The sequence below is a fragment of the Bos grunniens genome, chromosome 21, assembly GCF_055505025.1.
Source record: "Bos grunniens cultivar Pamir isolate PY7600 chromosome 21, Bosgru_T2T1.0, whole genome shotgun sequence".
Taxonomy (NCBI): domain Eukaryota; kingdom Metazoa; phylum Chordata; class Mammalia; order Artiodactyla; family Bovidae; genus Bos; species Bos grunniens.
In genome coordinates, this window is record NC_141185.1 from 1,906,525 (window position 1) to 1,975,719 (window position 69,195).

The 69,195-nt window shown below is 64.9% G+C and overlaps 1 protein-coding gene across 3 annotated transcripts; it reads right to left on the bottom strand.

Moving 5' to 3' along the window:
- Nucleotides 1-19,169: 19,169 nt before the first annotated feature.
- Nucleotides 19,170-58,414, bottom strand: KIF26A (kinesin family member 26A). 3 transcript variants are annotated; one of them, XM_086365082.1, is made up of 16 exons: nt 58,196-58,414; nt 57,586-57,831; nt 45,471-45,905; nt 38,984-39,150; nt 32,789-32,978; nt 28,990-29,202; nt 27,652-27,745; nt 27,185-27,447; nt 26,798-26,957; nt 26,565-26,706; nt 26,075-26,237; nt 22,621-25,522; nt 21,227-21,432; nt 21,115-21,135; nt 20,607-20,757; nt 19,170-20,422 (listed from the first exon to the last, which is right to left on the bottom strand). In XM_086365082.1, exons 1-16 carry the CDS (start codon nt 58,235-58,237, stop codon nt 20,241-20,243), a joined length of 5,577 nt encoding a protein of 1,858 aa, XP_086221208.1. In that variant the 5' UTR covers nt 58,238-58,414; the 3' UTR covers nt 19,170-20,240. The 3 variants fall into 3 exon arrangements, with proteins under 3 accessions (XP_086221208.1, XP_086221210.1, XP_086221209.1); XM_086365084.1 differs by having other exon boundaries at nt 22,684-25,522; nt 58,196-58,413; XM_086365083.1 differs by lacking the exon at nt 58,196-58,414 and adding an exon at nt 57,972-58,010.
- Between the last annotated feature and the right edge of the window lie 10,781 nt (nt 58,415-69,195).

Below are 69,195 nucleotides of genomic sequence, written 5' to 3' on the forward strand. Positions count from 1 at the left end.
TAACTCCACGGGTCACCCCGGGTCTGTCCCGGGTGTGACTCCACGGGTGATCTGGGGTGTGTCCCGAGTAACTCCACACATGACCCCGGGTCTGTCCCAGGTAACTCCACAGGCACCCGCAGAGGTGAGGCCGCAGGCAGGCAGTACCCGCTGCCCTGGGTCTGCGCACTGAAGCCAGAGGTCACAGAGACTGCCCACCTGGAAGTGAGGCCGGCGATAGAAAGGACGGCAGCAGGGGACACCTCAGCGCTGCCCCCATGCTGGGCTGCTAGGCCGGGCCACACGCACGGCCCGCACACCCCCAAAGCCCCTTGCACACCTCCCCTCGGGTCAGCGTCACTGGTGGCCGGCGTGCCCCGGCTCAGAGCTGAGTCCGTCGAGGAATGAAGGCCGGCTGAGCCACTGGCATCCGTCAGGGGTGCAGACAGCCAGGAGCCCCCAGCCCGCCCCACCCACCCCTTGGGGCTCCACTCCAGCCCCCACCCTGCTGATCTGGAGAAGTGTGGCTCCAGGGGCCCAGTGTTTATGTAATTAGCGTTTCACACACATTTCTCAGCCCGAGCGGCTTATGGTGGGCCACATGCCACCCACCGTGCCCGGGACACCTGCCCGCTCCCCAGCCCCTCGGCAGCCTAAGCCCCCTGCCCCGGCCCGCCCTGCAGTGGGGCACTTCCCCCTCTCACCAGCAGCTTCCATGGCCGGAATGTCCCAGGCCCTGAGCTCCACTGTGAGTTCAGAGTCCAGGGTTCTCCTTGCCCACGAGCTCAAGGTCAGCCCCAGGCGAAATGTAGAGACTAGAAAACCTGGGCCCCCGCCTCTTGGGACCCTCCCTGTCCAAGTGAGCTTCACTCACCCGTTAATCAATCATTCCCTCAACCCACAGCAGCAACAGGGCCCTCCAAGGCTGCGCCTCGTTTCTGAGGGCTCTGGGGGTTGGGGTGAGCCCCGGCCTCCCCTCGGCCCCTGCTCCCCAGGACCTGCTCATCAGGCCGTCCCCACCAGGGCCACACTTGGGCGGGCAGGTGAGAGGAGGCCTGCCTGTGTACGGAGGCTCGGAGGGGAGCCCCCCAGGAAAGATGGCAGCGAAAGAGCCCTGCCAACCACGGCTCATTATCCCTGTGATTAGTGCTAACAGCTTTCCTGGGCAGCCTCTGCAGGGCCGGTTCCAGGAGCAATTAACTGTAATTATCCTCAATCCCCCAACTCCCCTCCCCAGCCCCTCCCCAGCCCGCGGAGGAGACACGTCAGCGGTGCGTGAGGCCCCCCAGGTTGCAGCCCGCGTTCTGCAGGGGCCCTCAGACCCTGCTCAGCCATGGGTGGGAAAGAGGGGAAGGAAGAGGGCTCCAGAAAGGCCGGGCTGGCTCCCCCTGGCCAGCCCCACCCGCCGCCCCCCAAGGGGTGCCAGCCCCCAACGCCGCCCCTGCTCCTTGCCCGCCAGCACTTTCTGTGTCTCAGCGCCCTTCCATGCCATCGCAGGCCTCAGATGACAGGAAGGAGGAGGAGGCCCGGCCCCATCTCAGGGACAAGAGTCTGAGGTTGGGGGACCACTCCGGGGTGGAGTGGAGCCAGGCGACAGGCAGGGTAGCCTCATGCCTGACCGGGGCTCACTGAGTGGTGGGTCTCTGCCTCCCGCCACCCTGGCACGGCCCTGGCCATGAGGGTGGAGGGCATCACAAAGGGAGGCGCCCAGGGGACCCCAGCTTCCCACCCTGGACCATGGGTGAACAGTGACCCTCCACTGGCCCCGGGGCCCAGGCAAAGGGCAGGGCAGGCTGAGGGCTGCCGTGGGACACGCTGCAACAGAGGGGTGTCCGGGGGACACGTGCAAGGGGCAGCTGGATACCTGGTCTGGAGTTAAATCAGCAGGGCTGCTGGCAGTGGGGGTGGGGACACACAGCCCAGGTGAGGCTGCTGCTCCCCGAGGACCCAGACGCAGGGTGCGTGGGTCTGTGCAGCGGGGGCTGGGGGCAGGGGGCGTGGGCAGGCAGCAGAGACACCGAGGGGACAGTCTGGGGCTGGGGGAGGGGACGGTCTTGTTGTCCGGGGCTGAGGTGTGGGGAGAGGACAGTCCAGGGCTGGGGCGGGAGGGATAGTCCAGGCTGGGGCTGGACGCTGCTTCTCAGGAAGCCTGGGGCCCGTCTGCGTGTCCTCCACCCGGCAGAGCATCCATGGCTGTGGGCAGACCCCACCACGTGTCCTGTGACGGCAGGGCAGAGGGCCAGGACACAGGAGATGCTGGGGTGGGACACAGCTGAGTGGACAGGGGGCCCCTCGGGGCAGCCAGGCCCTTAGGGACAAGCTGGGACCCTCACCTCCGTCTCCTCTGCTTCTGTGGCTGAGGAGGTTGGAGGCTGGAAGAAGCCAGGTGGACCCAGACACCAAGGCCGGTCACAAGGAGGCTGGCAAGAGCTGAGCAGTGTCCCCCCGAGTTCGCTGAGTGTCCTAACTGAGCCCCAGCCCCTCAGAACGAGACTGCAGGAGGAGGCGGGCCTTGGAAAGGGGTGATTTGGTGAAAACGAGGTCCTGTGGGAGGGCCCCAGACCAATGTGACTGGTTATAAGGGGAGAGGCGGACACACGGGGGACACCAGGGGCTTGGGGTGCAGAGAGAGGCCTTGTGAGGACGCGGGGGGCGACGGCCGGCTGCAGGCCTCGAGAGAAGCCTGGAAAAAGCAGGCCTGCCGGCACCTGACCTCAGACTTCCAGCCTCCAGGACTGCGGGAGAACAACCATCTGACATCTCAGCCACCCGGGCTGGGTGCTTGGCTCCCGGGGGACTGGGGGGGACACGAGGAAGGTGGACACAGATTTTTCACACCAAGAAACAAGGCTGAGGCCAAGTCCCGGCAGAGGACAGCCAGGTGACAGCGCTCAGCCCCTCTCCGGGGTCTCCTCCAGGACCCCAGCCCCAGCCCCTGAATGCCCCCTCCTGTCCCTCACCTGCCGAAACCCACCCAGGTCCAGCCCTCCTCCTCGGAGCCTCCCGGGGACCTCACTCACACCACTCTGGGTCCTGTCCACCCCGCAGCCCCAGGCCCCTCGGGGAGCAGGGAGCCACCCCCGGACGCCCCCCACCCCAACCCCGCTCAGATGGGCCTCTGAGAGCTGGGGGACCTAATGCCCTCCCTTCCCTGGCCCACCCCAAAGCAGCCTTTTGCCAAACACAGTCAATAAATTATTCAGTTTGCAAAATGCCATTATGTGTGAGTTTACTTAATTGAATAGAATAATTTATGGTAAAACCCGGGGAAAGGAAGATCGATGAGGCACGGGACAGGAGAATGATTGAGTTTCAGGGAAGGCAATTTGATTTTTATCCCTCATTATAATAATGTTAAGGGGAAAACATCAACTTGGGTCAGAATCAATATTTGCCGAGTGGCCGGACCATGAATTTTAACTGGAGGTGGCGAGGAGGTGGGCAGGCGCGTCGATAATTAACGCCTGGTCCGCAGCCACAAATAACGGCCGGGTTCAGGCGCCGACACCTGCCGCCCGCGGACGCGCGGGTGATCATAAAAGATAATTTAGGAACAAGTCTGTCCCCGATACATGTGTAACACCCTCGACATGATTCAGGACGCAGCTCCTCGCCGGCTTCACAGCAAATCACCCGATCAGACAGACGGCACCACGTTTCGCCTCCTTCTCCTCGGCGCCCCGCCTCGGGCATCACAGTGCTGGCAGCCGGGGCCCGGCACAGCCTCACGAACGCCCGCGGCCCTGGTGTCCAGGACGGGCACGTCTCCTGCCGGGAACCTCGGCGCCCTCGCCGGGAGAGTGGAAACGGGGGTCCTTGGGTCGGCACAAATGACTGTTCCTGGCGCTGCTTCTCCTCGACTGGAAAGAGGCTCCTGATCAGATGTCTTCAGTGCAGATAACCTGCCCCATCCAAGTCCACAGGCGCCTGTGTGCACTCACCCGCCGCCCACAGCCCCTGCAGGAAACTTCAGGCTTCAGTCCCTCGGTTCCAGGGAGCAGCAGAGGGTTCCAAGCCCCCAGGAGTGGCTCCCTGAGCCACACAGCCCCCAGGCTTCCTGCATCTGGGCTCTGGAGCCCCCTGAAATCCCAGGGGCCCTTCTGGGCCCCCTACCCCCATACACACCCATGCAGTCAGTTCCAAGGAGCACCAAGTGCCCTGAGTTCCTGGGTCACTGTCCCGTTTATAGATGAGAAAATGGACCCTTGTGAGCTCACAAGACTTGCCTGAGGCCACACGCCCGGGTGGCACAGCCCCACCTCTGCAGACCGTCTGGACACTTCTAGAGGCAGGGCTGGAGCAGGGTCAGGTGAGACAGACCCAGCAGCAGGTCCTGAAGGCCGGGCAGGGAGCCCAGGGCACAGGCACCGCCTTGGGCGGTGAAATGGAAAGTGGCATCCAGCTATTTGCCTTTAGGGGCAGAGGGTGGCACCAAGGCCTGGGCTCACTGTGTGACCTTAATCACGGCTCTCCCCTCTCTGGCCCGACTTCCACTTTCTCAGGGGCCTCTCTGACTCTCCGTGTCCCCTGGGCTGGGTGTCAGGGAGGTGGGAAGTGGGCCATGATGTACCCTCACAGGAACTCACGGAGTCAGTGCCTAGGGGACCCTTGCCCACCCACCTCCCCACAGAGGACCCTCTCCTGCTGGCGGGTTGGCCAGAGCTCAGCCCCAGCTCCCTCAGGACCCACGTCGCCTGAACACCTTCAGAACTGCACAGACCCCACAGACACACCTCCCACAGGGGCTTCTCCTACAGGCAGAGGAGTCTCCAAGGACGGGGTGGTGTCCAGCTCCTGCCTGTGCCCTCCTCCCAGCACTGAGGCCAGCACCAAGGAGCCCTAACTGCTGTTGGATAAGTGAATGGGTGGGTACTTGGGAGGGTGGATGGGTGGACAGGTGGACAGAAGAAGGAATGAATGGATGGATGACAGATGGATAGATGGGTGGATGGATGGATGGATGATGGATGGATGGATGGATAATGGGTGGGTGGATGGATGATGGATGGGTGGGTGGATGATGGATGGATGATGGATGGATGGATGGATGGATAATGGGTGGATGGATGGATGATGGATGGATGATTGATGGATGGATGGATAATGGGTGGATGGATGGATGATGGATGGGTGGGTGGATGATGGATGGATGATGGATGGATGGATGGATGATGGATGGGTGGGTGGATGATGGATGGATGATTGATGGATGGATGGATAATGAGTGGATGGATGGATGATGAATGGGTGGGTGGATGATGGATGGATGGCTGGATGAGGGATGGGTGGGTGAATGATGGATGGATGATGGATGGATGATGGATGGGTGGGTGGATGATGGATGGATGATGGATGGATGGATGGATGGATAATAGGTGGATGGATGGATGATGGGTGGATGGATGGATGATGGATAGATGGATAATGGGTGGATGGATGGATGATGGATGGGTGGGTGGATGATGGATAGATGATTGATGGATGGATGATGGATGGGTGGATGATGGATGGGTGGATGGATGATGGATGGGTGGGTGGATGATGGATGGATGGATGGATAATGGGTGGATGGATGGATGATGGGTGGATGGATGGATGATGGATGGATGGATAATGGGTGGATGGATGGATGATGGATGGATGGATGGATGATGGGTGGATGGATGGATGATGGATGGGTGGGTGGATGATGGGTGGATCATGGATGATGGATGGATGATGGATGGATGGATGGATGATGGATGGGTGGGTGGATGATGGATGGATGATGGATAGATGGATGGATAATGGGTGGATGGATGGATGATGGATGGGTGGGTGGATGATGGGTGGATCATGGATGATGGATGGATGATGGATGGATGGATGGATGATGGATGGGTGGGTGGGTGATGGATGGATGACGGATAGATGGATGGATAATGGGTGGATGGATGGATGGATGGGTGATGGATGGATGGATGGATGATGGATGGGTGGGTGGATGATGGATGGATGGATGGTGGATGGATGGATAATGGGTGGGTGGATGGATGATGGATGGATGGATGGATGGATGGGTGGGTGAATAGTGGGTGGATGGATGGATGATGGATGGATGGATGGATGATGGATGGGTGGGTGGATTATGGATGGATGGTGGATGGATGGATGATGGATGGATGGATGGATGGATAATGGGTGGATGGATGGATGATGGATGGGTGGGTAGATGATGGATGGATGGTGGATGGATGGATAATAGGTGGATGGATAAATGATGGATGGGTGGGTGGATGATGGATGGATGGATGGATGATGGATGGGTGGGTGGATGACAGATGGATGATGGATGGATGGATGGATAATAGGTGGATGGATAAATGATGGATGGGTGGGTGGATGATGGATGGATGGTTAGATGATGGATGGGTGGGTGGATGATGGATGGGTGGATGGATGATGGATGGATGGATGGATGATGGATGGATGGATGGATGATGGATGGGTGGGTGGATGACAGATTCATGATGGATGGATGGATGGATAATAGGTGGATGGATAAATGATGGATGGGTGTGTGGATGATGGATGGATGGTTAGATGATGGATGGGTGGGTGGATAATGGATGGGTGGATGGATAATAGGTGGATGGATGGATGATGGATGGATGATGTATGGATGGATGGATAATAGGTGGATGGATGAATGATGGATGGGTGGATGGATAAATGGGTATATGAATGACAGACGGATGAGTGGACTGTGGATGGATGGAAGGGTGAGGGTTAGATAAGTGGGTGGCTGAATAGATAGGTGAGGATATGGAAAAGAGTGGGGAGCTGGACACACAGCTGCGTGCCAAGGAACTGAAGGACAAGGAACAGAGAGGTCAGAGTGTCTGTGAGTGCTGGACAGAACGAGAGGAAGAGCGGGTAGCTGGGTAGACGGGTAGGTGGGCGTACGGGGAGCGTGATCCGCGGAGTCCTGGTGCTCCGTAGATGTTTATCAAATGAGCGAATGAGCACCCAGGTGGAAGTGGGCCCCTGGAGCAGCAACTCCACCCCTCTCACCACATTGGAACGACAGAAGAGCCCATCGAAGGCTCTGACTCTTCAATTTCCCCGCAGTGGTGGAGGGCGAAGCTGGAGCAGACCTCAGGGCCAGCTCCCCAGGCCCCGCCACATCAGTGGCCGGCGTGGCCCCCGGCCCAGCCCGGCCTCTCGGTCTACTTGCCGCCCCTCCTGCGGCTCGGGTCTCAGCTGGTGCCATGAGCTCCTGGGGGCCGCTGGAGGCAGAGACCCCACACCCTCTGCTCACCCCCGGGAGGCCCCACTGCAGGCAAGAGGGCCAGGTAGACCCCTGGGGCCATCAGACAGCTGCCCCTTGGAGGGCACCGCCACACCCCCGACTGACAGGCACCCTGATGTCTCATCACAGCCGCGAGGCTCAGTCAGACGTCCCGCTCCTCACAGCAAGCTCAGCGGGGCACCTGTCAGCACGGGGGGAAGGCCGAGGCGGCCGAGGGCGGGCAGGGCAGGCCGCCCGTCTGGGGGCTGGGCTGATGTCTGTCACCACAAAAGCTGGGAGATTGAGACAGCTGGAAATGGCCTGCAGGGAAACTGGATGGCGCTTTGGGCATGAGCCACCTCGGTTTCACAAGGGGAATGCAAGACAGTGAGTCTCTGGGGCCCCTGCCACCCACCCACCCCTCCCCACCTGACCCCACCAAAGTCAGCCCCCCACCGTGTCTGGGCCCCTCCCCTTAGCAAGTCCTGTCTCTGATTTATCCCCACCACCCTCCCCACAAGCAGCGCTGGTGCCTCCAAAACCTTCCAGGTGGCTCGGTAAAGAACCCGCCCTGTAGTGCAGGAGACGCGGGTTCCATCCCTGGCTCGGGAAGATCCCCTGGAGAAGGGAATGGCAACCCACTCCAGTATTCTTGCCTGGAGACTCCCATGGACAGAGGAGCCCGGCGGGCCCAGAGGGTAGCAAAGAGTTGGACACGACTGAGTGACAAGCACCCTGGGAAGCAGCTCCTTCCACCCGCCCCCACCTGTGCTAACAAATGGCCAACAATCGGCTCGCCAAGAAAACAGCTTGCCCAACACGGGCACACAGCTTTTCACCGACCTTACCTCCGTAAAGGACGTGCATGTGCAGTTTAAAGACAACAGGAGAGGACACCCCACTCTGCCCTCTGATTCCCACCTGGCCTCTGGACGACTCCCCGCTCCTCGAGTTTCCAGGGCCAACCCTGTGGCTGCCATGGTTCCACCAACGAGGCCACGTCCCACACCAGACTCTCCAGACTCGGCTCGTGGTCGTTAGGTCTGCCGTGTGAGCCACGGTCCCACAGTCTCTTGCCCTCCTGCAGTATCGGCTGGGGCTCAAGTCCCCCAGTGAGCTCAGCTCCGGAGGCCGAGCTGCCTCGGGAATCATGGAACCGATGGGAACCCGGCCCCTGGGCCAGCCCCCCGGGACTGCCAGGTCTCAGGGGAGCAGGGGCAGAGCCCTGGCCAAGCAGAGGAGGCCCTCTGCTCCCCTACAGTGGCCTGCGGCTCTACCTGACACATTCCAGGGGCAGACACAGCCCGGTGTGTGGGCCCCAGTCCAGGGGCCTCCCCGCCCCACTGTCTCAGGGTCCCCGGGGCCTTGATGGGAAAACCAAGGCCTCGAGGGCTGAGGTCACAGATCAGAGCCAGCACTGAGACCGAAGGGTCAGTGTCCTCACTTCATGACAGAGGACGGTCAGAGAGGTCAGGGCGCTTTCCTAGGTCACACAGCTGTGTTTGATGACACGTCTGGGACTGGAGCCCACCCTCTAGACGTCACAGCGTCTGCTGGGTCAGCTCTGGGCCTGGCTCAGGGGCAGGGGACAGGGCAGGAGAGGAGGGACCGGGGTTCAGGCAGGGAACAGGTGGGTCCTCCCTCCCCCAGGACCAGGAGTGGAGAATTCCAAGGTGGCCACAGCTGAGCATTAGCACTGTGGCCGAGCTGCCCCAGTCCTGACCCTGCCCCTCCAGCCAGCTCCACCTGTTCCAGCCTAGAAGCTTCCCTGCCCCTCCCCTGAGCCCCATGCCTGCTGCCTTCATGCAGGCCCACTGGCACCGCCTTTCGGGGGCTTTGGGCCAGGCTGCCCAGGACTCTAGACTGCAAGGCCAGGGCCCCTGGAGGCCACCGCCCTTGCATGGCCAGCTGGGTGCCAGCCCACGGTCAGTGGTGGCCAATAGAAGCTTCTAAGAGAAAATCCTTGTACAAAACTCAAGGTACAAGGGAGACCAAAGAGCCCAAGGCCCTGAGCTACACCCTCGGACCCCAGACTCCCCTAAATCTGCCCCCCTCAGTTCACAGACCCTGAGACACCTGGAACCTCATTGCCCCCCTATCCCAGACCCCTATAACCCCAGACCTCCCTTCACCCAGGCCCTCAGGCCCAAGACCCTGAGCCCCAGACCCCCAGACCATCACAGGCACAGGCTCCCACACCCAGAGGCAGAAGTTCTCATTCCTACAGGTCAGAGCTTGGGCCCCACTGGGGAGCAGCCGGGATAGAGTCAGCAGTTTGAGCAGAGCTCAGGGTGGAGGACTGAAGTAGATGAAAAGCTTCTAGAAGCTTCCATCATCCACCTAAAGGGATGACCCCCTCACCTACACCTCCCTCCCTGCGAGGCAGTCTGTCCTGACCCAGCACTGGGTTGGGGGACACAGGGGCCTGCCAGTCAGGGGTGCGAGACCCTCCCCTGCTCCCTGAGGCCCCGTTCCAGGAGGGGTTCTGCTGGGGGTTGAGAGGGAGGCAGGGAGGCCAGAGAGCAGGGCGAGAGGAGGCTGGCTCCGTGGGAGGCCAGGAGGGAAGCGGCCTGAGCCAGAGCCGTCCCCCATCCCCCTCCCACGCACCCCTCCTCCCCGGCCCCATTCCCGGGGCCCAGGGACAGACGGGGGCCTCCCGGGGAGCAGCCACTCTGTGCTCTAAGTGCCAGGACCCGTCCTCACTCACAGCACCCGCAGAGGGCCGGCCAGGGGCTGGGCAGGTGGCCACCCCTTGGGAGGGTTCTAAACCAGCCGGCAACAAAGGACAGAGGGGGCGAGCGGCAGCGGGCAAGGGCTGGGGGCCAGGCAGGACGGATAAGAGAGGGGACAGAGACCCAGGGGCCTGGGAGCCAGTCCTGACCCCTCTAACTGCCTGGGCAACCCCGGCCCCCCGCACCCCCACCCCCTGGCCGCAGTTGCCCTCCCCTTGCTGAAGAAGGTGTCCAGATTCTGCCGTTCTGAGCTGACCCCCACGCCCCAGCCCCCACCAGACCCTGGGAAAGCAACAGGAACTTCAGAAGCTTGGGGAGGGTGGGCAGTGGGGAGTCCTCCCTGGAGCCGGGCCCCTCTCTGCCCATGGAGCCACCCGCGTTCCAGAGACAAACGCTTCTGGAGAAACAAGCCTGAATAGAGGATGGAGGAATACTCATGTTTTAAAAGGTGCATGCCTTCCAGACAGTACCGACTCAGCCAGCCAGATGGAGGCTGGAGCGCCGTCTTCTGCAGCCTCCCTGACCCCTGCTCCTCCCAGCCCCCGGGCCTCCAGAGAGGAAGGGCGCCAGGACTTGCCTGCCAATCCAGTGGTCCCCCCGGGAGAGGCGGGGGCGGTGACTGGGGGGAAGGAAGGTTCCCCCGAAGAGCTTTCTCACCTCAGCTTTGGCTGCCAGGAGCCAGGACCCCTGCCCACCCCTCTGCAGCGTGGAACCCCACCTCGGCCCCCTTCCCCTCAGCAGCTCAGGGGCCCTCCTGCTACCCGCTTGCCCCAGACCCTGCATGGACCCTTCATCCCTACAGCCCCAGGCATCCAGCCATGCCAAGTTTGGGACCCTCAGCCCACCCACCCTCTGCCCCAGGGTTGCACGCTCACTGATCGGAGGTCACCGCAGAGCCCCTCAGCCGGCGGCCAGCTGTCCCACCAGGACCAGGGCAGGAGGGGAAAGAGGCTGGGCTCCTGGGGGGGATTCCAAGAGCCCTGAGCACAAAGCTCAGGGGCAGAAACTCCACACGTGCGTGCGTGCATGTGTGCCCGCATACCAAGTAACGCATCTGTCCTTCTGGGGGGGCGTGCTTCCCACCAGCTATTCCCTTTCCGGCTTATTAACAAATCGCATGGTCTGACACGCGTTTCCCCGGGGACTAAATCTCCCCATCAAATCAGCATAATGTGAACTAAGTAAACACTGGGATGCTCAGGCCACGCTCGGCCGGCGGCCACCTCCCCGCCCAGCCACACCCCCACCCTGGGGCCCTGCCGCAGTACTGGCTGAGTCCGGGCCCTCCTCCCAGGGCTCACAACCTTCCTGATTCCCAGCCCACACTGCCTGTCGAGGCCCATGGGGGGAGCCTGGGACCCCTGGAACTGTCCCCCAGACACCCTAGTTCCCCTCACACATCCACCATCCCTGGGAACCTGCCCCGCCCATGCCCCTGCATGAAGCTAACTGAGGGTCTTCAGAGCAGGCCCTTGGAGTCACTGTGGCATCTGCAGAGAGGCAGTAAAGTGTGTGTGGAAGGGCCCAGCCTCGGCTCTCACAGGGGTCCACAGGCTGGAGCGTGAGGCCGGCCTTGCCCTCCCAGGCCTGGCAGGGGCACCAGCCCACCCGCACCACGGCCACTGCCTCCCGGACCTCCAATTCCCTTCCGGATGGTGGAGGAGGAGGGGGTGGGAGGAGCCCCAAGCCAATGGGAACTTGCTGTGCTCCCTAGGACCTGGGACTCGGAGGAGGGGTACCTGCCACGCAGGCAGGTCACAGCCGTCTGCTCTGCTGCTCCGAGACCCTAGGATCTAGGGACTAGGAGGCACGATTTCAGGGTCTCCCTCAGGCTGGGGTCTCCAGGGCCAAAGGGCCTGAGGACAGTAGCCCCCAGCTGACGCTCAGGAGGCCCAGAGGGAACCTCAGCACCCCCCTGCCCAGCCCATGACACAGCCCAGAACAGTCCAGATCCCAGGCCTCCCACTGCCCGGTGCCCCCCTCCAAGGGGACCTGTTCAGGGTTCGGACGTTTGCAAGACACATGAACATCTAGGCATACGTTCCTGAAAGGAACAGTCCTGCCTGGCTTCCAGAAAGCCCAGAAACCCCCAGAAGGCCCCAGAAACTCCAACCGAGAAGCAGGTGTCGGGGCACCCATGGCTGCCTGAGCTTCGCCCCGAAGCCCTGGCAGGGCCCAGAGGTGTCGGCCGGGAAGGTCAGACCCTGGGGGGCTGAGTGCTCCCGGGTCCCTTGTTGCCGTCCTGAGGGCCAGGCTGCGTATCCTCTTTACTTCCCCAGAGAGCAGACTGAGGCTCAGAGAGGTGAAGTTGCCTCCCACACGGCAGGAAGGGCAGGAACCAGGCCAGCCTGGCTCTGTCCTGCTCCGGAGTCAGGGGCAGCACTGTGCTCCCTGGCGTGGGAGCGATGCCCGCCAGCGCACACACAGACCAGCCTTCTGTGACAGGCTCGGGGGGTGAGCGTGTTGGCTGAGCCTGTCTCCCTCCCAAGCAAAGTCTCAGGCTCATCCAGAAAGAGACCCTGGCAGACCATGTCTCACAGAGGCAAGCGCAGGGTCCCCGCCCCCCCATCTGCAGGATCCCAGATATGGGCCACACTGCAGGCAGAGGGTGGTCTCGCAGTCAGGAGTGGCCAGCAGGCCTGGGGATAGAGTGGGTGCCGGGCAGGGACCTTCCCTGCAGCCGGTCCAGGCAGATGGCCGGCCAGGTCCCCCGCAGGGCTGAGGTTGTTGTACAGGGTGGATGCTAGGGGCTCGGTGGGAGCCCGGGGGGCGAGGGGTGGGCAGGTGGTGTGGAGGCTCAGAGGATTCCAAACGTGTCCTGCTGGAATGTCACTGATGGGCGGTCACATAGGGACCAGTAGGTGGCGTCACAGTTGGGAACTAGGGTGTCCTGGGGACAGTGCCCCGAGCAGTTCCCCGTCCCAGGCCGGGCACTCCTCGTCCACTTGTCAGAGGCAGACACGCGGGACCCACCTCCCCGCCTCTAGCCCTTCCCACAGGCGCCAAGCCCCGCCCACATGCGCCAGGCCCCGCCCACATGCGCCAGGCCCCGCCCACATGCGCCAGGCCCCGCCTCTGCGCATCCACTTAGGACTGGCTCCCGCTCAGCGCTTCGTTAGAACTGTGTCCACTTCTGGGCAAATCAAATCACCCAAAGGTGAGCCTCCACAGACTGGAGCGGGCCCTTTGCTCTGGGAAGGAGGCAGAAGGTTCTCGGGGTCGGGGGTGGGGTGGGAAGCGATACCCCAGCCCTACCCCTGGGGGTCTTGGGGAGTGCCCAGCTTTCCACGAGGCTGCACTCCCCAGGTGGCAGGGTTGGGGGCAGGACCGTGAGTCCAGGACCCTCTCGGGCGCTGGTGCTTGCTGACACACGTGAACAATTGTGCAGGTGGAGCCCCCATGATCCTTGCCTGGCCACATCTCCGTCTTGGAGATAGTGAGACCCCAGGTGCAGAGCTGGGGTTCACACCCAGGCGCAGTGTCAAAGCCCACCTGTGGCGTCGGTGTCCCTGGGAAGCACTGCTCAGGACGCCCTCCTCAGGCCCCCAGGCTCCAGGCCAGACCCCCACAGACCTCTGCTGCCCCCGCACCCAGGAAGCCCGGTCCCCTGCTGTTGGATCTGGGTCTTCAAAATCTGCTCCCCTGGGTTCAGCCCCGGACACACGGCTGGACACACGGAGCTGGACACACAGGGCTCGGAAAGTCCTCACCAAAGACTGTGTCCCGGGAGAATTCCTTCCTGAAGCCAAATTTCAAGGTCCCTGGAGCAAGCACCAGCCTCTTCTCACCCTCAGTCTGGGGCCCAGACGGCAGCTGATCCGGGCCCGGCTCAGAGGACACAGTGGGGACGGTGAGCGGATGGGCAGGGCCGGTTCGGGCTGTAGATCACCCCCGTCCTGTCCCAAGTTCTCAGCTGAGGCTCATCCCGCCTCGTAAAGATGCCAGCGAGCCCCGGGCCAGCACAGGCAGGCCCACAAATCAGCAGCAGGCGCTGGATTTAGAGCATCACCCCTCTGCCGGGCGGATCAGCCTCGGCAGACGGCCACCGAGGCCGCAAGAAATACGGCTGCACGTCTCGGCTGCTGGAGAAACGGGAGAGATTTATTCCAAACCAAGGAGGCTGTGTGTACTGTCGGGGCGGCTCAGACACAGCCCGCAGTGGCTCCTCCTTCCACGGGAGGGGAAACCAAAGCAGAAGAGGGGGAGCCGGCGGTCCGGTCCCGGTGTTGCTTGGCTGACTGGCAGCCCCCACGTCGGTACTTTTCTCTCAGTGGAGCACCTGGGCCGTCTTCTGAGGACAGCTGAACCAGTTACTCACTTGGACCACACTTTCCCAGATGGCTGAGAAAAGTGGGAGTCAGTACAGATGGGGGAGGCTGCCCTCCTCTGGGTTGGGGGTGGGGGCAAACGGCTGCCCCTGGAGGTGACTGGGCAGGAATGGGGTGGGGACGTGCAGACCAGGTGGCTGATGGTTGCCCAGGGGTGGGCGGCTGACCTCACATTCCCCAAGTGACGACAGCATGCAGGCAGGTATAGGGTGACCTCACCCCGGAGCCGCCCTGTGAGTTCTCAGGGACGTCACTGCCCCTTCGCCAGCCCCAGGGCCGAGCCGGGCAGCCAGGTCACAGCAGCAATTAGACAGGCATCATCACGGACGTTGAGGATGCAGCCCCAAGCCCTCCAGCCGGCACACAGGCTCCTGGGTGCCCCTCCCCGACGGACAGCCACTGAGTTCCCGGTGAGACCCAGAGCCTGGCAGGGGCTGCAGCCACGTGGGGGATGGACCCAGCCTCAGACAGGCCCCAGGGACCCCATCACCACTCCCAGGTCTCCGTGGCTGCCTCCCCGGCACAGCCCCTGACCCTGGAAGCTCTCCCCAACTGGGGAGCCCCAGGAGAGGGCCAACGTTGACTGCTCCCCCGACCTGGACACTCAGAGATCACAGCCTCCCTTCCCCAGTGCCCCAGAGGTTCCTAGTGACCCGGACGGGGCCCGCAGATGGATTGTCAAGTGTGGCCACCAACAGAGTCAGCAGAAAGCCCAGGCTGGGTGGAGGGGGGCCCAGAGTTGCCCCTAGATGGCTGGTGGTCCCCCCGGTCCAGACCAGACCACGCGGGGAGGGTACAGGGGCCTTCAGGCAACCGTCGAGGACCTTAAACATGGCTCCGGCCAAACACAAGGGCTCCCAGGGGCCAAAGATGGAGGATTTTAGTCACAAAATTCAGTAGTATTGGGGTGCAGCCCAGCGTATAAAACAAATATCCTCAAGTCCACTCCTATAGACGGGAGTGATGGTGTAAACCAGCGGGGGAGAAGAGCCCGCCCCCTCGTGCAGGACAGTAATTTATGGAGGCGCTCTCGTCCTTCCACCCTGTATCCTGGGCGGGACCCTGGACCAGAAAAAGGACATGCGGGGAAATCTGAACCAAGTACGGACTCCAGTCACTAATGATTATGAGCCAGCACTCTGGCGTGAGGTGTCAGCGTGAGAGGAGTGTCGGGTGTATGGGAAGTCTCTGCTCTAGCTTTCAAATTTTGCTATAAACCGAAGATTAGGTTTATTTTCGAAGATGATTCTGAAACAAATACAGGACTGAGGGAGGCTAAGGTCGGGTGCAGCTGGGTGCTCGGCACATAGTAAAGCTCTGCGCTTGCGTCTGTGGGGCTGTTCCTGGTGGCACAGAGACAGGCGCAGGGAGGGGGTCCCGGCCGGATGCCAGGCCGCCTTCGTCTGGAAGGCTGAGCCGAGCACTGATGGTGCTCGATCCCTGAGTCAGGACGATCCCCTGGAGGAGGGCATGGCAGCCCAGTCCAGCATTCTTGCCTAGACAGTCCCATGGACAGAGGGGCCTGGCGGGCTACAGTCCATGGGGTCACAGAGTCGGACACAACTGAGTGGCTGAGCACACATCTGACCGCCCCAGGGGGAGAGGAGTGCAGAGGGGGTGGCCCTCAGGCAGGGTGCTGGGCCTGGAGGGAAGCCCCCGCCGGGGCCCCACCTCATCCAGACGGCCCTCCCCTGAGACCTCCCGAAGTTCCCGCGAGCCCACCTGCCCCTAGGCCAGGCCGTGCTGGACTCTGGGGATGGGGAGACGCAATGCCCCTGGGCCCCTTCCCCACCTGGTGGGGAAATAATAGTCCCTGGGCCTCAGTGTCCTGAAACACAAGGCCTCCCGGGCACCCCCACCCCCACCCCCCGCCCAGGGGCGGTGCGGAGGGCCCCTCTCAGCTCGTGGCTGACCCTCCCCCAGCCGGCACTCCACCGACCCACAGGAAGCCCAGCTTCTTGGCCAGCCCAGGGAATTCCTTCCTGGCCCCCTCCCAGCCTCCCAGGCTTCCTGTGTGGAAACGGGTCTGGATCCTGCCTTGGTAAACACAATGTCAGGAGGAACAGATCACCCTTGAGCTTCCTGTTTGCTGGGAGCAGACTCCAGCCCCTGGGGGCTTCCGGGCGCCCCCTCCCAGCCGAGACAAACCCTCCCCCACCCAGGGCTGCAGGACCCCCTGGGACCACACGGCCAGGGACCCCACGTGAGTGCCGTGCACCCCTGGGTGGCCTGCACCCCTGGGTGGCCCTGCGCAGCAGGAGGCTGGGCAGGCGTTGGCGCTGGGGGGCACCAGGGGGAGCACTGACACCCAGACACAAACGCACCAACTGCACCAACAGAGGGCCCCGCCCTCCCGCCCCAGACCTCAGGAGAGCACCGGTGGGCACTGGGCGGAGACCTCCTGCTGCCTATCTAGGGCCCCAGGTCCCCCAGACCACCGCCCTCAGGCCCAGTGGGAGCCGCACGGAGGCTGCTGCCGTGACTTCAGCCCCGTTTCCCGGGGGGTCAGGGCCAGGAGGGGACAAGGCCTCACTGCTGGCCTCCCTGGGGCCGGAGCCCAGGAGACGGCCCCACGGGCAGAGGAGGCCCCTGCGATCTGGGCTCCAGGAGGCCGTCTGCCCGTACCCCACCTCTGACCCTGCCCCACCACCATCCCCGCCACTGCCCCCTGCTCCAGGGCTCCTGTGGGTGAGCACCGGGCGGGGCTCAGAGGCTCACTCTCCAGACTCTTCTCCCAGCCTCTGACCCTGAGCGGGGTCGCCGGGCCCCCCGGTCCAGACACAGCCCAGGAAGGAGGCAGGATGCTCCTGGGGGCTCAGGCCCAGAGCTCAATTCCTGCCCCCACCCGTCCACCCTCCCTGGCTCCGGCCTGTTCCGAGCCAGGCACTGGGCCCACTGAGCCCCGTGACCCTGTCACCGGCCCGGCGCGACCCGCGCCCGGCTCCTCCTCCGCTTGCGGGTAGGGCGTGTGGAGCACGCCTGGACTGGCGGGGTGAGTCGGGCAGGCGCCTCGCCCGGGGAGCCTGCTGGAGGTGCGCCAGGCCGGCCTTGGAGGCCGTGAGAGACGCCTCCCTGGGGGCCTGGCTCCCAGGCCTGGCTGATCCCCGCCTCCAGTGGGAACGGCCCTCTTCCCAGCCCTGCCTCCTTTCCCAGGAGTGGACACCTGAGCAACCCCGCCCGCCCGGGGTCTCGGCTTCCCCGGGTGTTGAACGAGCCGGGTGCCCACAGCCTTCCGGGGGCGGCTGGGTCCAGGCGGCTCTGCCTTCCCATCCATAAAATGGGCGTCTCGTCCTCAGCTGCTCCCTGTCTGTAATGACAGGGCTTTGATGACCAGATGAAAGGCTGTCCAGGCTCCTGGGCTGGCCCCAGGATGAGGGGCGCCCCTCTCCCGGGAAAGGCAGGCACCGCCTCCCGAGCCTCCCCCGGACTGTGGGAAGTGGGCTCCACTGGCCCTGAAGGTCACCTGCCCCAGCCTCAGCTGGCTCCACAGAGGACCCCGCCCAGGACGGGTGCTGGGGTAGAGGGCTGGGGCGGGGGGCGGTCTTGGCGTAAAGCAGGCTCTGGGCCCCTCAGTGACTGAGGGAGGGGGGTGGGGAGGAGGGACTTGTGCACAAGGAAGGGGTCTACCCAGCAAGGCCCCCACATCACCGTGAGTTCTCCCGCGACCCCCAAATTCAGTGATGGAGAAGCAGCTTGGGAGGTGCCTGCCTGGGTCCCTCTGGGAACCAGACCTGACCCCAGAATAGACACCTGCAGGGAGTGGAGGGGGTGGGTGTCCAGAGTCCCCCTACCTCCCGGCCAACATGTGACCCCCATCCCAGGGGTCCCAGTGCCATTGACTGCAGAGAGTGAGGAGGCAGCCTGGGGCAGGGGCTTGGTACGGGCGCCCCTGCGGTGGCCCGGGGTCCACAGGAAGGACCAGGCCCGCTTAAGGATGGGGAGGGGCCTGCACTCTGGAGAGCTCAGGGCCGCTGGACCCTCCTCTGGGAGCGGCCGCGATCACGGGGCTCACGCGTCTGTTCGGCTTGTGCCCCGAGGCCCAGGGGGCCCAGCCCTGCGTCCGATGAGGGGAGCAACAGTGAGTCACTCACCACGCCCCCGGGGGCCCCCCGACGCGGGAGACAGGCGGAGAGCACACACAGGATGCCCCGGTCGGGGGCTGCACCCCGGGACAGCGAGGCCACCGAGCAGTGGGCCCCACACTGGCCGGCTGGAGTGGGGGTCCCAGGCATAGCATCCGCGAGAGGCCCAGCGGGCTGGGAGGGGCCTCCAGGTGCCCGCGTGGGTGCATGGGGTGGGGGCACCCAGAGGAGATGAGCGCAGCCGCCGGGGAGCACCCAGGGCCACGGGGCAGGAGGCCTGAGCACAGGAGAGGGGAGGGTGACGGTGCTGGGTGAGGGGCTCCTGCCGGCTCAGGCGGTCCTGGACCCTGACCCCGTGGAGTGTTCGGGGGTTTGTATTCTGGAAAAGCAGATGGGGTGCAGAGGTGGGGGGCAAAGGAAGGAACTTGGGTGTCCGAGAGGGGCTCCTCCTCGCCACTGCCAGGGTTCCCAGCTAACACAGCCTCTGGGAAGAGGCCAGGGATCCCCAGAAAGCGCTGTTTCCTGTCGGCCAAGCCCCCAGGGAGCTGAGCTGGGCTGGGCGACTGCAGACAAAGGGGCTGGGAGCAGGGACAGAGCGCAGATAGGGGCTGGAGCCCCGGGCTTGCAGCAGGGCCTCCTCCCCATCCACACCCTCTTGCCGACGGCTGGCCCCCACTGTGGGGTTTGTGGATGGAAGGTGCCCCCCGCAGCCTCCTTGCCCCGCCTCGCCCCGGAACCCTCGGAGGACGGCCCGCCAGGTGGACTCAGGAGCCTCGTGAACAAGGGACGCATCTTTTATTCACAAATAAAAACCGCAGCAAGCTGTTATCTACATGTTTGTACAAAAGTTCGGACGACCCTAGAAAATCCACAACGGTCAGAAAAAAAGAACCCATCGTGACAGGAACGTCCCGCTCCTGTTAGCAGGCTCATCCCAGTCTGCATTTGGCCTCCCAAGGACCCTCGCCCTGCCCAGGGACCTCCCCGCCCCGGCAAGAGCCCGGCCGCAGGAACACCTTCCATAGAAAATCATAAAAACATAGATCATTTATCTTCAAGTTCCCACTGCAAATACCGCGTTTGTAGGCAAAATGATACAAAAATACGAACCTGACAGCACCTTTACAAGACCCTCATCCCCCAATCTGTGTGTGTGGGTTGGTCTGTTTTGTTTTTTTGCTTGTGGTTTGGTAAGAATTCCTGCCGTGGAAGAAGGCGCCAGATGCCTTCAGTTCAGCCCTTGGGCGCTGCCCTCCTGGTGACGTCAGGACAGAGCAGGTCCAGGGGACAGAGAGTCAGCCACCCCACCCAGAAGACCCACCCGCTCCAGGCTCGATCCGAGATCAGCAGAGAGAACACACACGGAGTCTGCAGACCCCTAAGGCCGGCTCTGTTGAGAGGAAACGGCTGTGAAGGAAAAGTAACCCTGAACCTAAAGCAGAGAGCCTGGCGAGCCCAGGGCCGCTCTGCCGCACGGAAATCGCTTAGCTGTACACAAGGCGCGATCCGATCCGACAGCCAGTCCGGCGGCCCCCGGACAGCCACAGGCACTGCCCGGGGGCCGCTGTGTGCTGGTGGCCCGAGTTCTTAGCACCAAATGCAGAAAGGAGAGAAACCCAGTCCAAGGTTAAAGGCACTTGCGTCACAGTCCTCCCGAGTCCTGCATACTCGCTCCTCTGCCCGCGGGCACGCTCCCTCGCCTCCAAGACGCCCCCCCTCCCGCCCCGTCCCGCAAGGGACCCTACACATCCTCCTCCCTCCGACCCCCAGCACATCCTCGCTCCATCCCAGGTCCCATCCACGAGCCCCCGACGCCCTGTGCCCTCCCCCAGGGGCCCGTGGCCCAGCCTCAGACGTCCACCTCCTGGGGCCCCGGGGCGGTGGCGGGGGCGGCCGCGCTGATGTCGAAGCAGGTGACCATCATGACGTGGGCCTTGCACAGGTTCACGCACTGCTCCAGGGCGGCGGTGGCGTGCTCCAGGGCCACCAGGTACTCAGCCGACTCGGGCTCCAGCCCCGGGTCCACCTCGACTGCAGGGGTCGGGGGGAGCGGAGAGCTGGTCAGGCCCGGGTCCCCGCGGGGCCGAGGCGTCGCCCCTCCCCCTCCCAGCCTCCGGGTACCCCCCTGCCCCCTGGGCCTGGGGTGAAATGGTTGGACCGGGGTGCTGGGCAGGGCTGGCAGTCCGGGGTCCCTGGGCGGGGCTGGAAGACTCACACTGCTCCAGCCAGCGGCCGGGCTCCAGCATCAGCCGGCCCTGGGTCTCAGCCAGCTCCCCGCGCAACAGCTCCCGCTTCGCCTGCACCTCCTGCAGCCGCTGCAGCCTGCGCTCGGCCAGCCGCAGCCTGGCACTGACGCACACCGGGCCCTGAGCATGGGGGTGGGGCATGGAGGGGCTCAGGCATGGACGACGGCCTGCTCCCCAGGGTTCCGGCACCCCAGCCTTGACCCGAGCCCGGTTCCACACCCCAGGCCTGGACAGGCACACAGTGGGGCTGCCGAGGTGGGCAGTGGTTAGGCCCTGCCCCTCCCTTACCACCCCGCTCCCCACCCCCGTGGGGCTCAGACCATGGGCCCCCAAGGCCGCCTGGAACCCAGGCCCAGGATGAGCGCCGTGGCTGTGGGAAGGCCCCCCCCCAACCAAGCGCAATTCCAGGGCACAAGGGAGGTGGCCACAGGACCCCCTCCACTGCCAGGGGCTCATGACCAGCGGGGCTGTTCCTACCTTTTCCAAGCTCTGGGAGGGCTGCAGACGAGAGGGGAAGGTGAGGTTGGCGGGCTGCCAGCAGCACCGAGAAGCCCCCCTGCCCTCCCAGCCACACCCCCACTGTCCCCACCTCCGCCGGGCCCTCCCTGGGGGGCACACGGCGCCGCTGCAGCCGCTCCACGTCGTCAATCTCGTACACCTTGATCTCGAAGGGCTCCTTCAGCGTGCCGGCCAGGGGCGGGGGCAGGTCCACCCACTGCCCCGGGAGGCTGGGCTTGCGGCCCAGGGCGGCGGTGTCGGGCATGGGGGCCTGGATCAGCCGTCGCCGCTGCAGACCTGAACAGACAGCCGGGCGCTGGGCGTGCAGAGGCCAGACCCCCCAGCCCCCAGCCTGGCCACAGCTCTGACGGGCAGAGCCCACAGGGGCCCAGTCCCGAAATGCTCAGCCTAGTGCTGGCCAGAAACCCTGACCAGCCCCGCCCCATGGAACAGATAGGACTCCAGCCGCGCCCCAGCACCTCCCTCCTGGACAGCCACACACCAGCCTCCTCGCACGGCACATCCTCAAGGCCACAACCCTTGACCTCTGGCGGTCACCCTTGAACACCCTAACGGGCTGCACAGCCTCCTAACTCACAGGCGTCTCTACTCCCACTGCCCCCGGACAGACCCCGAAGCCAGGCCCACACTGGCACCCCCAAGCCCCCAGGACGCCCCTCTCTACCACCTCCGCCAGCCTCCGGCTTTCCCATGCACCTTCTTGGTTCAGAGCGTGCGTGCCTCACTCACAATGCCCTGGAAAGCGTCCACCAGTGCCCAAATCCCCCAGCCACACTCAGCCTGCGGAACAGCCCACCCTAGCTGGGTCCGCAGAGACGGGGGTCCAGGGGACGGACATGGGGCTTCCAGACAGCCAGCGGACTTGGTAGCCCCCCGTCCTCTCCCAGCCCCGCACGCCTCGGCAGGGTAACCTCGGGGGGCCCACCCTCGCCAGCCCACTCTGACAGGACGGGGACCAGCCTGGGGGCAGCACAGGGGGGCAGAGAAGGACACACACGGGGTGCGTTTACAAACCGCAGAGGGCGGGGCACGCCTATCCCTTCGGCCTGCGTCTGAACCCGTCAAGGGTGTGGTGACCCACAGACGGAAGGGCAGATGAAACCCAGGAGGGTCTGGGAACACAGGAACCGAAATACCAGACCCTCATCGCCCTTCCGTCCGGGGCGGTGTCACTGTTAATGGAGCAGTACAGCCTGTCTCCCCTCCTGGCCCGTAGGGAGGTGTCTGCCCTACCCATGCCTCATCCAATCAGCAGACGACCCGCAAGACCCCTATCCCACTCCCTGTATCCTGGGTATAAAAGCGGAATAAGGACCCCTGTTCGTCATCGGCTCTCCCTTGAACTGGCCTGCTGTTCTAACAGCGTCTCCCGCTCTAATGAACTTTATTCTTCTTTCCTTCTGCCTCACATCTGGAAATTCATTCCCAACCCACGCCCGGACCACAACAAGGGGCTGCCTACACCTGGGATCCACCAAGGGGGCGCCCGGCGGTGCAGGGTGGCCCGTGGCCGAGACGGACACCCACCTGTGGCCCTCTTCTTGGGGGACTTGAGGCTGCGGGAGCGGGCGCCCGGGGAGGCGGCCCCGCTGTCGCTCATGGAGTCGGGGGCCGAGGAGGTGCTGCCCGTGGCCTCGCTGTCCCGCAGCACGCTCTCGTAGCCGCTGCTGCCGCCGCTGTGATAGAAGAGCGCCGTGCGGCCCATGGCGGGCGGCAGCTCCCCGCTCAGCACGCTGCTGTTGTCGCTGCCGTGGCCGCTGCTGTAGCGCTGAGGCCGCCGGGGCGCCGTCACTTTGCTGTACGGCGAGGGCAGCGCTGGGCTGGCGGGTGGCCGCTCCTCCGAAACGTTCACGCCGCTGTCGTTGCCGCTGTCCGAGTCGGCAGAACCCCAGGAGGGGCCGCCCCGGCCGCGGGTGCCCCCAGCCGCCAGCTCGTGCACGCGGCTGTGGGTGGCCCGGAGCGCCTGCTTGGTGCCCATGATGGTGCCCCGGCTGGCCTTGGCCCCGACACCCGGCGCCACCCGCGGGGCTGCCCTGGGGCCCGTCACGGGGCCGCAAGGGGCCTTCCCCACCGTGGGGGCCAGTGGCTTCGCCGAAGAGCCCAGGGCCCGGGGCCCGCCAGCCACTACACTGCGGCCCTTGGTCCCGCTGCTGGGGGGCTTGGGGGCCCCCGCGCCCTTGGCGGGGCTGCTCCTACAGGCAGGCACGGGCCCAGGCGTGGGGCTGGTGGGTGGGACACCCAGCCGGGGCACAGCGCGGGCAGGCCGGCCGGGGGCTTCCCTGGCCTTGCTGCTGCCATGTGCCAGGCCCTCACAGCGCTCCAGAGATCCGTGGGTGGCAGGTCGGCACGCTGTCTCTGCCTTGCCAGTCCGGGCCTTCAGGCTGGACGTGGCCCTGGGGATGGAGTGGTCAGCCCGGCCACCAGGCCTGGCCTCCCCGTCCCCTCGGAGGAAGGCAGCAGACCCGGGCCAAGCCGGGCTTCCAGCCTGCGGAGAGGACGGCCCGGGGCCGGTCTTGTGCTCCAGACTGGATTTGCGCACGGGGGGCGCTGGGGGGGCCACACCGCCAGGCCTCGCACAGAAGCCCCCCTTGGGAGCTGCGCTCTTCTTGCTGGCGGGGGTGGCCTTGGGGCTGCCCAGGCAAGCCGCTGCCTCCGCCGGTGCATCCCCAAAGGAGGCGGAGGGCGTGCTCACCCCCAGCGTGGTGGCCCCCCTCCGCAGGGGTGGGATCGGGGCCACGACTTCTGGCCTGTGGGCCACACGGCCCACCTCACAGCCATCCACCACCCTGCGGCCACAAGCCAGCGTCGGGGCTGGGCTGGGGGCCCTGCCGGCTGAAGCCAGGGGTGGCGGGCCACAGTCATCAGCCCGGAGCAGCCAAGGGTCCTCGAAGAGGCCTCCGGGGCCAGGTGGGCCCGCGGCCAGGCGGGGGCAGCCCACGCGACCGGCCGTGGAGGTAGTCCTCGGTGTGCGGGGCAGGCTGGAGTGGAGGGTCTGTGCGGAGGCCGGCCCCCGGGGCAACACAGCAGATGGCTCCTGGCCGGGTCGGCCGGGGGCTGCCACAGCCTCCTCCGCGGGACAAGGACCCCGGGCGGGCAAGGGACTGTCCAATCTGCCATGCTCTGAGCGCTGAAGGCCACTGTCCTCCGGAGACCCACCGCCCAGGATGGAGGAGCCCAGCAAGGGGGGCCCTGCCGGCACCTCAGAGCCGACGGGGTCCGGGGGGCCCGCTGGCGTGGGGCCAAGGCTGTCCGCCGTGCACAAGCTGACCTCGCTGAGCCAGGAGCTGCCAGACGAGCTCTGGCTGCCGCCCGCCCAGGCCGCCCCGTCCAGGGCCGCGCCCGGGGGTGGTGAGGTGTATGCGTCGAACTCGTCATTGATGCTGCTGATGATGCTCACTGGCCTCGAGCCCGAGGCCAGGGCCTGCAGGGAGCAGTCACTGCCGAGGCTGGCCAGGCTGGAGGGGCGCCCGGGGCCGGCGAGGCCCCCCAGCGACAGCTCTTCCACCAGCGTGAACACCAGCTCGTCCTCCCCATTCAGCTCCACGGGCTGCTGCAGGGTTACCGTGGTGGTTAGCAGGCCCCGCTCCAGCCGGTGGCCGCGTGCAGGCGGGCAGGGGCGCTCGGCCTGCCCGCTCCTGCCCACGGGGGGCGTCCGTATCGCACCCCCGTCACCCCCGCCAGGCTCCTCAGAGGCCCCGCCAGCTTCCGGCTGCCAAGGCGGGGGTGGGGCCGGGTTGGGCAGCGGCCTCCCGCCTCCACCCGACGTGGTCTTATCTGGCAGAATGGGCAGCTCAGGCCTGGTGGTGCCCTCCTCTCTCTGGTCAGCGCTGGCCTTGGGGGGCTCCGGGGCACCCCGATGAGTGTCTGGGCTGGGGCTGCCGCGAGGCGTGCTGGCGGCCAGTGGAGCGCCTACGGGCGTCCTGGGGGCCGCGGCCTCGGGCGGCGAGGGCTTCCTGCCCGTGCGGGCTGGGCTGGCCTGGGCCCCAGGGTGGCCCTCGGTGCCGGGAATGCAGCCCAGCCGCTCCTGCAGCTCCGCGAAGGTGCTGCAGCGGAAGTGGTCGGCCTCCCGCGGGCCCGGGGTGGGGCGGGGGCGGCTCAGCGCGGGGATGATGGGCACGAAGTCAGGCGGGCCCTCGCTGTCCGTGAGCTCACGGTCCGACAGCGCCGTCCCGCCAGGCCCCACGTAGATGACCGTGTCACAGGACTGCTCACTGCTTGAGGAGTAGTCGGGGTCGCCGGGAGAGCTGGCGGCCAGGTGGTCGGGGTCCGGGGCCACGGCGCGTGGATGGAAGGGGCGCAGGTGCGGGGGGCGACGGGCACGGCCTTCCTCACATGAGCTGTCCCCACCGGAGGAGCTGGATGCGTACTGGGGACACAGCAGGGCCCCCCTGAGCGTCGTCCCGCCTGTCCCTCTCCCCCAGCACCCCCAGCCGCACGCGCCACACTCAAGGGACAGAAGTGATGGCGTGGCCACCAGACTTGTCCCTGCCCCTAGCAAGGTCTCAGGTCCCCAACACAACCGGACCTCCTCAGCAACATCCCAGAAAGTGGTAAGCTGAGTCGCAGGGAGGCGAGGATACGCCCTAGGCACACACAGCGTCAACTGTAAACCCAGGATTCAGACCCAGGGCCCGGGCCCCAGGGCACCCCAACTCCATCCTCCAGACCTAGTGAGGGCCCCAGGGCGTGCCCTGTAGGACCAGACCTGGGAGGGTACAGGCCACAGTGGTCCAGTAGGCTGCCCTGGCCACACGCCTCCCCGGGGCCAGGTAAACAGAGACCAGGCCACCACAGCCCCCAACATGAGCCGCTCCAGTTCTCCTGGGGGCGACCATGGGCACGGACCCGGCCTCCTCTTGGGCAGGAGGAGCGCCAGCATCACCGCCATGCAGGCAGGGGCCCAGGAGGCGAAACCAACCTTGACCTTCTTCCTGCGCAGGCGGTGGACACGGGCAGCCAGCTGCACGGTGCTGAGCGTCTCAGCGTGGCGGGCTGGAGCATCGGACACGTGGGCAATCATGGTGGTGCGGCAGTTGGCGGTGGCCAGTGTCTCCCGCAGCAGTGCAGTAAGCCTGTGCTCCCTGGGGGCCGGGGGGGCGAGGCTCAGAGGCAGAGGGCCTGGGAGGGGTGCCGGGGGACCACTGGGCTTGGGGGCTGCTACAGGGCTGGAGGGAGGGAGGAGGGCCTCTAGCTGGACATGGGCCGTGCCTGGGGCCCTGGGGTCGGGTCTGACACCCACCTCTGCCCCCCGGGCCCTGGGCAGCAGGACTCCCTGCCAGTCCTTGGGTAGCAAAGCCGGTCACACAATGAGGAAGAAAGGACAGAGGGATCAGGGACCATGGGCACAGAGGACACGCCTGACGTGGGCTGAGCCAGTTCCCCAGGCCCACCCAGGAGCCCGCACGTACCTGCAGGGCACGTGCTTGGCTCCGCTAACCAGCGCCAGGATGACGCTGCCCAAGGCCGACAACGACAGTGATGGGGGGCCCCCGGGGGCCTCTTCACAGCTGCCCAGGTCAATGAGGTGCAGGCGGCTGCGGCCTCCAGACACTGAAACCACAGGGTGGGAGGTGAAGGCTCAGCCCCAGGGCCCCCAGACCCAGGGCGCCCGACCCCACGACGCAGGCACGCGGCCACCTACTTCCGCCTCTGCCGCACTTCTCCACGCGGTACTGATACACGTGCAGCGTGAAGAGCACGTGGGAGCCTCCCCGGGCGTCCTCGCGGGCGGCCAGTGCCGCGTCCAGGTAGAAGGCCGCCTTCTCAGCCGTGGGCGCCCGCAGCTCACTCTGGTTCTGGAGCTGAGGACGGACGGATGGACAGACAGCGGGGTAGGCACCAGAGTTACTTGGGGCCGAGCTGTCCCCACGGCGCCCGGCTAACCAGCCCGCGGCCCCGCCCCCCAGCCTGCGGCCCCGCCTCCGCCCCAGCCCGCGGCCCCGCCCCCCAACCCACGGCCCCGCCCCCTAGCCTGCTGCCCCGCCTCCGCCCCAGCCCGCAACCCCGCCCCGCGGTGCGGTCAGGGTACCTGTGCCCCGCACGCCAGGTCCTCCCGCAGGTACACGCCCGGGGACTGGGTGTCCTGCAGGCTGCCGGAGGCCACCTCGGCCAGCAGGTCCCGCAGGCTCTGGCCCCGGCTGCACACCTCCACGGCCGAGACGCGGACGGAGAAGCGCGCGCCCGTCCTCTCCCTGCGCTCGTCCATGAGCCTGAAGAGCCAAGAGATGGCGCAGGGCACGACGCCCAGGCTCTGCGGCGAGCTGTCCCTCCCGATCATGGTGTAGGACTTGCCTGTGGGCCGGTGGATGGGTCCTCAGAGCTAGCCGGGCCGGCACCCTGGCGGCCCGCTCTCACCTGCTCCACTGGGCACCTGATGTCCAGGCCTGTAGTCTGGGTTTCCTCTCCCACTGCCCGTAGGGGACAGGCCCAGCCCCGCCCCCCCCACCCCCGAAATGGCCTTCAGAGATCGCAGAGCGGGTGGTCAGGGGCACTTACCGAGGCTTGCGTGGCCAAAGGAGAAAATGCAGCCATCAGCCCCACCCACCACCGACTGGAGCACGTCGGCCACGGTCCCCGAGCAGACCTCGGCCTGCAGGAGGGGCACAGAGTCAGGCTGCCACCCCGCCTCCTGCCTCTTCCGTCGCATCACACATGGACAGTGAGTCCATGAGGTGGCCGGGAGGTCACCAGGACCAAGGACACAGAGATCTCCACGTGGACACACAACACACATGGACCGGACACAAACACACATACATTCGCAGCGTGAGCCGACAGACACAGCTGACAGGCACACAGTGCGCACACACAGAAGTCACACTGCCACTGTGGCCACACCGGGCACATGGCACACCACACGCATGATCACAGTGAGCACACACACCACACACATGTTCACAGAGAGCACACACCACAGCACACGTGTGATCACGATGGGCACACACCACACCACGCGTGTGATCACAGCGGGCACACACCACAGCACACGTGTGATCACGATGGGCACACACCACAGCACGCACGTGATCACAGTGGGCACACACACCACATATGTTCACGGCGGGCACACACCACACTGCACACGTGACCATGGCAGGCACACACCACAGCACACATGTGATCACAGCGGGTACACATCACACCACACGCATGATCACAGTGAGCACACACTTCAAACCACACACATGTTCACAGCACACACCACACCGCATGTGTGATCACAATGGGCACATACCACAGCACACGCGTGATCACAGCGGGCACACACCACAGCACATGTGTTCACGACGGGCACACACCACAATGCACACGTGACCACAGCGGGCACATATCACAGCACATGTGTGATCATGGCGGGCACATACCACACCACAGACGTGTTCACAGACAGTACACACCACACCACACCACACCACACCACACGTGTGATCACAGAGAGCGCACACACACCGCACGCGTGATCACGGCAGGCACACAGCACAGCACACGTGTGATCACAGCGGACACACACCACACCACACACATGATCACGGCACGCACAGGACACACAGAGGAGCATCCCGGGGAACACAGGCTCTGCACGGACAGCTTCGGAGGGCGGGCTCTGGAAACAGACTGAGAAGCAGCCCAGGAGCTAGTGGGTACACATGAGGGTGGGGAGGCCAGCGGGGAAGGGGAAACTCAGACGGTCTGCCAGCCGCACCCAAGCCCCTGCACCCGGGCCTCCTCTCATCATCTCCTGCCCACCCTGCACAAGAAGGGGTGCAGGTCTGACCATCTCCCATCGTCCTGTGCTGCCAACCCGCCCCACCCAAGGCCACCCCGCCACCTCACCTGCTCCGAGTCCTGGGGGAAGACCGCGTCGAAGGCGAACATCTTGGGGACGGCAGCTGTAGGGGCACGTCGGGGGCCCGTGCTGCCCGGGGGCCTGGCGGCCGGGTCATAGAGGGTCACCTGCTTCTTGCGAGGGTCCACCTTGAGAAAGGACGTGGACTCGGCCGAGCGCTGGGCCCCCTGCTCAGGCCAGATCCGCAGCATGACCTTCACCTGGGGAGGCGGGCGGAGCGGGCCTCTGAGCAGCGCTAATTACAGGGCAGGGGCAGCCTCGCGCGAGTCGGGACAGCGGGCCTGGCCGGCACGGGGTCCCCACTGGAGGAATGCGGCATCCGCGCCCCAGCCCCAGGCGGGAGCACGTCCCACATGAGGTCAGCGAGGCAGGGAGGCAGTGAGGCCTGGCAGGAGGAGCACGCCAGCACAGATCAGGGAGCCTGTGAAGGGGGGCACAGGGCGGACAGAGGAAGCACACCCCAGCTGCTCCTGTGGGCAGAGAGAGAAGACGAGGACGGGACCCAGAGGGCAACCCCGCGACTCGGGGGTCCTCACACCCTCTCGCTGGCCCCGATGCAGAGCCAGGACCAGGGGAGTAAGCCCCAAGACCCGGGCCTTCAAGAGCAGAGTCACCTGCATGGGCTCCCCGCCAGCTCTGCCAGCTCCCCAGCCTCACCAGCCATTACAGGGACTCCTCTCCCCCAGGCCTGCGCAGGCTTGAGAAGGGAGGAAACCCACTTAGAGAGGTCAACTGTCCCACCTACATCACACAGCCTGCGAGCGGGTCCCCTGAAATCCCGATCCCCAAATCTGAGGGTGGAGCGAGAAGGGGAGAAGGGGCAGTGGAAGCAAGACCCGGGCTCTCCCACAGGGCCCCCATCAGAGCCTCGGGAGTGCTCCCACCCCCTGCTCCCACGCCATGGGTGGACAGAGGCTGCCCCTGACCAAGGCCCTCCCCACACCCCCAACTCCCGACCTCGGGCAGGCTCTGCACACAGCAAGGTGCAGCCCCAAGGAGAGACGGCGGTGCACGGATGCAGGGCAGAGGGAGGGCGTGGGCCACGCCCCACCCCCAATCTCGGTCCAGCCTCACCTCCTCCAGGGAGCCCTTCCAGCCAGCTCCCAGCCCCAGGCCAGAGGCCTTCAGGGCCCTGAGCACATCCTCCCCGGCCCGCGGCCCAGGGTGGGCAGCAAGAGCGCGGGGGATGGAAGGACAGACCACAACGCGGGACAGGCCGAGGCCCGTGCCGCCCCCGGGAGAAACGGGCTCCGGTACTTCCGACCCCAGAGCCGCCGGAGGCCAGACTCACACCCAGGACCAGGCAGGACCCAGAGGCAAGCCGGTCAGCACAGGACCGGGAGGAAGAGGGCAGGCTGATCCAGGAGGAGATGGGGATTCTCAGGGGACTTGATGGGGAGACCGAGGCCGGGGTGACCGGGCGGGACAGGCTCGGCTGAGCTCAGGGCCCAGCAGGCCGCCCGGCAGCCTCTGCCACTGGGTCCCCCAAACCCAAAACAAATGCAAAGCTCGCCCGTGCTGCCCATCAGCCTTTACGCCCAGCTTCCGGAGCTGGACCCCGAGCCCCAAGGCCCCCAGGCAAACAGAAGCCTGGGGGCGGGGGACACAGAAACTTAAGATGCAAGAGCCCAGAGTAAGCTGCACTGCAGACACCCCAAAACCTGCAGGGAGAACACAGACCCCGGGCCGAAAGGGGCCCGGAGCTGCCGGGCGAGCCACCCCAGGTGAGCCCCCCACCCCCCAGGAGAAAGCATTAGACCCCGGCTTCTGCAGGAGGACACAGGCCTCCACTAAAACCTCCGATTTCTCCACCACAGTGTAAATCAAATTACCAGGCTCATCTCAGAGCCAGTATTTTTCACGGATTTAATTGTAAGTGACAGATACATAACGCCGGCAAAATTGGTTTACCGCGGGTAGTTCGCGCAAGGCGCCACTGATACCCCTTCGGCACGTGGCAAATTGACATGCAGAGCGCTCTGCTAAGGAGAGGCAGTCCTGGGGGAGACGCGGGGAGAGAACCCCTCTACTGAGCTCCTCCAACCCGGGCTCATTAGGCGAGAAGCGATTCTTTTATTCCCTGACGACACGAACAAAACTATTTCATTTCCAAACGCCGCTGCCAAGCAGACGAAAATGTGCACTTCCCAGTAATTTTTGGCAATTTTTTTTCAGCGTGAACTCCAGGCCACTTCAGGAGCCAAATGGGTTCTGCAGATTGGAGCGTGCTCCCGGTGGGGAAAAGCCTGACTGGGCTGCCCCGCGGGGGTCCCCACCCCCGGGCCAGCCCCATGGCTGGGTCCTGGTCTGTGAGGGCCTTTCGTTACCAGGGGAAATGACAGGGTCTCCCCGCCAGACAAGCCCGTCTCCCCCTAAATGTTCAGCTATTGCAAAGCACCCGCTGAGTAGCTGCCAGGTAGGGAACAAATACATTTTGCATAAAAACGGGCTTCCACTCCTAAGAGGGGGCCCCGGGCGGGCGTGGGGGGAGGGACCGTCTTCTGTAATTCCGCACAATGATGAATTATCTTAAGTGGCACATTAATGTCAAGAATCGAGTGTAATCTAACTTCTTTTCTCTGACAATATTAAATGCCTTTCAGGAGGCATTTCTGACTATGTGATATTCGTGCAAATAACATCGTTCAGGGAGGCAGGGAGGGGGGCCTGGTGGGGGAGGGGAGTGGGGAGAGGGCTAGGACAGTGGCCACAGGCTTCCTGCCTCCGGGGGTGGGGGTCTGCCAGAGAGCGGGGGCAGGGGCCTGCTCTGGAATACTTGGGGGGCTGGTCCCCCCGAGGGAGGGGGAGGCCTGTGCATCCCAAGTAACACAGGCCAGCAACGAGAAAGCCAGGTCTGTGCCTGAGGCTCCTCAACCCTCCAGCCACCCGGCCCCACCGGGATGGGCCCAGGGCCCAGGGTCCAGCAACAGGCCCAGGTCAGAGCCAGGCCCATAGTGTTTAAAGCCCCTTCCCCACGGCCAGTTCCCTCTCCAGACCCAGAGCAGAAGCCCCCTGGGGCGCGACCTAGGCAGCAGGATGGACTGAGCCCAGGGGTGTGGGCCTCTAGGGGCTGCAGAGGCCGGGCCCAGGGCCTGGGTGGGAGGCTCAGAGGGGGCTGAAGGGGTCCATCCTCAGGGTCAGGGTCCCGCCCTCCCCCTGAGGCCCTCTGCGGCTCGGGCTCCCCGCCTGCAACGCCCAGAGCCCCCCGCACTAATGTGCTCACGCAGCCAGACCCGGGCCCGGGGGCAGTCATGAGCAGCCCAGGCGGAGCCCGGACAGAAACCGTCTCAGCAGAAGGGACAGGAGCTGAGAGCCGGCCGGCTGCGACGGGCAGGGCCCTTCACGCTGTGGGCCTGACCCCCGTCCCCAGTTATCGTGTCAGGATGCGGCGGGGCTTTGCCCGGACTCTGGCAAGCCGAGGGGCCCCAGCCGTGCCCCCGCCCTGCCTGAGAGACAAGGCACGGGGGTTCCTGGAGTCAGACCCCAGCTCTGAGTCCCAGGAAGCCTTGGTCGCCCCACCCTACTCTAGGAGTGGCCAGTGCTCCTGGGACCCCCCCAACCAATTCCCGTATTGCCCCCCACCCCCAGTCCCCCAGGCTCCCCGCCGCCGTCTGGAGTGTCCAGGCGGCCCGGGCCTCAGTCAGCCCATCTGGACACGGACCCCCCTGGTCCAACCCCGGAGAAGGCAGCAGGGTCTCTCACCGCCCACTCCCCCACCCCGCTCGTGCCCAGACAGCCCAGCCTCGTCCCACCCCAGGGTCACCGCTGACTCGGGGTGGGGCCTACCTTTCCAACACTGCTGGGGTTGTCCTTGGCCTTGGAGGTGGCCCTGAGCAGGCAAGGGGGTGCAGGGGGCGGCCACAGTTGCAGGACCCCGCTGAAGTCCGTGGGGTAGGTGGAGGCCCGGCGCGGGGCGGGGGGCGGCGGTGGTGGGGGTTTCTTGCGCTTGGAGGCCAGGCTGAGCTTCTGGGCGGCCCTGGGGGGAACAAGGGGGCAGGGCGTTCAGTGCTGCCCTGACGCCTGCCCCGCCCTGCAAGCAGCTGCTCGGCCCGCACTTCATTTCCCACCAGCCACGCAGAGGCCAGCTCACCAGCCACGTCCAGCCCCTGGCAGCTTGGCCCATTCAGGCCAGGCGACGGGGCCCAGGCAGACACGAGACCCGGCCCCTCCTGCACCCCGCACCAAGCACATCCTCTTTTTTCCACTGTCCTCCCCCAACTCAGCCGCTGGGCTCTGTCACTCACAGGCCGTGTGACCGCACGTGGTGCCTCAGTCTCCCCACCTCTAACGTGGGAGGACGTGACCCCCCACAGGGGCCCTTGTGAGCGGCCCTGATGATCTAATGCGTTCACGGTGACACCAGGCAACAGAGGACGCACATATGCTGGGCCTGGGTCCAGACGTCCCCGGCCTCCGTCAGCCACCCCCACCCGCCTCCCCAGCACCCCCCAACCTCCCCAGCACCCCCCCACCTCCATCAGCCACCCCTACCCGCCTCCCCAGCACCTCCCCCGCCTCCATCAGCCACCCCTACCCGCCTCCCCAGCACCTCCCCCGCCTCCGTCAGCCACCCCACCCACCTCCCCAGCACCCCCCGCCGCCTCCATCAGCCACCCCCACCCGCCTCCCCAGCACCCCCCAACCTCCCCAGCACCCCCCACCTCCATCAGCCACCCCCCACCTCCATCAGCCACCCCTACCCGCCTCCCCAGCACCTCCCCCACCTCCCCACCCTCACCTCCCAGCAAAAGGGACCAGAGACCAGGGCGCGTCCAGGCTCAGGGCTGAAGAACCCGCCCAGCCCGGCTCCCCGGCCTGCTCCTGCCACACACACCCTCCTCGTCCCACAGCCCCGGCCCTAGTCCCCCCGTCAGCCTCCAAAGGTCCCGACAGGAGGCCCCACACTGCGGGCAGCGTGGCCCCTCAGTCAGCCTCCCACTCAGTGGAGCTACTGGCGTTTTGCTTAACTCCTCTCATCTTTAATAGGAGTTGTCTTTTAAGAGACCCCAGGGACAGCTTTCCTCCTAGCGCAGTGTCATCCAGGAAAATAAAAGTAATCTACGGTGCGTGGCGGCTCCTTAATAGCGTGGTGGGGCGGCCGGTGTGCACGGGGCGGGGAGGGCCCGGGGCGTGTGAGCGGGCCGGCACCCTCAGCCAGGGAGGGCCACGGCTTCTCCGGCCATGAACAGACATAGCCCCGGTTTCCACCTGAGCCCGTGTGTCCTAAACCTGAAGCCTCCTGGACAGCGGAGACCCGCGTCCCCCTCCCGCTGCCCCCTCCCCACACGCATCACACCCGGGGCAGGATGGAGGCTGAGAGTGTCCGCAGGCGCAGAGCGAGAAGCCAAAGGACTCAGAAGGCAGGACGGGGCCGCACGGAACCCCAGCACGACCGTCTGTGGAGGCAGCTGGACTGGGCCGGGTGGGTGCCAGGGCACCGGGCAGGGGGCCCATTCAGCTCAGCTCTCGGGGCTCCTCCCGCCCTGCCCCCTCCCCAGCCCAGCCTGCTGCACTGGGCCCCGGCCACCCTAAGTGAGGCCACAGCTCCCCACCCACCGCCCCGACGGCAAGACGCAACCGCCTGACCCAGAGGCTTCAGTGCAGCGGGCAGCCCTGCCCCAGGCCCTGCCCGGGGACGACCAGGGCAGGTGGGCTGGCCCCCAGCCTGCCTGGACAGGACAGGGGGCCACAGATGTGCACCAGTGGGGTCGGCTCGCCTCCACGTGGGCGCCAGGGCCCCGCGGCCTGGACGTCAGGGAAGGGCATCATGAGGACCGCCCAGAACCAGCCTGCCTGGGGGGCTCCAGCCGGGCCCTCAGGGTGACCAGATAGATTGGCAGACGCCCAAGGCTGAGACGAGTCCCCCGCCCCGCCACAGCCAGCTCCCTGCTCCTCCCAGAACCAGCCGGGCCCCCTCCTCCAAGGCTGGGGGCACATCCAGAACCCGCACCCCTGAGGCTTGAGGGCTCGTGGAGACCAGGAGGACGGGTGAGGCGCTGGGGGAGGCCGGGCACCATCCGGCAGTGGAGCCCACAAGCAGTGGGCAGGGCTCGGCCTGCTGGGGCACCTGCCCCTCCGTGACCCTCTCGGGAGCCCAGGTTCCGGCACGGGCCTCACTCAGCCCCGCCCCCACACCTCCAGGACTCTGGCAGCACCCTGGGAGGTGTCCATCCCCACGGGACACGCCCAGGTCTCACCACTAGACAGACACTGGACCCTCAGCCATCTGCGGCCCCACAAGTCCCGGGAGGCTGGAATGTCCCTGGCCAGCGTCTCTGCCCCGTGGTCCGATGGAACTCTGGTGCCCCCTCCTCCCTGCCTGCTCTGGGTCAGCCCCCGCAGGGCGGGGAGCCAAGAGGCTGCGCCCCAGCCTGCCGGCCCTCCAGGTCTCCGCTCCTACAGGCTCAGCTCACCGGGGGTGACTCAGACCGCCCCGGGACAGCACGCTCCCCTTTGATGAAATCCAGGGCCCTTCACACCCAGGACAAGCCCGTCAGCCACTGGAGACTGTGTCTCAGCTCACATGGCCTGGGGTGGGTGGGGGGCGTCTCTGCAGGGGCCGGCCCGCTAGGGGCACAGACCTGGTTTCTGGGCAGTGGGGATGGGGGAGGAGACCCCACACTCAGGACTACGAACACCCACTGCTCTGCTGCGGAGCAGTGGGCGGGGGGACTCAGGTGGGACCCACGGGGGCTGTGTGGGTGCCTCCGCATGGTCTGGTTGTGAAGGAAGACTTCCTACACCCACAATTCTCATCCTCAGAGGATACCTCCCCCAGGAAGCCTGCCCTGATGCCCCCACACTTGGCTTCCCTGAACCCTGTGCCTCCTGCTACACGGGAGCCCCGCTCTGCCCTGAGCTTACACAGCTGTGCCCCACCCCGAGGGGGCTCTGCAGGGCAGGTGTTGGCCCAGGCCTAGGGCCCAGGGGAAGCTGAGGATGGGGCCATGAGGGCAGGCGTGAGAGAACGGGTGAGAGAAAGGGGGAGGGGGGAGGGGGGAGGGAGGCGGGGAGGGAGGGCCCCAGCCCTCCAAGCATCGCCCTGAGCCCCCAGCCCTCTCACCGAATCCCAGAGCCCTTTCCAAGGCTCGCAGGCCCTGCTCGCTGATTCACGTGAACAGAAAGGAAAATATTTGCCTTTTTACAAAGAAAAATTGCCTCTTCCAAACAAGAAGGTAATTTCACAGGCAGTTGGCCTTGACGGTGAGGCCTTTACTCACCCCAAGGAGACACAGAGCCCGTGTGGATGTGAGTGGGGCTCAGTTACCAGTCCGACCTGGGCCGCCAGGAGGCGGGAGGACCGGGCCACGCCCCACATGCCTGGCCTGCCCCACCCCCGGAGGGGCCCTCAGGGTTCACCGGTGCAGGGCGGCTAAGGGGGCGCTGGAGCCCCCGAGGCTGAGGCCCACGGCCCCAGCCGCCCTGACCCTTGCCGTGCCTGCCTGCATTCTCCTGTCACCTGGGGCTTTCACCCCGAGGCTCCCAGGCTCCTTGCCAGCCCTGCGGGTGAGGGACACCTCTCTGCGGAGCCCCACTGGCCGGGGGCCTCTGGGCAGCACCCATCCCACCCCGGGCCCCTGCCGGGTACCAACCTGACGTCCTGTGGCCTGACCATCCAGGCAGACATGAGGGAGGGGCGCCCCTGAAGCTGCAGTGGAGCAGGTGGGGGGTGCCTGGGAGCGCCGCCCAGAGGGAGCCCACCACTGCCCCTGCCGAGGGGGCTCACAGCTGTCCTTCCCATGCCGTCGAGCTTCATGGGTCCAGGGGGTGACCCCACTGTATCCCACCTCTAGCTTCAGGGGTCTGGGAGGGGACCGCCCCGCCCCGGCATCCCACCCAAGAAAGGCCCAGAGGAGGGTGTGGGGGTGGGGAGACTGCAGAGACAGGACGACGTTACACAGCGTTGGGGGGGGGGACTTTAAAGGGGCGTCAAGGTCACCACAGCCCCCAGAGAAACGTAATTGCAGAGGCGGCCTGTGCAGGGCCCTGGGGTGGGGGGGCTGGCATGTGGAGCCCTCGGTCGCCACTGCAGCTGCCGTGCCCAAGTCATGACCGAGCTGCCCACCCAGGCTCAGCGGGACGTGCAGGGCGCCAGGCCTCATCCGTGCCCCGTGTCCCACAGGCCTGGTCCCCAAGCCGCCCCCCAGAATCACCCTCTGCCGTGGCTCACCCACAGCGGCTAAGGGGCTCTCAGGAAGACCCAGGAAAGCCCAAGGCTAGTGTGCTGGCCCCCAGGGGGTGCTCAGGGACCCCTGACCGCTGAGCCCACCCTATTCTGCCTCCACTGGGCAGACACCAGGCTCCTACTCAACCCTGAAAGCCCACCTCTGTGCCCTCAGAGCGTGGGTGATACTGCGTGGCCCCTTCAAAGACGGCATGCTGCCACCCTGCCCCCTACCAATCGGAAACTTCCAAGGGGCAGGGTACAGGTTCGGGGTCAGCTTTGTCCCCCGGGGGCCCAGTGACGGGTCACAGAATGTACCCTCAGCTCATTCCTGAGGCCCCTCTGCCCGGGGGTCCAGGAGCTCCTCACCTCCGAGGGACTCCGGACAAGCGCCTCCCCAACACAGAACAAAGAGGGGCACGCAAAACTGAGAGCACCCCTCTCAGGCTGACAGTGAAGCATCCACACCCTCAACGCGCAGAGGGCCTCGGGACCAAACCAGGTGCAAGCCGGGGCGGTGCTCCCAGCTGCAACACCACCCCGGACTGGGCCCACGACCCTCAGGAAGCCACTGCGAGCAGGGGTGTCCCACAGGCTGGCAGTAAGGACTGCCAGCAATGCCCCCCGCCCCAGCCCCCCACCCCAGCCCCCACGCTTGTTTCTATGGTAACTTCCCAAGGTCAGCGGAGGCAGCCTCGCTCGCTGGAGACAAAAGAAGCGCCCCATCCCACAGGCCCTGGGTCGCTAAGGAGCCAGGGTGGCCCCAGATCCCCAGGACTGGCCTTCCTCCCCAGGGGCCCTCAGGCTGGCAATCCTCCAGCAAGCGCGGCCTGGCAGGGCGTGACCGCTGCCCCAAAGGCCGGGGCAGAGACCGCAGAGACCACCGGGGCCGGGACCCCCAGGCGTCCAGATCGGCCCTCTGTCCCCTTCACGGGGCTCCTGGGCTCGCGAGGCAGGCCCTACCCACCCCACAGCAGAAGGCCCTGCCCGGCTCCTGGTACCCACCTGGGGCTGTGGGCCCGCACGTGTGCCCACTGGCCCAGCGCCCCCACCACGCCCCCCACTTCCCAGTCAGCCCCACAGCCCCAGGCCGCGCTGATAAGACGCCGGCTCCTGCGATACAAGGACGAGCTTATCACACCCGCAGGGGCTGCTGATGGGACAGTGACGTGCGTGGCCAGCCATCGTGACTCATAGCCACCATCACACCCCGGGAGCCCCAACCGCAGGGGGCGCTTGGCACCCAAGGGCACCACCAGTGAGGTGATGTGCCGGGGGCCCCAGGGCAACAGGAGTCCCCCCAGGACACCCGCCCCAGCTCACGCCAACCTCCCCAGTGGCCCAGGGACGCTCCCTCGGGCCGCTGCCTCGAGGCCTGCCTGCCCCTGCCTCCCGTCCATGCCACCCACCCCCTGCCGCCGGCACTGGCCCAGGACCACCTGGGGATGTCCACCGGCCGCGGCTGAGGTCCTCCCGCCATCAGCTCACGACGCCCCCCGGGAAGCGCCACCTGATAAACGAGGAAAGCGAGGCACAGAGCACCAGAGACCAGATGCAACCTGCCTGAGACCACCCAGCTGGGCGGGGTGGAGAGCGGGGGAACCCCGCCCTCGGCTGCACCCCATGCTGGGCAAGAGGCCTCCAGACATACAGTTGACACAGTGCCCCAGGAGGCCCGGAGAACCCCCCTCCGCTCGGCTGGACGGCAGGCAGGCCACAGCCCTCCCTGGAGAGGCCCGTAGGCCGCCAGGCTCAGAGCCCGAGGGGCCTCCGACAGGCCACCCCCAGGCCAGGCACAAGCCCCCAGGAGTACGTACCTGAGGAAGAAAGAGGCTGCAGCTGACGGGCCCGTGGAGCCCCCCGGGGGGGTGCCCGGGGTGGGTGTGACCAGGCCCCACGTCTTCGACGCGCCATTGGAGCCCACGGGAGGGGACCCGTCCCGGACCGTGTCTGCCACCGCCACAGCGGCCACCGCTGCTTCAGCCTGGAGGGAAGGAGGAGCCGGCGTGAGGCTCGGGCGCCCTCCCCTCACCGGGGAGCCAGGGGGGCAGACCCCTGGTCCCTGGAGACCAGCATGCTCCCTGAACCCTACACACACAGGACCGCCAGCTTGGGGCCCTATGGAGAAGAGGTGGGCACAGATGCCCCCCGCCCGGAGGCCTGACATCCCCCCTCCACTTCAAACTCCAGAATCGCAGGGACCACATGGTCAGGCAGATGGACAGGGACCCTCCGCCACCCCTGGGTCGGCCGGCTTGGGGCACCCAGAGGCACGCTTAGAGAAAAAAACCACAATAAATATTTGTCAGGGGCACTAATTGCCCCGTGTATGATAATGTATGATCTTCCCATCATCTGAAATACTACTCTGGCATTTCCAACTAATTAGCTAAAATAAATTCCAGAAAGGGAGACAGCCTCGTAACACAGCACAAATGTAATTAACCGCTCCCCAGGACGGCGCTGGCCAACTGGAGACCTGGCCACCGTATATTACGTTTATGCACATGTGTCGGGTGCTGGACCCCCCAGCGGGACCTGGCCTCGGAGAGTGGGCGGACATGGCCCCCTGGCAGGGAAGGGAAGCGGCCTGCCTCAGCCCGGCCACTCCAGCCCCAGCCCCTCCCCAAGGGCCCCAGCCTCTAGGGCTCCCCAGGCACCAAGGCCTGGTCCGGGGGGCTCCTGGCTACACTTGGCCCTGAGTGCAATCACAACCATCGTCCGAGGTGTCCTCTCTGCTCGGCCTGGCAGAGGACAGGGGTCTGTCTGGTGACCCTGCGGGTGAGAAGCCCAGGTAGCAGCCACACTCTAGAGGGCCCAGCGTCCTCGGGGTCTCCCAAGTGACACGGCCACAGGCCAAGGTGACGCTTCAGCAGAATAAGCCCCCACAGGCCTCAGGAGGAACGTCCCAACAGGAAGTCCGGCCGCCTCCCCACAGGACACCCCTCACCAGGGTGGAGGGTCTCACCACCACCCCCAGCCCACGGTCAGCACCAGCTCCCAACACCTCCCCTGGGACACAGCAAAACCACGTCTGCAAAGGAAGTTCAAAGGGAGCCCCAGAGCTTGGGCTGGAAGGAAGCCCAGCACCCCACCCTCACCCCCACAGCACCAGCAGCTCCCCCAAGGCTGCGAGGACAGGTCCCAACCTGGAACGGCCCAGGCCCCCACCAGGCCCTGTGCTGGTGCACGACGCCCTGCCACCTGCCTACAGGGCAGGAACTCCTATGCATCCCTCAGAACCCAAAACAGCCAGCCCTCTCCTCTAGGCCGGTCCCTGTGCCTGCCCTGGCTCCCGCAGCCCTGAGACCTTCCCCTGCTTCTCCCGGTCTACCCAGGGCTGCCCGCTCACAGAGAAACCGGTCCGCGCTCAGCTACTCAGCACTGCATTCCCCTAGCACCCCCAGCTTGCACGAGCACCTAGCACATGCCAGGAATCCAGAGGCCCAGAGGAAGCCTCTGTGCCTGCCTGGTCGCCTCCACATCCCTGGTACCCTGCCCAGCACACAGCAGCTGTTCAATACACCTGCCCTCCAGGCATGCACAGCCTGGCACGAGACACGCAGGGCCCACAGCCAGGAGGTGAGCCCCATGGCCCAGGGGGAGGAGGCTGCAGGCACAGAGGGATACCCGCTCCTGGGGAACATTCCCGAGGAGGGGTCAGCCAGGCCCAGACCTGGGCCACTGGGTACTGTTTCTCCTCCTCCAAGCGGTGCTGGGGCTCAAGGCAAATGAGTGACAGGGCAACCGAGGCACCAGCGGCCTGGGCACAGCCTGGCCCCCCTGCAGCCCCCCAGGGCTCCATGCAGCACGTCCTGGCCTCAAACGTCAGTCCCTTCTGTCACCTAACAGACGTGCTCCCCTTGACAGCTCTAAACGCCTCCGTCGAGCAGAGTGGTGGAGAACCAGACTAATGTTAAAAGCTGCGGCATCCCCAGGGCCTGGGCCGAGTCTGGTTGGGGGCTCCCGAGGCTCACCCCCCACAGCACCCTGCTACCCGCTGCTCCCAGCAGCCCGAGATGTGCACTCCACCCAGCACAGGCCCCACCCAGCAGCCCAGGCCCGCCCCGCCACGCTGCCCCGCACGACCACCTGGACGGCGGCCACGGCCCCCGAGGGCCCCTCCACTCACCCCTGTGGGGCCCGAGCCAGCCCACCTCCCACACCTGCATCTGTGCCTCCAGCCAGATCGTCCGGCCCCAAGGGCAATGGTGCAAGCCACGCGGCATGCCTGCGGCCGGCTGGGCCCCACACTGACCTGTCAGGGGTCCCGCACGCGCCGCGGCTCCGCCGGCCGGTGAGCTGCCGACACCCGGCTCCGGCCACGGGGAGGCCGCTGCCAGTTCCTGCCGGAAGCAGAGCCCGGACGCGCCAAAAGAAGCCGGGGGGGGTGGGGGGCAGGGGAGGGCGGCAGGTAGGGCGGAGGGGGAGACCACACACACATGGGGACAGGAGACAGGGGGCCGGGGCGGGCGGGTGGCCGAACAGAAAGCGTGATGGAGGCGCCAGGGCAGCAACGAAAGAAAAGTGTGAAGAGAGGAGAGCGTGAGGGGGGCCCGCCATCTCTGCAGGGTGCCCGCCACCGGGCGCAGGGGTTCCACCAAGCACCGTTTGGGAAACACCAAGTTAACCCACTCCTCAGGAGCCCTCCGGGCCTGAACTCCACATCGGCAAGATCGGGGCCCAGGAAAGACAACGTTCCCCAGCTCCCTCAGGGGCTTTTTCGTGCCGAAAGGTGGGGAGGGCAGAGCAAGGGGCGGCCAAGGGGCACAGAGCTGCACCTGGCCCTGCAGGGGGCACGGGGCCTGCGCTGGGCACCAGGGCCCCCCCAGAGCCCTGCCTGGTCACCCCGGGGCCCCAGGCTCAGACTGTCCCTCCCCCATGTCACAGAAGCAGCCTCACGTGGAAGTGCAGGGGCATCTAGTCCAAACTCTGCTCCTCGGGTGGGTAAACTGAGGCTCAGAGGGGGCACCCGTGACGGTTGGCCAGGTCAGAGCTCCCCCTACCCCACACCGTCCCCACCACATCCCCACGGACAGCTGGGCACCCACCAGGGACCTGGCCAGGGTTCATGGGAAGTGGGGGCGGCAAGCCGGCTGGCACGGGGCAGCAGGAGCAAGGTCCCCAAGCCAGTGCCAGCCCAGCCCACCTCCACGGACAGAAGGAGACCCTCGCTCCACCAGAGACGACCTCACCTCCCACTCAGAGCAGCACTTCCTCCAGGAAGCCCTCCTGTAGCGCCTGCACTGCTCCAGGCCCCGTGGCTGGCTGCGAACCCTCCGCTCCAAGTCCTCTTCCCCCGGACCCTGGGTGGGGCCTGGCCCATGTCTACAAGACTACAGAGGGTTTGCGGAAGACTCCCTGGCAGGGAACGGAGGTGGCTGCACATTTCACCGTCTTACTCAGCCGCACCCTCAGTGGCCCCAGGCTATGCTACCTCATAGCCCCAGGCTATGCTAGCCGACTTGTGGGGTCAGGAGGCCAAAGCCACAATCTCCAGGCATCTGGCTGCAAAGGGACCGCAGGTGTCCTGTGAACGAACACCTGAAGGGACCCTGCGCTCCTCGGGGAGACCCCACGGTTCACAGCTGTGTCCCCGTGCGGCCGGCTGGGGCAGAGCATCTCGGGGTGGGGGCAGCCCACGGGCACCCCCAACCCCCAGAGCGGCAAAGCTGCTGGAAAGCAACTGCCCAACTGTCCCCATGGGCGGCCCCCGCCACCAGGAATCATCACAGGACACTTTCCAGGAGTGGATGACCCGGACAGGGCAGAGTTCTGTGCTGCAGACGGGGGCGTGGGCTGCAGTCGCGATCACAGCGTGGCTGGCCGACATGGGGCCCTCTAGACGGCCATATGCACAGAAGAACCCCCGGCAGTCCACGGGGCAGGCACCCAGAACACGCCAGACCCTCACTGCCCACCTGGCCGGCCCAGACCCACGTCCTCCTGGAGACAGTCACGCCGGGGTGGGGGGTGGGGGGTTGCGCCTGACGGGCTGTGGCCGGGATTCACAGCACGTCCCTCCAGAAGTATTTAATTCTACAGCCTAACACCCAGTGTTTTAACACTCCAGGGCCACCTCTAATGATCAATGCCCGGGTTCAGGGGAAATTACCTCATCTCAGTCCTAAAGTTCTATTTATGGTTCTAATAATCTCTCTATTGATCGCCAGGACTGTTGTCTAATTATAAATCCATTCCCACCCACCCTGAACGCAATCAATGCACACATAAAACCAAGAGCGAGCCTTAAACGCTCACATTTTATGATATGCAGGCCACCAGGAGGGCTGCCCAGCAAGAGCCCAGTGACCACCCCTGCCCCCCCGGCACCAGGCACAGAGAGGCAAACAGACCACCAGCGGGCTGTGCCACCCGCCTTCTCCCTCTGCCAGCTCACACGCGCCTCTGCCTCCTGGGGTCTCTCTCTACCTGCAAGACCACGCTCAGCTCCCTCCCCAGATAAGGAGCCCCCTGGCTGTTCTCACACACCTCTGGCGGGCCCACCATCTCCGACACTTACACCACACCCAGCTCAATACCACCTCCTCCAGGAAGCCGCCCAGCTCTCTGGAGCTCTCGCGGCACATTCCTCCCGGGCAGCCCCGCTCTCGGCCAGCAGACACCACGGGACAGCACAGAGAGGCTGCCTCCCTCTCCCTGGTCTGGGCCCAGGCCTCAGCAAATGGAGGAGTCAGGCACAGCGAGGCCACATCCAGGGTGCACCGTCACACCAGCCAAAGGCTAGCTCAGAACCAGAAGCTCTTCCTGGAAGCTCCCTGTGCCCCCAGCTACCAAGGGCCAGGCCCCAGGACAGGGCAGCCTCAGACAGACTGGCCCCAGCAGCGAGTGCCCAGGGGCCTGCTCCCAGCTCCGGCAGGATCTTGTCAAAGGCCACAGGGAAGGCGGCAATGTCTGGTCAGCACAGCTCAGCGCCTTCAGAGGGGCCAGCCAGCCCAGAGGTGGGGCAGGCCGGGGTCTGCCCTGCAGCGGGGGCTGTGTGGGATTTGGTCCCAAGAGTTGAGGGCCTTTCCAGGGCCTCCACCCTCCACAGCCCCTCGGGGGACATACGGACCCCAGGAGGTATCTGCCTGATGCTATTTCAGAGACACCCACTGGCAAGATGGTGCAGCCCACTCGGGCAACTGGGAAGTTTCCCCGGCCACTTCGGATCTGACCTCCTGTCCCTAGGGCTCCACGGGGCGGGGCAGAGACACAGCCACAGACACCCGTGTGGGGCTGGCCAGACCACCCTCAGCGCTGTCTCCTGATGAGGCCTCCAGGCCCCCGCATGGACCCTGCCCTCCGCTGGGAGAGCTCGTCCTACTTTGTCCGTTTTACAAGGGTCTGTTGGGCCCTGGGTCTCAGCCCCCAGCTGAGTAGCCGTGCAGCTGAGGCACCCCTACCCCATTATGAAGCAAGGAGCCCTCTGGGGAAAGACCCTCCCGGCCCTCAGCTGGCCCCGTGTACCACCAAACCCAAACCAACCCCCCAGCATCCCTGTCCTGCAACCCATCCTCTCCTGCCCACCCCCCATCCTGGTACCCCCCTCCTCCTAGATGGGAAACTGGGGTCCTGGAGACACTGGGGAGAGACCCCCACCAGCAAAGCCCTGTGACCCACGGGGCTGAGGACCCAGCTCCACCCTCCAGAGCTGGGGTCTCCTCAGACCTTGGGGGCCCCCCCTGAGCACACGCAGTCCCCCTGGTGCCCAGAGCTGGTTCCACGAGGCCATTCCGTGGCTGTGGGTGACAATTGGGCGGCCCTAGGTGGGGAGCCCTGGGGGGCGGGGGCAGGGGAGCATCCCAGGGTCAGAGGACGCCGGGGAAAAAGAGGAGGCCAGGCCCCGGGTCAGCCCCCCTGACTCTCTCAGTTCTGGCGCCTGTCCACGGGGCAGGTGTGACCCCAGGGACGCCTGTGCTCCAAGCAGCAGAGGCCTGGACGGGGCGGGACCAGGGGAGATGCTAGATGGCGGCCTGACCTCCTCCCAGGAGCCTGCAGGCCCTTCCGCCAAGCCCCGGTGCCACAGGGGGTCTCAGAGTGACCGACCACCTCGGAGGTGCGCTGCGCGGGGCAGGAGCGAGGCTCCAGGGGGTGGGAGCGGGCCCTGCCCACGTGACCTTGCCCGCACACCTGATGTGCGCCGTGGGAAGGTCTGGGGCCTCCACCAACACGCACAGCCCCCCTGCCCTCATGGAAACCACACCGAGGGGCCCCCATTCGCACCTGGGCATTCAGCCGGGCGGAGTCCAGCCCTGCCCGGTGTCCCGGGGGCCCCCAGCCCACCAGATGCAGGGCACTCACCAGGCACGTTGGCGGCAGGAAGCTGTTGACCCTGGAGACGCTCCACATGCCCTCCAGGCACTGCTGGGCCTGGATGGTGACCGTGCTCAGGGCCCCACCCAGGCCGGCGGGTGCCACCGACACCTGGACGCTGGGCCCGGACGGCCAGGCCAGCCCCTTCCTCCTGTCGGGCCCCGCCCGGCCCGACTGCCTCCCCGCAGGGCCCGCCAGCGCCGGTCCATCCCTCGGGCTGGGGACTGTGCTGGGGCCGGGGGGCGCGAGGCTGGGGCCTCCGTGCGGGGCGTTGGGGTCCTCATGGCTGGCGGGCGCCTGAAGCAGCTGCAGGGCCTCCTGCGTGAGCTGGGTCAGGTGTGTGGCACAGACATCACAGCGGCGCTCAGCCTCCGGGCGACACGCGGGCAGCTTGTCCAGAAGCAGAGCCGAGAGGCAGGGGTCCTTGGGGGAACAAGAGACGGAGGCAGTCAGGGTCCGGCCGCCAGGACCCATCACCCAGTGCTCAGGTCCACAGCAGCCGCCGCAGCGTCCACAACTGGCTGATAAGCCTCGAGTAGCGCTGTCCTCCAAACCCACCAGAAAGCAATCATCGGGGCTCGAGACGCCCTCAGTGCCCGTGACAGCTGCCCACCTCCTCCCCGGTCATGACCGTCCCACTTTTGGCTAACGAGGCATCCAGAGGATCCCAGACGATCCACCTCCAACAGCCAAGGCCGCGTGCCTAAGCAGCAGCCAGAGGGCTGGCAGAAGCGGGGCGGCCACAGCAGGCTGGGGGCAGCCAGTGCCAGGGCCCCAGCTGGAAGCAAACCTATTCCGAAGCCCATGGACGTGGGACTGTGGGGTTGGACGCCTCTCCTGCCTTTGCGCCTTCTCTGGCCCTGGTCTACAGGACCGAATGGGCAATTCCAGGCCCACAGGAGGACCGAGGCTGGGCATGGCTGGCAGGAGGCCGACGAGACGGCCGCCACGCTTCACCACAGGTGTGGACATGGCCCCTGCAGCCCGCCCGCCCCCTGCCCTGCACCGAAGGGGACACCTGGGTCTCCCCGTAACTGCAAACCTAGTATCAGGAGCCCAAGAACAGGAGCTGGGGAGCCCAGCGGAGGCCCTCACCTAGCCTGGAGGGTCAGGGAGGGATTCCTGCAGGAGGTGACATCTCTGGAAGAAAAAATACGAGGAGGAGGGAGCCAGTTCTCAGAAGGAGCCTCACTGGAGGGAAGCTAGTAAGAGTCCCACTCCCGGGGCCCAGGCCCAGCGCCTCCAGAGCCCACCGGGCTCTGCCTCAGCCCCTTCCCGGGGGCAGTCCCACAGGGCTCAGTGTCTGCACCGGGGCCAGCCCCTCAGCATTGGTGTCCTTCCCCAGGGACGAGCCCCAACCACGTGCAGGGTCGGGACACTCCCTCCGTGACCACCCAGGACGTTCCCACCACCAGCTGACATTGCAAACCCACACGCGGGCCAGGGTCTCCACTCCGGCAGCTCCTCCCTGTCACCTGACAGCCCTCCCTGTCACCCCCAGTCTGCAGAACGGGGGCCTCCCCGTCCCTGATCATACAGGCTCTGGCTGCAGTCCGGCTGCCCGGTTGGCCACAAAAGGGACTATGACCTCCTCAAACCCTCGGATGCAAAGGCCGATGGCACCGTGCAAACGGGGGTGCCTCAGTCACCCCAGCTGGGACCCCCCGAGCCTGACCTGCGACCGGCCAGACCAGTGTCCACAGACCCCTGGGAGGGCTTCACGGGGGTGACAGCTGAGGTCGGGTGGCCTCGCCACGAGGGGACAGTCTCTGGTCCAGCATTAGCTGGCGATCGCCCTCCTCTGTGTCCCCAGAACACATAGACCCAGAAACAGTTCCGGTTCGGTCCACATCACTGTGATAGAGTGAGGACTGAAATAAATTGAAGCAGGTGACTTTTTTAGTTTCCCAATTTCACAAGCTTTATGTTCACACTCTACCGCAGGTTCTGCGGTGTGCAACAGCATCGAGTCTAAAAAAACAATCCAAGACTGAAAACCAACGTGAATTAGAAAACAAAGTCGTCAGGAAAGCTGCGCAGATAGACTTCCTCAACGCAGGGTGGCCACAGGTTTGTGCAAAAACGCTGTATCCAAAAAGCTCGACGAAACGAGCTGAGCCTGTGCCGCCCACACTCCCTGCAGGCTGGGCCGCAGAGCTGTCCCCTTAGAACGCTCCCCCCCGCCCTGCCGGGACCAGGTCGCAGGAGGGCTGACCTGGCCAGGCCGGCCTCGCCAGCTGCCTGATCCACGGGCCGTTCCGGAAGGCCTGGCTTTGCTCTGGCTGGGGCTGGCGGGCCCCAGAGCCTCTGAAGTGCCTGACGGGCCTGGTCCCAATTAACAGACACCCCCGCCCCCCAGCTCCCCCGTGGGGCCCCGGAAACGCTTCGGGGACTTCACTCAGGTTGTCCATGGGCCACAGATGGAAGCCAGACGCCCCATCCCCAAGCCACACGGGGCTCAGACAGGCCGCGGCTGTCACTGTCCCCCCACCACCCCCCTGCCCGTTTTTTCCAGACCTGACTCTGATGACTCTGGTTTTTCCACTCAGCGGGAGGCGGCTAATGGTGGGCTGGAGAGGGGAAGGGAGGGCCGCCTGCTACAGCCATTAACCCGACTTGAAAGGCGGCCCCGCCCTGCCTGCCCCAGGCCCAGCCGCCCATTGTTCTAGGGCCTCTGCCTGCCTTGGGGAGCCCGGCCCCCAGGGAGCACACCCTGGTGCCCCCTCCACGTTAGGCTGGCTTGGCAAGCCAACTGCAGGGGCTTCTGTGCTTGTGGAAACCCCCCAGACCACAGATGGTCTCCCCGGAATTCCCAGGAGGGCCGGCCGCAACTTACTCAGGCCCCATCCCGTGGCCAAAGCCCCCGTGAGGGGCCAAGCCCCTCTTCCAGCACCAGCAGCCAAGCCCACTCCCCTAGGAGACCCTCACCACCATCACTGCATAGGGCCCACTGAGCCCCCCAGTCCTCGGGGGACTCCCAGTGTGGGGCAGGCCCACCGCTCCAAGCCCTGTAACACACGCGACACCAGCAAGGAGGAGAGGCCCATCTGGGATGACCACACAGAGAGCAGGGGGCCCTGAGCCCTTCACCGAGGCCAGGCAGTGTGGGCTGGGCCGCCATGGGTGCCAGAGGGCGGCTCGGGCGGAAGCTGGGCTGCTGAGCATCCCGGGACAGTCACTGCCTTCCGCTCACTCGGACCCACAGCCCACCCCTGGAGACCACCCCTGCGGACCAGCGAGCCTCGGGCGGGACCGACCTAGAGCAGACCCCCTGCCCCCAGAACCCTGGCCTGGGGCTCGGGGACTCCAAGAGGGGGCTTCTCCTGGGGGCTGGCACTGGCCACTCCCAAGATGGGCCTCCGGGACACAGGAAGGCGAGGTGCTGACCCTGGGCAGCCCCCAGAGAGACAAAAGCCCTCCCTCGTCCTCAGCCACACCCCTGTCCCAGCAGAGCCCAGCAAAGCGGGAGCTGGGAGCGGGCGGGAGGGGCGGCCCACCCTCCTGGGCCTGGTCTCCTCCCCTAGCCCTGGGGCAGCTCAGGGCAGCACCCTGCGCCCAGGCCCTCGAGGGGTCACAGCCTCAAGTTGCACAATTTTAACACCCCCCACCCTGAAAGGCCCAGCCAAGGCACCCACCCCTCCCCTCAGGAGCCCCGCACCTTCAGAAAGACAGTAATTACCCCACCACAAAATATTACTGTTAATTTCCTCCTTATGGTCTAATTAAACAGATACTTTACTTGCATGTGGAAAATGTTTTTCTTCATTTGATTCAATTTAGCATAGTATATCCCACCCCTGCACGCTGCCTGGCTTTCGGGGAGTTCCCCCCACTTAAAAATGATGCCTCTCCATTCTTCATCTTGTTTCCAGGGTCTCCAAGCTGCTTTAAGTAATCCTTCCATTCTCTCCTGTGAGGGAGCCTCAGGGGGTGCTCACGCTGCCCCACCACAACTGCCAGGACGGGCTGCCCCCGCCCAGGCCGGCCAGGCCCACCCAGAAGGTGGATGGGAGTGACCAGCAACTGCCCCCCCGCCCCCATGAGCGCCCCATGGGAAGGGGTGCGGGATCAGGTCAGAAAAGCCCCAGGACTCAGGGCTGTGAGACCACCCTGTTGAGCCCCCATCACGCTGGGTTTTAAAAGGGGGCCCAGCCCCCACTGGCGGGGCAACCAGAAGGCCCAGGGCCCAGAGGCCGGGTCTGGATGAGCGCCTGAAGCCGCCGCTTGGTCAGGCTCCGCGAGCGGGCACCGGGCACAGCCCGTCGGCCACAGGCCCCTCCTGCCCACCCCCCTTCCCTCCGCAAACAAAGCAGCTGGGCCGTGACCCCGTGCGGCCCCCGTTTCCCGAGTTGACAACAGGTCCAGGAAGGCATCCCAGGCCCCCGGGTGCTGCTGTCGAGGGCGCGCCCAGGTCCCGGGATCCCAGGCCCCGGTGCTGCTGTCGAGGGCGCGCCCAGGTCCCGGGATCCCAGGCCCCGGTGCTGCTGTCGAGGACGTGCCCAGGTCCCGGGATCCCAGGCCCCCGGTGCTGCTGTCGAGGGCACGCCCAGGTCCCGGGATCCCAGGCCCCCGGTGCTGCTGTCGAGGGCGTGCCCAGGTCCCGAGCAGCCGGGCGGGCTGGGGCTGCAGGTCGGGGGCCCAGCTCTCCAGCCACCTGCCTCAGCCATCCCGGGCCCTCCCCCCACGGGGTGCCTCACCAGGGGCCCGCCTGGAAGGGATCCCAGGCCCCTGGTGCTGCTGTCGAGGGCGTGCCCAGGTCCCAGGTCCCGAGCAGCCGGGCGGGCTGGGCTGGGGTCGGGGGCTCAGCTTTCCAGCCACCTGCCTCAGCCATCCCGGGCCCTCCCACCGCGGGGTGCCTCACCAGGGGCCCACCCCCAGCCCAGGGCCCTGCCACCCGCTGAGGCCCAGGGGAGACCTGAGCCTCCCTTTGCCACCCCGACCTGCAAGCCTGCAGTTCTGAGGCCCTGAGTTGGCGCTGGAGGGGAGCCAGGGCGGGCACAGCCTGGCCCACCCAGCACTGCCCGGCACCCATCCCCAAGGCCCTGTGCCAGGCGCCGGCCAGCTGGGCAGCTCGGGGTACACACTAGCTCATTGAGACCTCCTCCCCTCAATGGCCTCCCTGTCCTCCACCCGGCGGGTGCCCCGGGGGCAAGAGGCCAGACGGGCAGGAGGGTCCAGATGGGCAAGGGTGACGGAGAAGCAGCTCCGTCAGGACCCCGGCTGTTGGGGGCGGGGGCACAGTGGGCAGGGTGCCTGGAGCACAGCTGGACACGGCCTTCAGTCCAACCATCCACCCTGGGCTCCGGCACTGCGATGGACGTCAGTCTCCTCATCTGGACCACCAGGCGATAGAGCACCTCCACGGGCTGCCCAGACCCACCCAGGATGGGGTGTGCCGCCCCCCCCACAAGCCCAGCCACGGCCCGGGCCCCACAACACCACTTGGGGGGTCTGAGAGCCATGGCTGGGCACCCGACCCTTCCCACCAGCCACCTAGCAGGGAGGACAGGTGCCCGGCAGGACGACTGGCATCACATTGACACCCAGCAGCCCGGGCCTCCCATGGGCCACCTGCCCTGGCTGGAGAGTGCCCTCGGGGCTCCAGGATGACTAGCCTCCCAGGCACCACCACCTGGGAACCACCCTACCCGTGGCTGCTTTACAGACGGAGGCTCAGAGACACTGAGACCCTGAGGCCAGGCCACACAGCTTGGGAAGCAGACCTGAGACCTAGAGGGTGGGCCACACGAGAAGGGACGGGGCCAAGGACAGGGGCCCCAGGGAGGAGACCGGGGGATCTGTGTCTGGGTCAAGGGCAGCCACCGAGCGGGTCAAGCTGAGAGGGCTTCCGGACAGTCCCTTGGCTTGGTTTCGAAAAGGCCAGGCATGTGGGGCTGGCGGGAGGGTTCCAGGAGGCAAAGTTGGGGGCGGCCTTGCACTGAGGCCGTGGGGGGCAAACAGGGCCAGGGCGCCTAGGACGGGACCGTTAGGAAGGAGCAGGCCTGGGGCAGGCCCCGGGCCTGGCAGGCTCCACCCAGAAACAGCGCAGGCCCGCACCCATCTCGTGGGGTCAGAGGGGAGTGGGCATGGCAGGGCCGGGACAGCCCCCTCCCGAGGCGGGCGCGGCAGGTGCTGGGCAGCGGGCACTGTGCCGTGAAGGACTCTAAGTCCACCATCCCTGGGCCAGTCCAGCCCCCACGGCTGAAGCCAGGGAAGCTACCCGGGGCAGGGACCAGACCAGATGAGGCCAGGGAGCCCCCAAAGGGCCAGGAACCCCCCAGTCCACACGATCCCTCGGGCACAAGACAGAAGCAAAATCGCCCCCTCACCTGGAGGGGCCAGAGGGCTACTCGGCCAAGGACGCTGTCCCCAGACGGGGAGGGCCTGCCCGGGAGCAGCCACACCACAGACCAGGAAAGTGTCTCGTCAGCCCCGCGTCCACCCAGCAGGAAGGGGAACCACGGAGGTCAGGGCTCTGGGGTGGACGCCGGGGGCAGCTCCCGGAGGCCAGGCCTCCCAGCCTGGCTGCTTCCAGAAGCTTGACAGGAGCCCACCTGGCCCTGACCACCACCGCCCAAGGTCCCCGGCCCCAGGGAACAGATGAGTGGACACCGGGTGGGCATCTGCCAGGCCTGCTCCTACCTGAGGGACGCCGGGCCCGCTCCTACCTGAGGGACACTGGGCCGGCACCCCCTGAGGGACGCCGGGCCCCCCGCTCCTATCCTGTTTATTTACTCACACCCTGCTTCTCCTTCCACACAAACTGCAGTGGCTTCCAGGAACTACTCGGCATGAATTGGAAGCAAAACCACGTGGCTAATGACCATTCATGTTAGAACAAGCAGGAGCGACCGGTTCTGACAGACAAGTAAGAAAGGGCCCACGTGACGGGCAGAAGCTGAAGAGGACATTGCTGTGAGCTTCCTGGCAGGCAAAGGAAAAAGAAAACCAGATTTCGCTCACCATTTAAGACAAGAACCAGCTCTTCTGACTTCCAGATTCAAGATTCCTTCAGGACATCTGATGGGGCCTTGAAGAGGCCCCAGTGACAGTGTCAGCCCCCAAGCCGTGCCCCACTCTTTGTGACCCTGTGGACTGTAGCCTGCCTGGCCCCTCTGTCCATGAAATTCTGTGGGCAAGAATACACTCACCCCGATCCCCATCTCAGACCAACACAAGCCCCCAGCGAGGCTCTGAGCAGCTGAGAGGCCGGGCTGACCCCTGGCTCCCTGGCTCAGCAGAGGGGCAGTGAGTCACCACCACACACTCCCCTGCTGCCCCACCACTGACCGCAGCTGGACTCCCCTCAGGAAGCTCCCTCCTGCAAGACGCAAAGCCACCTCACCAGACCCCAGCCCCTAAGCCCCATCCCTGCTTCAGAGGGCAGGTGCTCATGACCCAAAGCTCAGTCCCTCCCCCCACAGCCTGGCCTCACCCCCTAACCCCAGACCAGCAAGGACACAGGACGGACACACGGAGCCCGTCATTCCATCATGGGGCCCAAGGAAGCCCCCAGAGACAGCAGGAGACACCAGCCAGACTGCCATTCATCCAGGGAGCAGGGGCGGCCCAGGCTCGGGCCCCGGAGTGGCCAGGAGCCTCCAGGTCCCACGGCCTGCGCCCTCCCCAGCTGAATCATCAGGCCCTTGCCAGCTGGGAGGATGCCCGGCTGCCACCCCCAGGGAGCACCGCCCCGCTGCTCTGGGGCCTGCCAACACCCGGTTCAGCTGCTGACGGCAGGCGCCCCGCCCCGGGGAGCCCCTGGAAGCTGGTGGGGCTCCGCAGGCTTCAGACAGCACGGGGGGCCGGATCCAGGGATCTGACCACAGACACTCAGCATCAGCTCGGCCTAGCCCCGGCCCGCTCCGGAGCCCACCACCAGACGCCAGCGTGGTCACAGCTGCGGCCATGGGGACAGGGCACACAGAGGCCCGCCACCCCCAAGCCAGCATGGAACGCTGTCCAGGGTGGATGGGTCTTCCCGGACAGAGGTGGAAGGGTCTCCCGGCCACCAATCTTAGAAACCTGGCCACGTCACCCCGGGCCGTGCACGGGATGAGCCCACAGCCTCTTTGGCAGCCTTCAGACTCGACGTCCAGCTCAGGGAAAACATGAAGCACTGCTGGGCCCGCAGGGCTGGGCGGTGGTTCTGGAATTCACAGGGCCGGGGAGGACAAGAACCCCCCTGCCCGGGTGAGTGAGAGAGTCACGAGCGTGAAAGGAGGGTTGATCCCTTTCCCCCATCGGGGCGATAATCCATTCAGCGCCGATACTGACACATGGAAGTCATGGTTCCCGAGTCGTCCCCTCGGCATGGCGCATCTGGGTGGCAGCAGGAGCCCTGCCCCCCCAGCAGCCGGGGCCTGCTGTCCTCCCTGGGGCGCTCATCGGGGCGGGGCCGGGCCCAGGGTCCAGCTCAGCAGCCCTCCAGGCGAACCGAGCTGGCGGGGGAGGGACAGTCGGGGCCCTCCGTCATTCAGCAAACTTCTCTGGGGGACCCGGCCCCGTGCCTGCTCTGACACAGCGCCCAGCCTGGGAAAGCGACACTGGCCGCAGAGACCACACAGCGGCCACGCGAAGGAAAGGGGGGTGGTGGGAAGCAGGGATGATGAAAGTGGTCTGCGGGAACCCAGGGACCAATTTGCCAGGGAGGACGGGGCCTCGGTTCTGACCCGGACACAGAGCGGCCAGTGCTAAGCTGGAGGGCACGAGGCTGCGGCTGAGGAGGAAGGCCCAGCTTCGGGCCCTGGGTGCAGGGCGGGGGGCGCTGGGAGCCCCCAGCAGAGGCCACTCAGAGGCAGGGGCAGGGAGAACAGAGCAGTGCCCAGGGAGGTGGGGGCACTGGGGAGGAGCAGCCCAGGGAGACCACGGGACAGTCCAATCCAAACCACAGGCTCCGGGCCCTGCAGGGCCCCAGGGGTCACTCAGAAACGAGGCCTGGGACCTGTGAGAGGAGAGGCGCCTCCGTAGAGGCCCAGGGGCCCCAGCCTGGCCCCTTCCCGCCAGGCCCGCCTCCCGTCTGGGTTCAGGCGGGACAGCCTCTGGGTGGGCTCCAACCTGGGCAGGCAGAGAGTGTTCCCTCCCCTGTGTCCTCAGGGGCACTGAGGCTCAGAGGGGACAGGAGACACGTCCTATCCACCCTGGGGAGGAGGTCCCTGGACGGGAACCTCAGTTACCGTCACTGCCCAGATGGAGAAACTGAGGCACACAGAGGAGAAGGGGGCACAGGCAGCCAGGGAGACGCGAGCTCTCCACCCAGGGCACCCAACAGCTGGGCAGGCCTCAACCGCCACCCACCTCCAGTGGGCACCAAAGACCCGGACACAGAATGACCCTGAGCCCACATCCCAGGAAGAGCAGCCAGGGCCAAGGCATGCGGGCACACGTATGCCAGATATGGCCCCTCACACCTGGGGAAGGGGTGTAAAGGTGGTCCTGGGCACTGTTCTTCAGTCGCTCAGTCGTGTCCGACTCTTTGCAACCCCATGGACTGCAGCATGCCAGCCCTCCCTGTCCCTCACCATCTCCCGGAGCTTGCTCAAACTCATGTCCATTGAGTCGGTGATGTCATCCAACCATCTCATCTTCTGCCTCCGCCTTCTCCTCCCTCCTTCTATCTTTCCCAGCATCAGGGTCTTTCCCAATGAGTCAGGTCTTTGCATCAGGTGGCCAAAGTATCGGTCCCGGTACAGAGAGGGAAATCGAGGCCATGAGCTCTCAGGGAACCTGCCCGAAGTCCCACAGCAGGGAGCGGTCCGTCTACTGGCAGGAGGGTGTATGAGAAGCCAGCGAGGGGTCAAGCCCTGGCCGGGATTCCGAGGGCAGAGGATGGGGTGGCTGCGGGCTGGCGGAAAGATCAGCCTCTGTCCACACCTGAGACCCAGCAGGGACCCCTGAGGCGAGGGCCTCTGGGCCAGGTGGGGGTCCCAGCTGCACCCTCACTGACCCCCTGCCCCGGCAGCCCAGCAAGCCACCTCCTGCCCTGGGCATCCCCAGATGCCCCGAGCGTGAGACTGGGTGAGATGACAGCCAACAAAGCTCTCTGTGAACTGCTGAGCGCTGTCCCCACAAAGCTCAACTCCTCACGACCAGAAGCAAGAAAGGGCCCCCCAGGAGAATTCTAGGAACCACCTCTGCATTCCAGCGCCTCAGCTTCTGAGCAGAGCTCAGTGCCCCTGGACCCTGGGGCCAGACTCCTGGGAGGACCCACAGGTGCTCAGCCAGAGCCGGTCACCCAGCCCTCCAGCCGCCCAGCCATCACCCAGGGATGCCCGCCATCCCTCCCACGCCGAAAGCGGATGCAGCCATCCAGGCACCACCTGCCCCGCTGCCCCAAGGGAAGCTCTGGGCAGGCCAGGAGAGGCCTGTTCACCCAGGACAAGGACACCCGCCGAGACCCGACCGCCCGTCGCTGGGCCCGGGAGGCTCCGCTGGAGAGCCTGCAGCCCCCTTGGGCCCACCTGCAAACCCTCCAGAGAAACAGAGAACAACAGGGCCTTCCCTCCCCCGGGCACAGCACCCCCAGATTGAACAGCACCCCAAGAAAGGCCGCTGGAGGCTACCCCCATCTGACAAAGGAGGAAATGGGGTGGAGGGGGCCATAGAGAGGAACCGAGCTTAGGACCTCGGTCTGCTGGCTGCCAGGGACAGCTGGGGAAGTGGGTGAGCCCTCAGCTGGCACTGAGGGGTACCTGTCGCCAAACTCAAACTTGGAGAGGCCACGGGAGGTGGAAGTGAGCACTCCAGGTGATCGGGGCCTTTCCTGATGAGCTCGTCTGCAGGAAGAGACCGCTGAGACTCCCAGGTGAGGGACCCTGAGTCCACCAGCGACTGGTGTGACCTGGAGCTCTCGCCACCAGGATCAGCTGCCCACCTGCGACCCGCCAGCCGCACGTCCAGCACCACCAGGCAAAGCCCGGCTCCGTCAATAAAGCCCCTCCTCTCTATGGCCTCGTCTGCCCCTAATGGGGGAGCAAGATGGCCCTGTGGCTCTGACAGGCCCCCAGCGTATATCCGCAAACATGCTCTCCTGGGGCCTAAAGGTGGTGTGTTCTTAAGCAAACTCAGGCCATCTGGGGCACAGAACTTGGCTAGACTGTACCCCCAGCTCAGAGCAGCAGACGTGGGAGGTTCCAGCCCCAACCCAGGCCAGGCCACAGGCCCCTCCCTCCCCTGACCACCGAGAAAGGGTGCCCCGGACACACACCAGACTCATGTTCCCCTCCTGCCCCCTGCCCACGCCCACACTACAGGGAACACAGTTGGACTCCAGGAGGCCAGGGTCTCGCCCAAGACCGAAGGGCCTCCTTGGAGAACTATATTTAGATTCAATGGGGATTATTCGGCCTTACTTCCCAGGACAGCTTTCAGAAAGGCTGCAGGTCAGGCGGGAAGGGCTTCCTCTGGAGACCCCCACCCCCCCACCTTCCCAGGCTGTGGAAACTTCCAGGGCGCATTGTTCCTGGAACAATGGTCCCCGTTCCTTCCAAGACCAGGGCGAGCCCATTGGCTGCAGATCTCAGCAGGGCCCAGGCCCCTGGCAAACACCTTGGCAGCTGGACCGGAGCCTGGGGGAGCACTCGGTTGACCATGGCCTCCAGTGGCAGCGGCCCAGAGTGTGTCCCTCACACGGCTCTCACCCACAAAGCAGGAAGGGAGCAGCGTCGGCCCCCCCTCACAGCTGGGGGGCCCACCCCCGGCCTTCCAAGCCCTCCTGCCCCAGGTGTGCAGTTTCCAGACACTTGGCTGGGGGCCCAGGTGCCCCAAGGGCAACAACGCACGGGGTGACCTCTTCTGCAGGCAGGGCAGGAGCTGTCCCGCCCAGGGTGGAGGCCTGGCCACCTCCCTCTCTCCCCTCCCCCTCCCACACACAGACGGTTCCAGCTGCCTGTCTGCAGCGGGAACCCGGCCCAAGCCCCCTCCAATCAGACCGTAGGACCCTCTGAGGATGAAGCCCCCCAGGGGTGTTACAGACGGAAACCGAGGAGGCAGGAGATTGGCCAAAAATCCACGGTGAAGCTTTGCGCCTGCCTCCAGCACGCGAGTCTCCCAAGTTCCAGCATGGGCCCTGCCCTGGGGACCGGCCCGAGGAAGAGTCACTTACCCGGAGGGGTGTCCCAGGCCCGCTGACCAGCTTCCAGGCCTGTCGCTTGAGCTCGGCGAGCTTCGTGTGGCAGTGACGGCACCATCCGCCTCCACCGGCCGAGTGGCCTTGCTCTGCGCCCGGCCCGGCGCCCTCGGGCGCAGGGCGGCTGCCGCATGGGTCCTGCTCCGGCCCGGCGGTCAGCCTCTTGCGGGGGGACACTTCCAGCAGCTGCAGAGGCTCGCGGGCCGGGCCGCCCTCGGCCACCTGCGGGGGGGAAAGGGGACAGTGAGCTGAGCCGCTGGGCGGGGCCACCCCAAGGACCCAGGCCCGGTAACTCCAGACCTCAGAGCGCCCCAGCCCGAGAGCGACGCGCTCGACAAAAGTTAGGAGCGCTGGGCGCCGACCTGCAGCCCACCGCGTTCTTCCATCCCAGGAAGTCCTGATGGGGCTGCCCCCAAGCCAGCAGGAGGCCCGGCGCCACCCGCGCGGTGCTCCAGGCCCCGCCCCCAGGGGACGCCGCGCGCCCCCCGCCCGCCCGCCCGCCAGCATCCTCGGGGTCCCGAGATCGGTCCCGCACCGCCCGGAGGCCCGCAGTCGCCCGCCTTCCTCTCGGGCCCTCAGCGCGTACCGCGGGTTGCGCAGCGCACAGGGGGCCGCCGCGGCTGCCCATGGCCCGGACGCAGGAAGGGCTGGGCGGGCGCTTCGGGGCCACCCGGGCTCTCCAGGGGCGCCGCGGCTACGTGATCCGGCCCAGAGATGCCCCCATGGCCCGTCCGGTGGCTCCGAAGTTCGCGGCGCGGGCGAGTGGAGAACAGAGCTCCGGAGATGCGGCGGCGGCGGGCGCGCACGGAGGCGAGGGCGGGGCCGGGGCGGGGCCGGGGACTCCGGGGCGGGGAGGGGCGGGGCTCCGGGAGCGCGACCCCCCCCCCCCCCGCCTCCGCCCCCGCCGCTCAGGCTTTCGCTCCGCAGCGCGTGGGGGAAGGGGTCCCGCATCGCGGCGCGGCCCCACCCGCTCCGAGGCCCCTCAACCTGTTAGGCGAGTCTCAGTCCCAAGGAAGGGCGCTGGGGGCCCGCGGTGAGATACCCGGTATACGCGCGCGCGCGCGCCTGGCCGTTCCGCTCCCAGAACACTGGGGTCTCCTTGGGAGACACCAACCCACTCATCACTTTACAAGCGGGGAAACTGAGACCGCTGTGGGGAAAATCTTGCCCAAGGTCACACATCGAAGTGGAAGGGGACAAGCCCCGGCTCCCGGACTCCCGATCGCTTTCCCCCGAAAATCCAGGGCACTCTGCATCTGGGTTTGTCGCGCGTGGGTGAGGGTCGCCGCGGTCTGCGCCCCGGAACATGCGCCGCTCACGCCGGTGCATCTGCTGTGTCTAGGCGTGTCGGCAGAGAGCACGCGGGGCTTCGCAGCCGCGCGCGTGCAAGAAGGCTAGTGTGCGCGCAGTGCGCCCGGGAAGCGGGAGGAGGTGGCCCCGGGGGTGCGCGCGGGACCTGTTGTCAGCCGGCCTGGCAGATGGGAACTTAGCTGCGGAATTAATTGCCTGTTTGTCTCCGGCTGGGAGGTCGCCCCCCACCCCCCGCCCTGCTCCGGCGACCAGTTGCTCCCGCTCCGGCTCGGACCTCGGGGTCGCCGCTCTCCGAGAAGGCGGGCTGCGCGGCGTCCGGGGTCTGGATCCGCCCGAAGCCCCGGGTCCGGGTCGGCGGGCGTCGCCGCCCGGCTGCTCGTGACGCGGGCGCCCCCTGCTGGTCGCCGCGCCACCTCCGCCGCCAGGCTCCGGGGAGACCGACCGCGCGCCACGCGTCCCGGGCGGAGAGGCGCCCCTAGGAAAACCGTGGTCCTGGTGGAGACCCCAGCCGCTGCGCGCTGACGGGCACGCAGGGAGACTATCACACAGATTCCACCCGCTCCCCGCCTCTCCTGAGCCTCTCAAAGCGACTCCTCCTTTATGTTTTGCCCCCACCCTCCCTGTCGCTTGAACGGGCCTCACTCCCCCAAAATAGAGGAGCGCGGTGATCATGCCCCTCCCGCCTCTCCGAGTCTTTAATGGCCTGCAACGCGGTGGGGGGCGCACAAAGTGGACAGAGGCTCCCCACTCTCACTCCACGGTCCCACGCCGTCCAGCCCGTTTCCACCCTGCCCGGCGGCGGAAGATCCCCTCTTTCCCAGCTCCTCTAAGCCTCGTAAAGGACAAGGGGCGTCAGCACCCCGTCCGCATCCCCCGCCCCGCAACTGCTCCGGGACACGGACACACGCACACGCAGGCCCGGGAAGCGCGGCTGTCCGTAGCACACCTACGGGCACACTCCCCACCTGCTCCTCCAGAAACACGTCGGCGCAGGAGCCCCGGTCCTGTGTCCGGGACCGGCCACGCCCGCAACTTTGTCCGCACGGTTGCGACGCTTCCAGAAGCACACGCTCGCACCCTGCACGCGGGTTCCCAGGAGTGATCAGACTCAGCCCCGAGGAATCTGGACCACCTCGGGACTCAGGATCAGCCACGAGACCCCCGGCCCTCTGCCTCGGCCTCCCCAGCAAGGCGCGCGGTGGGACGCCGACGGTCCCGCTGAGCGGAGACAGATCAGCCCTGACGCGGGAAAGTGCGGCCCGGCCTGCTGGACGCTGCTCAGAACCTGCCACCTCTTTCCAGCACCGCGAGCCGCGGGAGCCGGGCCGCGAAGTCGCGGGACGGCGCCGCTGCCGCTAGCGGGGGTCCGCCGCCTGGCCCTCACCTTGGTTCGGCGCCGCAGGAGGTGGCTGGTGAACCCCAGGATGATCTCCGAGTCCAGGCAGAGCGCCCCCATCTCCAGCAGGCTGGGCACCTTGCGGGGCGCGCCGCGGGGCGGCTCGGGCGGCCCCGGCAGCGCCATGGAGGAGCCGAGCGCGGGGAGCGCAGCGCGGGGAGCTGGCCCGAGCTCCTCCCGCGGCTGCAGCCGCCGCCTCCTCCCCGCCCGCGCGCTCACTAGCCGCGCTCCCGCCGCCGCCGCGCTCCGCACGGGACCGCCCGCCGTGTCCCCAGTCCTCGGCGGCCCGCGCCCGCCGCCCCTGCGCTCGCTCCGTGCCGCGCGCCCCCGCGCTCCGGCCCCTCCCGCCCGCACCGACAGCGCCCCCTTCGCCCGCGCGGCGAGCTAGACTCCCGGACACGCAGACTCGAGGAGCCGGGCGGGGGGCGAAAACCCTGCAGGCCATGGGGCGGAGGATGGGGGCCAGGACCTGGCCTGGGTCTGCACCCCTCTGCTTCACGCGCCTCCTACCCGCTGCTCTGACTGCGAAGCACAGCGACCGGGAGGCCGCGCCAAGCGGGATTCCGCCAAACCGACCTCCAATCCGCCCAGGGAACCCCGCACCTTGGGTCCCCAGTCCTTGGCCACGTGTAGGGAGCCCAGTGACCTTGCGACCCCTCCTCTGCCCACAGCTACCCTGTCCGGGGTCCCTCCTTGGAAGCCCTCCATCCCACACCCCAGCCTGAGCCTACGGACTCCTAAAGCCCGCCCCGCCAGGACCCCAGAGTGCCTCCACTCCAGGGATCCTGATTCCGCACCCATCTGCAGCCTTCTCTGCCCTTGACCTGGGCCCCTCCGGCCGATCCTGAGACTCACCACTGGCTGGAGGATCCCTGCTCTTCGCCGGGCGCGACCAAGGGTCGGAGTCAGTAGCAGGACCCTCTGGGAGCAGGGGGTGGATTCTACCGGGATACAACTCGGGCGGAATCCCGCGCTCCTACTATGCGCAGCCCCCAGCCTCGCAAGCTGGCGGGGCAGCCCCTAGGGGTGCAGGCCGGGCTGCAGGACGCCTGCCTGGGGAGGATGGCGTCCCAGGGACAGGGTAGACTAAATAAGTTAGGCCCACGGGGAGGTCTTTGGGAGTTAAGGCAAGGGAGGGGGGTATTAGGGACCTCGCCAGGGGGAGATGAACCTGAACAGGACCTGGAAGATAAGCAGGCTCAGAGGAACGAAGCGCCGAGGGCCTGGAGGTCTCAGCGCTGGGACCTTCCAGAGGCGCAGACGTGCTGTGGGCCTGACGTGTCGCCCGGCCAGCCTCGCAGCCCCCTCTGTGCCCTGGGAAGAACCATGAATCTCTCACCCCCCACTCTTCCTCTGCCAGGAGACCCTCCTGCTTCCCGGAGTTCCACCGCTGACATTCCTAGTGGCAGACGGAAGACTTTATCTCCACCTGACTACACCGATGGGCTTGCCATAAACGCCTTATCTGCCGGACACAGGACTGCATGACCACTGCTCTGCCCCACTGGGGCCTCGGGTCAGGCGAGACCCCCAGGGGGAGCTGCCCGCCTCCCTGTCCTTGAGGCCAACCCTGGCCTGGGGCAGAGATCGGGACAAGCCGGAAAGGGGGCCACTATCCCCCCTCTCCCCCTACTCTCCCCCCTCAGCCCCCTCAGTCCCCTCCTCTCTGCTCCAGAAGGCCACCCCAGGGACCTCCCAGCCTCCTCCCTCCCACTCGGACAGGCTCTGCAGAGGACTGTCCGGCCTCCCCTGTCCTCCAGCACCCTGAGCCTGAGGGGGCTTCCTCCAGTGAGCCCTGCTCTTCTGGGAGGCAGCCACCACCACCTCGGCGGATTGATTAAAGCCATCTTGGGGATTTTTTTAACATTTAATTTACCAAGCACGCCGCGGCCAGTCAGAGCTGTCCCCAGGGAAATCTAGGCCAAGGGAGCAAAAGAGAAAAACCCCTGCAATTGAGCAGAGCTCTGACAGGATTAATTGCGGGACTCAGCTTCCAATCAGACCCCACGTGGCAATATTTCAGGAAGGCGGGAGGACACGAGGCTGCAGTGGTCAGATTCCTGAACTGGATATGGGGAACCCAAGCTCACCATACCACTGCCACCATGAGCTGCTGGGGACATTGGAACCCCCCCATACACACACACAGCGCACATGCCACCCAAGCTCCTGCCAGGGGTTTCCAGTCCACCCCCAGCCAGCCTTTCAAAGAGGGGCCAAGCCCTTCCAGCCAGCAATCTGAGAGCTGGGCAGGCACCCTGCCCAGCATCCACATTGCACTTCAGAAGATGAACACCTGCAGCCGCTTCTCTGTGATGGTGGGAAACTGGACCAGTGGGGCAGTGGGCAACAAACCCTAACAGCTGATCCCTGGTGAAAGTGGACACAGGTCAGAGACCGGGGCTCCTGGAAAGATGCCCCGTGTGCCAGCGCCCATAAAAGCCCGGGCCTTTCCTGGGGGAGATGCTGCACACAGGTGGGAGTTGCTGCTTCAGTGCGGAGGAGAGGGTGGGCCAGGGAGAGGCCATGTGGCCTTAACTCTCATCCAGTTTTTAGCCATGAGTTTGGGTATTTAATCAAGAGGTCAGGAGGGGCTGGAGTGCCTACGCTGCCAGACATAAAATGCTCTGAGGTCTGAGACCTAGAACCACACTCAGCACGGAGCAGCCCCTCCTCCCCCTTCCACGGGCAAGGTGGGGGAGGAAAAGGGGGCTTGCAACCCTCCTAGCCTCCCCACGTCTGGTCAGCTCCCCAGGCTCCCCGTCAGCGCCCCTCCAGAAGGCTGGGCTCATGTCTGGAGCGGGAACTTTGCCTCCAGGGGACAGCTTATGATGACAGCCCCATTGTGTCCGTGAGAGAAGCCCACTTCAGCTCAGGACAGGGGCCCCTGGCCAGGCTTTGCCCCTCCTCCTCCTCCTCAGCTCCCGGGGTTGGGTGGGGTAGGCTTCGGGTTGGGAGCAAGTCAGCCTTTTTGCCAGTTCTCCTGGGGTGGCTGAGTGTGTGACAGGGTTCAGGGTGAGGGGGGAGGCACTCATCTTATTCTCACAACAACCCTAGAAGCGGGCGTTGTTTCGACCCCTACCACGCAGGAGAGGAAACAGGCAGAGTGTGAAGTTGCCAGAATGCATCCCAGGTAGTCTGGATTGAGATTGTGTTCAGGGAACCCCTTCCCTTGGGGCCTGGCCTCAGGTAGTCTGGATTGAGAATGTGTTCAGGGAACCTCTTCCCCCTGGGGCCCGGCCTCAGTAGTGCCGCTGTGTGGGGCAGGACAGGACCTTGGCCTGGGGGCTGCCCTCCTGCGGTCAGAAGAGGAGGTGAGGGTGGTCACCTCTCCCACCCCACCCGCACCCCGCCAGAGTGGACGGCAGGATAAGGCAGTCAAGCAGTAGGAGAGCGAGAACAGCAGGGTGAGGCTGGCTCCCTGAAGAACAAGGACCCTTACAGGGGCCAGCCCCTGCCCACTACCCACCCTCCGCCCTGCACCCCTGCCCAGCACCCCAGGCCAGGAGGAGCCTCAGGCCCAGAGCAAAGGGACCCCCTCCGGCACGGTGGGTTCAGCACCTCGGCCAGCACCAGCAGAGAGGCTCCAGCTGACCCAGAACAGCCCCTCCACTCTCTCTACAAGTCAGGTGGGGTGGGCTCAGGGAAGGGCAGCAGACAAGGCGGGGGGTGGGGGTGGGGTCCTGGGTGTTGGTTTCCATCACCACCTGCTCATTCATTCACTCGGTTCAATCACCCTGGAGCTGTCCTTGACTCTTGCTGGCTCTCACCACCCTTGGGTCCTATCCATCAGCATTTCCTCTTCCTGCTCCCTTGACAGAATGTCCAGAGTCGGACTGCTTTTCCCAGCCTGCGCTGCCCAGGCCCCCTCTCAGCCACGCTCACGTTTATTGCAGAGGCCTCTCTCTGGAGGCTCTGTGACCACTGCCATCCCCTTGGATCTGGTCTCAACTCAGCAGCCAGGAGGAGCTTTTAGCAGGTGAGTGAGCTCACACTGCCTCTGCTCACAACCTTTGCTTCCTTCCCATGCTCCGGGAGCCCCCACATCCCACAGACTCCTGGCTGTCACTGGGCACACCCCTTCTGGGGCTCACTCTGCTGTTCCTGCCACAGGGGACACTGGTCCCCAGACATCCACTCTGCTCTCTCTCTTTTCTGGAAGGTCATCTTCACAGCAAAACCCTCCTTACCCACCCTACCTAAATCCCCAACCCCTCCCAGCTTTCCCCAGCACTCCAGTGCTCTAATTTTCCTCCTCAGCACCTACCGTGCTTACTGTGAATGTTTCTTGTTTATTTTGTTCATGGCCTATAATCCCCATTAGATTCATTGGAAGGACTGACACTGAAGCTCCAATACTCATCGGAAAAGACCCTGATGCTGGGAAAGAGGAGGACAGGAGGAGAAGAGGACGACAGAGGATGAAATGGTTGGATGGCATCACCGACTCAGTGGACAGGAGTTTGAGCAAGCTCCAGGAGACAGTGAAGGACGGGGAAGCCTGGCGTGCTGCAGTCCATGGGGTCACAAGGAGTCAGACATGACTGAGCAACTGAACAACAATCCACCCCCACCTAGCTGCAGCCCCTGCCAGCCCCCTGCCTGCATGCCTGCTCTGGCCTCCTCACTGGCCCCTCACTGGCTCCTCCCTCCCTCCCACCCCATCCAGAACAAGGCCACAGGGCCAGACACTGACCCTGGGATGATTTGACCAGACCCACCCAGCCCAGCCCTGAGTTGACCAGCCTGAGGACACATCCTGGCCCAGATGGAAGCCTTTCTGATCTGTCTGCACCTCTCCAGCTCCTGAGAGGGGGTGTGCGTGACACTGAGTGGTCCCTAAAACCTGTAACCAGTGGCCTCACTGTGACAGGTGCACTCTGGCCCACCATCCCAGCCAGCCAGGGCTCCCAGCCCTGCTAGAAATCCTGAGCCCTTCCACGGTGCCCCCCTTAAAGTGGCAGCCCCTCAGCCAGTGAGCCCACAGGCGCCCAGCCAGGACCTCCTCCTCCTCTTCGGGGCTCAGCTCCTTTGCTTCTTTTGTCCTCTTTGCCTAGATTTCCCCTTCACAGCTGGCCAACTCCAGCTTCGGGTCACAAGCAGATGCCACCTCTTCCAGGAAGGCCTCCAGCCTAGGCAGACCCAGTCCTGGCATTCCTGCCACCCGCGGCACAAGTGTCACCAACTCCCGGGTGTCAGTGAATGTGTAAGGGAGACAGGAAATCAGCCCAAAAGGTCACCAGGTAGCAGGAGCAGAGCCCCACTTCCCGGGCTCCCTGGGTTGGTGGGGTCAGACAGGAGAAAGCAGAACTCTGGGAAACCAAGGGACTCTGGGAATCCCCTGCGAAGGCACAGCCACGGATGCAACAGGGACACTGCCACTTATGGCCAGCAGAGGGCGCCCCTTGGCCACAGTCTCTGATGAAAAAGACTTGCATTTAAGAAACTGGTTTCCCTCTTACACAGACGGGATAACTGAGGCCCCAAGAGGAGCCGCAGCATCCCAGAGAGTGAGAGATGCCAGTCCCGAGCCCTCCCCTCCGTGTGCCTTCTGGTGTCCCCTGCCCACCTGCTGCTCACTAAGGCCTGCCCACTAAGACCTGCCAACCCCCCAGGCCTCCCCCAACCCCCAACTCTCTCTTCCCCCTCCCCCAGTTCTTGCTCCCTCTCCCCCCAACCCGCAGAGACCCGGGCTCAGCCTCTAGCTTGAGGGCAGGCAATGACCGAGGCAGAGGGACCCGGGGGTCAGGGTGAAAGCCACAAAGCTCTGGGAACCCCCTAGTGCAGGCGAATCCCCGCTGTGCCGACGTGCCAGAAAAGGGCTTGCTGCTTCCTGAGGAACCCGTCTGGGTGACTGTCCCACACAAAGAGCCCTGGGACATCACCTGGGCAGAGTCCAGCTCAGCACTGGATCTGTAGAAACCAGGACTGGACACAAAGGTGGTGGCCTTGTGAGTACAGGCTGTGTGTGTGTGTGTGTGTGTGTGTGTGTACAGTGTGATGTATCACATATACTGGGAATGAAAACATCACGAGCTGGTGTGCTGAATGAATAAAGACAGGGACACTGAAGGAGCGTACCCCCAGACCCTGGGGTCCAGGCAGCACCACGGACCACGTCAAGTGCATGCCTCAGGAGCCCCATCCCCACGGCCCACCTGGGTGTGGCATGGGGGTTCCTCAGAGAAAGCAGAAAAGACACCAAGTTCCATGAGCTAAAGTACAGATGAAATTCAGATAACAGAAAATGAAGCACTTGGAAAATAAGAATATGAGACAAAATTCAAAAGAAAGACTGAAAGATAAAGTCAAGGAAACAGCCCAGAAAGTAGAGGGAAAAGAAATAGAAAAATAAGAGTGGGGAAAAAGAAAAAAATTTCAGGGTTGAGGTGAGAAGTTCAATGTCTGAATAATAGTAATTGCAGGGGAAAAAAGAACAGAAAAAGTATGGTAAGGAAATAATGAAAAACGAAAAACAGAACTAAAGACTGAGGATTTGATGGCTTCCAAGATAGAAAGAAAGAAAGATCAACATCTTTGTGAAATTTCAAAACAACACCAGGAAAAACCACAAGATACTAAAAGCTTGTGGGAGGGACCCACACAGCAAACAAGTTGCAGATTGGCCTCCAACTTCTCAGCAGCAGCAGTGGAAATCGAGAGAGAATGGAGCAAAGTTTCCAAAACTCTGAGGAAAGATAATTCCCTATATAGATTTCTATACCCAGCTAAACTATCAACTGAGCGGAAAAGTAGAATAAAGACCCCAGAAAAAGTAGAATAAAAACAAAAAAATACTTGATTTTCCCCTTTCTCAAGTTCCTGGCAGATGGACTCCCCCACAAATAAGGAGCTAAACTAAGGATAAAGGGAACATAGGATCAGGGAAGTGGGACCCCAACCCAGGAAAGAGATAAAAGGCATTTCCAGGATGGTGAACAGAGGTTTACAGGTGTCAGTTGAGTCGTGAGGATCCAGATTGGAGCAGGCATTCACAGCATCTACAAGAAGGCCTTAAAGAAAATGGAGGGAGGGAGGGAAATAAATTATGTAATGTATTTGGACACATTTAGGAAAGATTTAAACTTTCATCATAGAGGATGGAGTTATTCACTATTGCATAGAAAACTATGCAAATTTTAAAAATGAGGAAATAATAATAATAAAAGAGGCAATTATTTTTAATTAGAAAGCTGTAGCAGAAAGGAATGGTGACATAGCATGCTAACTTGGGACCTCCAAGGTGGTTCAGTGGTAAAGAACCCACCTGCCAAGTAGAAGACAGGGGTTTGATCCCTGGCTTGGGACGAACCCCTGGAGAAGGAAATGGTAACCCACCCCGTTTTCTTGCTGGGAAATCCCACAGACAGAGGAGCCTGGCACGGTGCATACCATGGGGTCACAAGGAGTCAGACATGAATGAGTGACTGGGCAACAGCATGTTAACGTGGGGAAAGAATATGTAGGTTAGGAGGCTCCTGTTTTTTCCTAACAAGCTTTACATTGATAATTATTATTTGACTTTTTAAATTATATAAATGCTTGAGGTTCATTTTTAATTTAGAAATGTAAATGGAAGTGAAAACACACTTCTGAACAACTCTAGAGGAAAACCCCAAAGGAAACTACACCGAAAGCAGTGGAGGGCTTTCTGTCACCACCCGTGGGCTGAGGCCAAAGGGATGTCAAAGAAGCTTAAGTCCTTATCTGAATGTGTCCAAAACGAGGAAGGTGCTTGCCTGGTGGTCCCGCGGTTAAGGCTCCACGTTCTCAACGCAGGTGGCATGGGTTTGGTCCCTGATCAGGTAACTTAGGTTCTGCATGCTGCACTGCGTGGCCAAATAAACAAATAAAAGCTTTTGCAAAATGGCCAAGTGTCACCTTGCCCATGGCATGTCACTTGGGCCTGTATGCTGGGGTGTCCTCCCAAGGCACTCTTCAGGCATAGTGGAGATTTAGCCCAGAGCTAAAGAAAGGCTGAATCTTGGAGGGAGGAAGACCAAGTACCTGGAGAGTCCCCTCTCCCAGGACTGAGCTGGCTCTGCCACTTAGACAGCCTCACCCCCAAGGAACTACTCCTGGGGGTGGCCATCTCACATGCTTCTGCTGAGGTCAGGCCCTCAGAGAAGTTGTGTGTATGTGTGATGACCTACATGTGGATTTAGGTTATCTGTGATGGAGTCCTCCAGGCTCCAGCCTGAGCCGGCAGAATCCAGCATCGGGGGTGGTCAGCAGGAGGAGCCCAGAAGAGATGGAGCTCCAGGTGAGGGCAGGTTGGAGACCGCTGGGGTGTGTCTGAAATAACCTGTCATCCCTCAGGGACAGCCAGAAGCATTTCTGGGAAAGGACCGTGGCAGAGTGTCAGCAGTTGCAGGGGGAGATTTGAGCTGGTGTTCTTGGGGAAACCAGAGGAGGGGGTGATTTTGAGCCAAGATAAAGCATCAGGGACCAGATTCACACCTCCACAAGAAACGTCCTTAAAGGGAGAACATAGATGAAGCAACAGTTCACGGGACATGTAGTCTCAGGCTCGCCAGGACAGGGATCCCTGGACCTGCCTCGGCCCCGCCCACTGCCCAGCAAGGGCTGACTGGCATCCGCACAGGAAGAAGGCCCAGGAGGAGCTCCCGGGCATCGCTGGAAAGAGGGGTCCTGTCGGAAGCCTGGGGAAGTCAAGGCTACAGGGCAGAGTCTCGGAGAGGAGAGCTGCCAGAACCTCCATGGCCCTGGTGGGCAACGGAGACCCCTGAGCCTCTAGCCAAGAGCCCCTCATTGCGTGCGAGAAAGGACGGCCTAAAGCTGAAACAGACACATGCGAATCGCGTCCACAGCAGCGTCGCTCACAGTGGCCGGGAGGAACGGATCAGCAGGCTGTGGTC

Coding starts and splice junctions, on each gene's coding strand:
- KIF26A (XM_086365082.1), bottom strand. CDS start 58,237: ATGGGCAGCCGCGGCGGCCCCCTGTGCGCTGCGCAACCCGCG. Junction 57,832..58,195: donor TGTGCGCTGCGCAACCCGCG/GTACGCGCTGAG, acceptor TCCCCCCCGCAG/GTGGCCGAGGGCGGCCCGGC. Junction 25,523..26,074: donor TGCGCAGGAAGAAGGTCAAG/GTTGGTTTCGCC, acceptor CTGTGTCCCCAG/TACGCATCCAGCTCCTCCGG.